At 33.5% G+C, this 72,089-nt stretch overlaps 1 protein-coding gene across 2 annotated transcripts; it reads left to right on the top strand.

Annotated features, from left to right (window-relative positions):
* The first annotated feature begins 30,441 nt into the window (after positions 1-30,441).
* LOC145248893 (uncharacterized) lies at positions 30,442-63,522 on the top strand. Of its 2 annotated transcripts, none has more exons than XM_080110663.1 (5): positions 30,442-30,561; positions 39,471-39,557; positions 46,481-46,794; positions 57,646-57,786; positions 62,425-63,522. In XM_080110663.1, the coding sequence occupies exons 2-5, from the start codon at positions 39,492-39,494 to the stop codon at positions 62,912-62,914; spliced, it is 1,011 nt and encodes a 336-aa protein (XP_079966789.1). In that variant the 5' UTR covers positions 30,442-30,561; positions 39,471-39,491; the 3' UTR covers positions 62,915-63,522. The 2 variants fall into 2 exon arrangements, with proteins under 2 accessions (XP_079966789.1, XP_079966788.1); XM_080110662.1 differs by having other exon boundaries at positions 30,554-30,644.
* Positions 63,523-72,089: the final 8,567 nt, after the last annotated feature.

The following is a 72,089-nucleotide window of genomic DNA, read 5'->3' as shown; positions in this document are numbered from 1 at the left end:
ATGAACAGGAATCCGTCTGACTCTTTCTCCTGATATTTGGGAGTTTGATTCTGTGATGCTTTTTCTTTTAATATCCTTTTTATAAAAAAAAAAAATAAAAAAAAATTAAAAAAAAAAAAATTATAACTGCTTGATCATAGTTCTATCATGGCAAAAACTCATTTAGAGATTCTCTCTGATTTTTCTTTTGTGCTATCTTGAATCATCGATTTAAAAAAAAAAAAAAAAAAAAAAAAAAAAAAATGTATATAAACATACAATTAAATAAGGCAATACCTATACCAAGCCTGGCAGATGTGCAGCTAGATCCATAAATGGGGCCAGACATGTAAGGAACTGATGCTTGTGTAGATTGGTGTTTTTTTAAATCCACGCATTTCTGGTGAAAACATTGATATACTTACGTGTCATGTAAAAATTATTAATTACAAAAAAATGATCCAGTAGAAAAATAATTACATATAAAACTAATAATTATCTAGTTTAACAATTTATAATTTTATCGCATGTTTTCATGTTGGAGAGTTCGCAAAATCCAGGAGGAGGTAACTGTAATTCATAATTTCGACTATAATTTTTATTATATATATATTAGTAATTTTTAATTGGAATATCATTGTGGCTGATTTTTTAAATACATCTAGCATATCATCGACTAAATCATTTTTTAATTTTCGAAATTTATACTAACTTTGACATGACACAGGAATGCATTAGTTTAAAAGATCAGCAATCTACACAAACGCTAGGGAACCTAAGTTGTTAATGTTAATTGTAGGGTCATTTTTGTCGGTGACAAAATTAACAATTCATAAAGAATGCGACCCTGGAAGAATGCAAGAAAAAATCTTTGATCATTAAAAGTAGTTTTGTTATTTTTTTCTTTTTTTTTTTTTTTTGGTAATTTAATAATAATGAATAAAAATAATAAAACTACTTTAATAGATTTAATAAATTTAATTAACATTAATGCAGTTTGTCTTACGTGCAAAATGAATGCCGATGCTCAAAATGTATAAACATTTTGACCCCTCCCTTGAATTAAAAATTCACTAAAAATCAGGAAATTAACCAATTTTAATGAAAATTTTCAGTATTTATCAAATAATGATCACGGAATATAATGAACCCATTATTTTTATTTAAATCCTAGTGGAAATGTATTTTTTTAAACAAAAAAATACCTTTACTAAAGTCATGGTTTTCAGTTGTAAAAAAAAATGTATGAATTTTTTGACATTTTTATGAAAAGAAAGCATCGTTAATTATAATAATTAAAATAAATTATTTAATTTTTATAGGAACATTAAGAAAAAAGTCCCTAAAATCCGTATTAACAAAATCTATATAACTGAAAGGAAAATTAATTTCTCAAACTACCAATATTATCATTGAATTAAACATTGTTTATTTAATATTTTCACACAAAAATAAAATTTAATTGCAAAAAATATATTTTTATTTTATGGCTACATTTTTAATGTAATCTTTATATGTAAGATTCTGTTTTCATTGCACGCATGAACGTATAATCATCAATGTAAGATAATTTTCATATAATCTTGGAAAATAAAGTAAAAATATATTAAATTGAAAAATACAAAAATAATTATTTTAATAAATGGTAAAAATTATACGAACGTTCCATATCGGTATGCACAGTCTGAAAAGAAAAAAGTTTTGCCCACTCACCTCGTCCTTCCAACTACCTGGCGTCACTTTCAGTTATGCCTGTTTGTGTCAGTCAACTTTAAATTTCACGTAAACATTCCAATAAATTAAAACCTAAGTTTATATATATTTAAGTGTATAATTTTTTCAATAATTATAAATTTTTTTTACCACTTTGAATTCTGTAAAAAATATTAATAAATAATAGTATTAACTTTTTATTTTATTTATTTTATTTATAATTAATGAATTTAATTAACATTATGTAGTTTGTCTTTCAAGTTTAAATTGTATTAATAATTGTTTGAATTTTTTTAACGAATAAATTATCATTGTAACTTAGTGAATTTAATTGACCTTTTAACACTTAAAATAAATTTTTATGCGCATCCATACTTTGAATTTTGCTGCCATGATTTTTTTTGACACGATAAACAAACTTTGTTGCTACCACTGCCATATTTTGGGATAATTATGACCTATTTTTGCAAAAGTTAAGTACAGTTATTGTATTAATTCATTATCTGAAGACTTTAACTTAATATTTCACTTAGAAATAATTCCAGAAAACTTAAATTTTTCTTGCCAAAAAAATGTAAATACGATCTTTGTCATAATTTTTACGTGAAATGGAGGTTAAAGATTTGAGATAAAATTATTCCATGTATTTTTTTTTATTTCACACGTTATTTTTCTTTGAGAAATTAACTTTAAGCTATAATCTTTCAAACATAATAAAAAAAGTAACCAAAATTTAAAAAAATATTATTAGCTGGCGTTCAAAATCATATCCCCTACCCAGTCAGCCATTCATGTTGCACGTACCTATATATTATTAAATGAGGAATCATTTTTAGTTCAATTTTGCGTTTCATTGTTAGATAAACACCACATCAGGCCAAATTGAGTGACTGTTTGGTTTTGTTTTGACTTCTTTCATATACATTGACACTTTTCAAACATACTTTTCTCAAATTTTTTTTTTTTTTTCTTAGATGTGTAATATTAACTGGATTTTTAATGAAAATTCTTCATTTAATATGTTGAAAACAATATGCTAAAACTATTTGTAATACATAAACAGATTTTTTTTTCCTCGCATTCTTCCATGGCCATAATCTTTATAAATAATCCTAGTTAGGAAATTATAAAAACTAAAACCTCTTTACAATAGAAAAGAAAATGAAGGATTTCGAATATTGGTTGTGGGTAGGTAAGATAAATAGTCCAATATAAAAGTGTAATACTAATATTAAGTAATTTATAAGTAAATAACGCTTACATATATTTTAATTTGTCCAGATTTTGTACATATTATAGTCATGATTTCAAAAGTAAAAAAACAAAGTAAAAAAAATAAGCAAAACTTAAGGATTAAAAGCTGGTGACGTTACCACTGTACTAATTTGACACGTATATGAGCTAATTAAAAATAAACTAAGATGAATGTACAAAATGTGTAACGATTTTTTTCAATTTTGACCCCTTGAAAACGATTTTAACCAGTTATAGACGCATAAAAGAACGGTCTGTAAAAAATCCAATCATTTAGGCCCCTAGCACCACTCTGCAAATTTTCGCTTTGGAGGAGATAGTTTGAAAATATGGAGGCAGACACAGACATATGGCCATTTATATATTAGATTTGTACACGCTATTCATAGTGCATAGCAGCTAACAGCTCTGATCCAGTGCCACAATCAGGAGGAACCACTTTACAGTTTTAGTCTTTACTCTTCTACTTCATCTCTGAAGTGGCGGGATACCTGCAACTGGAGGTTGTATCGGAACTGGTGTAAGCTACTTTTTCTGTCCAACACTCGTTTCTTTGCAATCACATCCATTGTGATGCCTTCTCTGCTTCTTCCTTCACGTTTGTCACAAAGTTTTTTACTTCTGTGTTTGTGCAACAAAAATAGTGTCCCAATATGTTGATGAGCATTTACTTAACATATCCTCAAGCTCCCACAACCAAACAATAATATTCTATATCCTATCCATTTTTCTTGGCACTCAATTAGTTGAACATTAAACATATTGCTCGTAATTTCTGTTTTCTGCAATTGCACAATTATCCTCCCAGGTCACAGTCAACTCCAACATAATTTCAATCTTCTTTTCCTCAATTCACATGACAAGGTGTTGTCTACTACTACTACTAGTAAGCCAAAAATTAAGTTCACAAAGAGCAGAGCTTAGTTCCATCTGGTAAAGCAATAAAAAAAAATAACTGGCAATTCTGGCCTGGAAAGTAATGGTATGTTTATTTCCCTCCCACAGCAGAAAGATGTGACACAAGGTCAGAAAAGTGGAATTTGGAAAATCAGTGCCCTAATGGAAGAACACTCTGACCTGCAGCAAATGCTTAGGCCACCCTATTGACATTGTTTAATAGGGGCACTTTAGGAGATTAGCAATAAACTAGCCCCTTCTTAAAGAGTTAAAAGGCAAAGCCTGGGAAGATTGACCTCCTAGAATTGCGTGGGACCAGGACCATACCTCAGGGAACATCTCATCTCAACAATGACCAAGACTGGTGGCTTTGGGATCTGGAAAGGAATGGTCCGTTCAAATTCAAGACATTCTGCAAGATGTTATATCCACCATGCAGCAAACTAGGTTTTATTATACAGAACCACTTTGCAACTATAATCATTGGCATACTAAATGTAGCCGGAGTCACCCGGTATTAAACATAATGTTAAATACTTTTTTTTTTTTTCTTTTTTTTTAACTTACAAAAAAAAAAAAAAATACTCTAGCTGAGATTGAAACCAAAACCTAAGGACAGTGAGTCCAGTACAATAACCATTAGACCAGCTTGCCACAAACTTTAAAAAGTGTTTTCAAACCTTGTGAAACAGTTGACAAACGGATAAAACTCTGACTCCCAAGTACCAATGTTTAAATTTTGACCCCCCCCCCCCAAGCAGCCCCTTTTTTCCAGATGAAAACTGGTTAAAAGTTTCTCCACGCATCTGAATACCCTATATACCAAATTTCAAGCCTGTAGATAAAAAATTTGTTGAGTATGTAGGTTGGGAAGTGTCCTCACATTCTCACTTTTATGGATGTATAGATTAGTACTTATCCTGTTGATGACACAGTCTCCAGCAACTTTGCATCAACATCTGGCAGCTTACATAAGTAAGCAGAAGATGCTGAAGTGAACACTCAGACGATTAATTCAAAATCGTGCGTCCCCTTTTCCTCATGTTAAGAACGGCTTTCTATTAAGATAAGGGAAAAGAGATTCCACATTGACATAACATGTTGAAAGTCATTTTTATCTTTTTTTTTAAAATTTAATTTAAAAAAAAAAAAATTTTTATTTAATGAATTTTACATTTTCATTGAAACTTGTTGGTCTTCTGACAGCTGATTGTATAATCACTCCAGCATCTTCTGACTACTTTTTACATAATGTAAAATTTTTTGCCCTTGTTCCATAGAAGATTAATGATAATCATGCACAATCTCACTTGTAGACCAAAGCTGCACAGCTGCAAGGCCTTTTCTTGGTATGACCTTGCATTTAACTTGAAATTTGAAGAAAAAAAAACCCAACTTTTCTTTCAAAATTCCGATATGCTTTCCAGAATGTTATGCATGAAAGTAGATATTATAGGATAATTTGTCCATGGTAGTATTTTAGTATCGGTTTGTACAAAAAACAGCAAAAAAAAAAAAAAGCACACAAAGACATTTTTTTTTTTTCTTTTATATTTCAGTAAAAATTACTTTTGACAAAAGTTTTTGTTGACTTTTTTTATTTTATTTTTTGTTTTTCAAATAAAATCCAGAGTTTGTCAAATTTTTTTTTTTTTTTTTTTTTTTTTTTACCTGTACAAAGGGCACATGAAATGTAACAGTATGCTTTGGAAAGTTTCAAAGTTGATACATGTTATGAGTTAAAAACAGATTCTTAAGTGGAGAGCTTTTCTTGGAAGAGAAAAATCGGTTCTAATGTAGTTGTTGTCTCCCTGATTCTATTTTTGCTTTTTCTTGCTCACATCTCCCTATTCCGAATTCGTAGCAGTGGGCCAACATCAGTGGACTTCTTTGTTTTGGTATTAAAAAAAAAAAAAAAAGTCATTAACAAATTTTTTTTTTTTTTTTTTTCCATTACTAAATTTAAAGTTATTCTAGCAAATTACCTAACAATTTAATAAATTGTTTTTATGACATTTTTGTTTAACTTAAATACTATGGAGAAAAAAAAAAACCCTTAAAATTTAGTAATCAAGTAAAAATGGAATTTTTATTGATTAAATAATTCGAAAAGAAAATGATTTGTTTTAATTTAATAATTTTTACTCTGCAGTAATTTATCAGTTTGAAATAGGTTAAACTTAAAAAAAACAAAAAGAAACCCAAAACATTGTTTAATGGCTAGGTTGGTTTTAAAAAAAAAAAAAAAAAAAAAAAAATCCACTGATGTCCGCCCACTACTACGAATTCAGAATAGAGGTGTGTGAGCAAGAAAAAGTGAAAGTAGAATCAAAACAACAACTACATGAGATCCAAAAAGGGATGGCAAAAGAAATAACTCATAGAGAAAAGAAAATGATTCAGTTGCAAATATTAAATGTCGGAAAATGTCAAATATTAAATGTCAGAAACTTTAAATTGTAAAGAATTCCAGGTAAGGAATGGTAGTATTAATCCTGTTAGAAATAAGTGATGCTCTACCTGTATCAAAATGAAAAACTGATTGAAAAATTCAAAAAGTAGTCATTCTTTTGTGGATGTTATCCTCATCCTCATCTTCATAGGTGTTGTTTCATCGGGTTTCGCCAACTATTCCTCTGACTTTTCAGGTGGTTAACTACGACCAGATAGGAATGCAGAGTCTCTTAACTATATCCTCAATAATTACTAGGACTATGACGAGAATATTCTTATCGTTGTTTTGACTCTCGGAGTATAAATCCGACACAATTAATCAATCGAGAACCACATCATTCTATCTAAAAAAAAATATAGCATATTAACTGATATATACTAGAGAGTCCAAATAATGAAAAGAATATTCTCTTGCCATAGCCCTAGTAACTGTCTTCCATAGTTGTTGTCTCACCACGTTTTGGCCAACTAAACCTCTAACCTGCTTTGGGTAGGATTAAAACCGCTATTTTCAAACTATGCTCACCCGAGATACATCGCCTCTATCCACTGCGCCACTGTCAGTAAAGGGTAATCAAGCCTGGATTTTTTTGTCTTATAAATCAGTTTTTTATTCTTATCTGGTCTTTCATCATCGGTCCACAAATAAATATACAAATTACTCATCTCAAGGATTCCAATAAAAATAATGCCAAAGGATGAGTTAGCCGAAACGTAGTGAAACAACTACGAAGATGAGGATAACCGTCCACAAAAGAATGAATACAAAAATTACTGCACGCCTGTGGAATTGTCTTCCGTTTTCCTGCTTTCCGGCTAACTACAATATGGTTGTGTTCAAGTCTAAAGTAAATAAGTTCTTGATGATCCGTTCCATATAAGTTATCAAATTTACCAAATTTTCATTACTAATGATTACTATATTGTCCAATTTCTACTGTACACTCTTTAACCATTATCCTTGAGTGGCCTCTGGGCCTTGATAATGTGGTGATGCCTATGTAAAAAAAAAAAAAAAAAAAAAAAAAAAAAATTCATCTCTAAGGATTCCAAAACCCGAAAAATATAAAATTCAAAGATGTTCAGTATATTCTATACAGCAATTCTGTAATCTGATTGGTTTATTCTTTTCACTCCTGGCTATAAATATAATCGATGTTCTGATGAACTCGTTTCACTTGTACCCCCTCGATGTACATATCCTCAACAAACACGCTTAGCAATAAGATCTCACCCCTTCACTGTTGATGTCCCTAAATGCCAGAAAGCTTTCTATTCTATTTCTTTCCTCTAACAGCTAGACTTTGGAATTCCCTTTCTGCTGCCTGCTTTCCTGGCTGTACTGATATGCAGAAGTTTAAATTTAACATAAACAAATATCTTGTTAAACTTTCCTAGACATTGCCCCAAATAGTAGCCCCTTACGTCCAAGTGGTGGTATGCTTTATAAGGGGTGAACATGAGTAAAAAAAAAATATCGTCTTAACCTGTCTCAACACTTAATGTTTCTGATGACACGCAGTACAATTATAACAAAAATATTGCAACAAAACCTACGCAAAAATATGAACTTTTGCTTCAACACTTTTTACATGAGGATTTTATAATTTGGTTGGTTGTTTTTGTTTTACGGCATATCAACCCTTTTCGGGTTATTTAATGCCGAATCCAAAGATTTTGAAGAAAATTTTATTTTAATAGAATATATTTGTTGTTTTCACGTCGGTTTCTATTCAACCCATAGTTGGGACCCTAACAGGTACTACCACTCTGGGTCAGAGTGGACCTGGGAGCAATGGTAATTAAAGGGTGGCTCCACGCTCCCCCAAAGCCCACAAGCTGGGGCCTCACCACTGGATATAGTTTGTCATATCCAGGAACCCCATTGAGGGACTTTTACCCTCTGCAGGGGGGCAGTCGGCGTATTCTAATGCCCCACCGACAGGGCCGATTTATAATTTGGATTATTCCAACTAGTGTTCTCATCTTGAATGTTTTTATGTTTCAGCTGACTCCATTCAGGTGCATCTTGTTAAACTCTGGAATCTATAGGTAATTTTGAATAAACTACTTCATTTAATCTATGGGAGTATCTTGCTCTTGTTCGGCCATGATTGGATAGTCTAGTAATTCATAATTGTATTCTTAATATCACTCGTAATGAGGATTGGGTCTTCAACCTCCAGAAGACTGTCATTTAGTACTTATATCTGTTGCACCATAGGTCCGGGAAGTTTGATAGTTCAGTCCTCATTATAGATGATACCAAGAATACAATTAATTACTTTGGAATTCTATCTGGTCATGACTGATGGAGAAAGAGCAAGCTACACACATGGAATAAATAAAGGGTGCCATTCAAAATTACATATAAATTCCTGAGTTTAATAGACACAGTTGAAGATTGGAGATTACACTGGATTCAAGATGAGATCAGTAGTCTGGATACAAATTCTTGTCCAGAATTTCCCTTGTATTAAAACAAAAACAAAAATAAAAGAAAATCTCTGATATACATATCTATGACAAAATGAAAATATCATATTCCAAAAATCATATCAATTAATCAAGTAGTTTTATTTTTAAATAAGAAAATCAAATTTTATTAGTAACTGAAGAATGGTTTTCTTGCCCACCATTTTGAAAACGACTCCCCCCCCCCCCCGGAAAAAAAGGAGATTTGTTTTAATGGAAATTACTTGAGACCAGGCATGAAGCCACTTGATGTCAAGAGCTAACAAATATGAAAGCTAATTATTGCAAAGACAAGAGATGCCTATTGAGCTTAGTCTTGAAGACCATGGCTGTAGGTAGAAGGAAAACATCCAGAACTTTCAAATAGGACACAGATTCACCAGCCCAAATATGACAACAGTACTCCATACATGGCCTGATAATAGATTTGTAGAGATCGAGAATAACCTCAGATGTAAGAAAGTGTTTTGAGAGAATAGATTTTATGAGAAGCAGAAAGAGCAATGGATTCAATATATGAATTCAAAAAAAAAAAATTTGATGAGAAAAGAAGAGCAAGAAGTTTTAGTTGATTTCTCATGGAGAGCCGAGCTATCTAATAGGTTAGTGCAAAAAATAATGTCATTTTTGACGTATATGTAAAAAAACGACATTATTTTTTGCACCAACCTAATGTAAGAATCTTAGGAAGAAAAATGAACATGCCTGCGATTGAATGACAATAGCTGAATCTTAACAGGATTTATGTTGTAATGCCTATGAATTCCCATTAATTGCTTAAAAATGATTATCTTTATAGAAATATAAACTTAAGTTGCTCAATTTGCATAATTTTTGGAATATGATATTTTCGTCACGAGTATGTACATCGTACAGATTTTTCTATATCTTTGCTTTTTAATCAAGGGGAATTCTGGACAAGAACCCTTATTTTGGATTATAGGGACTACTATTCTTGTCTTGGTTGTAATTTTCATGTTTCAGTTAATGCAATCTCCAACTTTCTTCAGATGTATCTTTTTGAACTTGGGAATTTGCAAAATTTCGACCTGAACGCATTACTTAATCTGTGGGGGTAGATTGTTCTTGTTCTGCATAGACACATAGCACAACAATTAAAGATGTTAAATAATGATCAATAGATTCTGGAGGTTGAAGCGTAAAATGATTGATTTGCTTATCAGTTCTTTGTTATGAATTTCTTTTAGAATTAAAAAAAGCTGTTTTAAAATGTGTAAAGAATTATATTTATAAGAAGATATATGTAAATTATAAGTTTTATATTTAAATTTTTTTTCCACGCAAAATATAGAATTTTCAAAACAAAAACAAAATTATCATTTAAACAAAGAATACATGACATTTAAAGTTCTTTCCTTAATTCATGGGTTTTCGATGTAAGGCTCATCTCTTCAGAGGAATGTTTATAGCAAAATATTTATCATGGATAGACATTTTGCTTTTTAGCACATACATGGAAAATAAAGATTAAAATCTTTTCAAGAAACATAGAAAATGACACCAGGACAAAATGGATTGAACATTAAAAAGAATATGCAGTTCAGGTATGCGATTCGTGCGGTGCGCCTGGAATAGAAATTAATATTATTTTAAGTTTCAAACCGGTTAAAGATTCCAGCATTGAAGTCAAAATCCAAATTTGTTGCATCCAGCATCCAGATTGATAGGCAAAGTTCCTTAGCAAAAGTGGAATCATGGAGGTAATAAATCTCATTCTTTGGTATTATAATGTCCGTAGAAAAAGTTCTATTTTTATACGGCAAAATCCTTTTATATATATATATATATATATATATATGATTTTACCATATAAAAATAGAACTTTTTCTACGGACATTATAATACCAAAGAATAGGATTTATTACCTCCATGATTCTACTTTTGCTATAGAACTTGCATTTAGGTAAAAATGTACGAGGGGCGTGCAATAAGTAATGCCCCTGAACCACTTCCAGTTGTCTGATCTAGCTGAAATTTTGCATGTGCAACGATTTATATCGCTATGGGTTATGTGGCAAATTACAGTTCTGAACTAATTGTGGTTTCTGTTTTACAGGTGTTTGAACTAAGTCAGGTGTGAAATGGAGCCTGTTGAATGTTGAGCAGGGATCCAGTTTTTGTATTTGAAAGGACGCACACCACAGGAGACTTGATGAAATGAAAGAAACTTATGGTGATTATGACCTTATAAAACGCTGGCATTGCGAATTCAAACATAGCCGGAAGTCTGTGGAAACAGCTCCCAGACCTGGTCCCCCCACCTTCTGCCATTGACGAGGCATCTGTCCGTCAAGTTGAGGCTGCCATTTTGGAAGATCGGCGCATTACTATTCGCCAAATAGCCCAATATATCGAAGGCCTTCGATAAGGTATGGCATGATTGATATATCGAAGGCCTTCGATAAGGTATGGCATAAGGGCCTACTTCACAAGATTTCCAGCTACGGTATTACTGGAAATGTTTTCTCAATCATTAAATCATTTCTCTCTGATAGGTTCATAAGAGTAGTGGTTGATGGGCAGAAATCAGAGGCCCACAGTATTAATGCTGGAGTCCCTCAGGGGTCCATCCTGGGTCCAACTCTCTCCCTGATCTACATCAATGATCTCCCTAAACACATACTTAAATCATTCGTTGACATCTATGCTGATGACACGACTATCTGTGGCAACACATCAAAGGCCGTAAATGACAAAGTTCTCTCTAATTTTCTCTCCTCTGATCTTGAGCACGTGGTACAATGGGGGAAGAGGTGGCTAGTCACTTTTAATGCATCCAAAACCAAGCTTCTATCTTTACATCATCAGTGCACTGATCCCCATCTGGCATCAATTGAAATGGATGGCTCTCGTCTTGGAGAGGCTCCATGTTTTGACAAGCTTCTGGGTTTGACCTTTACTCCTGATCTGAAATGGAACACGTACATCAAATTTGTTGCCAGGGACGCTGGGAAAATGGTGGGATCCTTCTACCGCTCCAGAAGATATCTCACTAATGATGCAATTCTCTATCTTTATAAAAGCCAAGTACGTCCAAGGATGGAGTACTGCTGCCACATCTGGGCAGGAGCTGCTAAAAACAGCCTATCCTGCCTTGACATAGTACAAAATAGACTTCGTGGTTTAGTGGGGGATGCCCTTTTCTCTTCCCTGCAACCTCTCTCCCACAGACGAGACGTTGCAAGCCTGTCTTTGTTTTATCGCTATTTCCATGGCAGATGCTCGTCTGAGCCCCTCGCCAATCTTTCACGAGAAACACCCGTCTGGCTGAAACTACTATCAATAATTTTCCCCACTCTTTATCTGTGCCTAAATCCAAACGTAGATTCCATGAGCAAAGCTTCTTTCTTAGAACTGCACGCCAGTGGAACTCTCTGCCGCTTGCCTGTTTCCCACCTGACTACAACTTGGACGTCTTCAAGTCCAACATAAACAAACTCCTGACAAACTGCCCCCTTAAGTAAGACACTCTATCAAAACCCCCAATACTAATGATTACTACAATACTATCTCATTGATTACTGTACATGCAATAACCCTTATCCCTGAGTGGCCTTCGGGCCTTGATAAGTGGCGACCCCATGTAAAAAAAAAAAAAAAAATTTCCCTCCGCAATAACTCTGCCAATTTTTAGTCTACAGACTTGAAATTTGATATACAGGGTACTGAGATTTGGGAAAATCGATGTGATCGGTTTTCAGACAGAAATTTTGCGATTAAGGGGTCAAAGTTGAGCGATTTGACCTTTGAGAACTTACCAAACTCCTCCAACAATTTTGGAACTAAACACTTGAAATTTTATACATAGATTCCTTGGACATGGATTTAACTTAATAACTTGATTTGAGTCCTAAACAATAAATGTTAAGGGGTCAAAGTTAAAAAAAATTGACCCTTTTTCTTTTTTTTTTTTTGCTCAGCATACACCTCCAAACACCCGGGCAACGCCGGGCACTCATTGCTAGTATATATATATACACAGATCAATAAAGAATATTAAACTTGAAGTCCACATATAAAAATGTATTTAGATGGTAACAACATCCAAACAGTGAATTTGGTTGAAACTTGAGTAAAATCTATAAATACAATGGTAGTATGTACATTCAAACGCTTGGAATATCCAGATCGTATAGATCTTTAGTTCTTGTATGAAAAATCTTGCAGCTTAGAAATTATAGTCTGTAGAGAGTTTAATGAATTTAGTTTAAGGTTAAAGCGTTAATATTAGCATTAATTTCTCTTGGTAAATGGTATTCAACAATTTCCTTCCAGAGTGAGCAGTTATTTTTTAAATATGATTATCCACTAACATTTGTTTCGTCGTCTACGACTCATCAGAGTGCCTGAATCTAGCAAGATTCGAAATCGGGACCTCATGGTAAAAAGCCTAAACCTTTACCCCTCGTCCAACTCGCTGACTGTTTGGATATATCGCAATTTACGTAGACGTTATTTGTTTTTGCGATACGTTTTGAATTAATTCAATTATTTACGAAAGTACGAGGGGCGTGCAATAAGTAATGCCCCTGAACCACTTCCCATAGCAGTAGAGCAACGAAAATTTGCACAGTTATTAGTCTTTCTCTACATAGGAACCATCCAGAGTTATGCATTTCTCCCATCATTTGATGCAGCTCTGGAGACCGTTTTTGTAGAGCAATTGCCCTGGAAAGGAAACCTTTGTCAAGAGATTCACTAATCCTGTGTGATATAACCGTTAGCACATCTGCTGTAGATCTTGCAGAGCGGAAACCATATTGCGTGTCACTAAGAAGGTTGTTTCTGTTGAGGTGGTTGACTACTTTATTTAATATGGATTCCAACAACTTACTCATGGCACACAGGAGACTTATTGGTCTGTACTGAGAGGGAGATGACTTTTCACCTGAATTCTTAAATACAGGGCATACTGATGAGGTTTGCAAGGGTGTTAGAAAGCACTTCTCCTTAAGGCAACGCTTAAACAGTTTTGTAAGTATGGGGGCAAGTTCTGGTTGGAGCTTTTTCAGCACTATAACTGGAATGCCATCAGGGCCAGTTGCTTTACTGGAATCAAGGTTCTTGATTAGCTTGGCAACCTCACGCACAGATATTTGTATGTTGCATAGCGTGTTTTCTGTTATAGGAGGAAATACAGGGAGTTGATGGTCATTGTCGCATAGGGTAGAATTAGCTGCAAAGTTCTTGGCAAATAGTCTGGCCTTGTCTGATTCTGACGAGATGACCTCAGGTCCATTGATGATAGTTGGGATAGAACGCACACTTCTGTTCAAGATCCTGTTTGCTATTTGCCAGAACTGGTGGGAACCAAGCCGCTGCTCAGCTACTTTGGATTTAACAGACTGAGCATATAGCTCTCTTGCATGTTTTATTACTCTTTTACAGTGATTGCTGGCAGTCCTGAAAGCAGCTTTAGTCTCAGTACATCTATTACGTTGGTAGCTATGGAAAAAGTGATTTCTGTGCGCGATGGCAGCAGCATATTCAAGGGAGAACCATGGCTGGCTGTTAGGTTTTTGTTGGGTCACGGGTAGTCTAGTATATATATATATAGATATAGATATACTAGCATGGGTGCCAGGCGTTGCCCGGGTGTTTTGAGGTGTATGCTGAGCAAAAAAAAAAAAAGGTCAATTTTTTAAACTTTGACCCCTATTATGACACCTTAAAATTTATTGTTTAGGGCTCAAATAAAATTATTAGGTTAGATCCATGTCCAAGGAACCTACATCTAAAATTTCACGTGTTTAGACCCAAAATTGTAGGAGGAGTTTGGTAGAGTTCTCAAAGGTCAAATCGTTGAACTTTGACCCCTTAATCGCCAAATCGCAAAAAAAATTGACCGTTTTTTTTTGTTTTTTTTTTGCTCAGCATACACCTCAAAACACCCGGGCAACGCCTGGCACCCATGCTAGTATATATATATATATATATATATATATATATATATATACTAGACTACCCGTGACCCATTGGTTCAGTATTTTATTTTAGCTATGGAATTAATGTATGAGCGTGACACTTGTGACGTAAAGAAAATAGTTTTTTGTGACATAACAGAAACATTTCTATGAAAGTATAGTAAAATGAAAAAATAATATAGATAGATTTCTATGAGTCGTTCTGTTTATAATTATTTTTGAAAAAAAAAACTTACAGCCATTGAATTATAAGTAGTTTGCCATACTTATAGGTAAATGTGCACTGAACAGATACATTAAAGTTAAATTCAAATTTTGATATATCTTTTAATTTAAACGTGAAAAAAAAACAATTGGGATGCTGAAAACATACACAGTAAAACAATACATTTTATTGTCGTGTTGATTATTTATTTGTAACACAAATGAAAAAAAACATATTTTCAGGGTTATTTATTTATGTTGGTAGTGTAGAAGAAAATGTATGAATGTTTTTTAAGAAAGGTCAAATTCTGCAAAAGTAGCAATTTGTGTTTATTTGTTTACGCTGATATGGGTTTATGTTTATGTACACATACGCAATCGGAAGTCGTAAACTAGATGTGGGTTACAACACCCGTTACAAGGTCATTTGAGTTTTATAATTATACATACATATATATATATATATATATAAATAACTTTAGAATATTACTTCTTTCAAATTTTGTGCTAATCAGTTGTAAATTGTGATAATAATGATTAATAAATGTTTCACACTCCCATTGTCATCAAAATCGATGAAATCGCCCATTTTACAGTCAAATCGATTGATTGCCTGCTCTAGTTGGGGACCAATCACGGTGCACAAAGAGGAAACTCCCATGCCTCTCGCAGTGACTTAGTTTACAATAGATTGTAGTCTACATTGCACTGTAGAGAACCTACTCATTTTATCAAATTATTTTTTATATATAATGGCTTGAATTAAAATTTAACATGCAAAAGTCCGGTACCATACTTAAATTGCGCTCTAAACAGAAATATTCATTTCAAACGCACCCCTGTCATATCAAAGACCCTACTGTTGATTTTACATGCTGAGCCTTTCTGCTTGTGTGGTAATAAAACTTCTCAAATGCACTTGTGATGGTAAGCTGTCAGAATCGCCTGTTCCTTTATTGATCAGATTATTTTGATTATCGATACTTATCGAAGACATTCTGATATAAAAACCCATCTAAGAACACTGCTAATGTACCTTCTTGTGAAATTTCATAACAATCGGCCCTGAATACCTTTCAGTTGAGGAGGAGGAGTTGCAGAAATTGCCTTGGCATGGGCTATTTGTGCAAAAAATGCCCTCCTCAATTACTCTGGACACAGTCCAAATGAACTTGTATTCGGTTTCAATGTAAATACACCCTCAATTCTGACAGACCAGTTACCTGCTATGGAGTCCTCTACTACAAGTGACATGGTGAGAAAAAATTTAAATGCTCTCCATAGTGCAAGGAGAAACTTTTTGGAAGCTGAGTCCAGTGAGAGAATTAGGAGAGCTCTCAGGTCTAATGTCAGAACTTATGCTGATGAAGATTATGCTACCGGAGACCAAATCTATTATCGGAGGCAGGGTTTTAAAGGATGGCGTGGTCCAGCAAAAGTGTTAGGCAGAGAAGGCCAGTTTGTCTTAATCAGACATGGCGGAGCATTTTATAGGATGCATCCGTGCCAATTGATGAAAGTGAATAAAAACAACGAAAAAAGAACAAAAAAAACTGAAATGCTGGGAAACACTACAGAAGGGAAGAATGAATACCTTTCAGTTGAGGAGGAGGAGTTGCAGAATCAAGTGGTAGAAAGTGAAGATATAGACAGAGAAGAAGTTGTTGATAGTTCTACCAGTTTAAGAGATAAGACTGAAAAACCTGGCCGAAATAAGACCATAACTTATAAAATAAATGGAAGTGAGGAGTGGAAGAAAGGAAAGGTTATGTCAGTACAGCCTAAATCAACTGGCAAATATAGTCATTGGATCAATATAGAACCTGAGGATGAAAACGAGGATCAAGTTTGTATCAACTGGAATCATATTGATCATTGGAGAGAAGTGCCCCAATATACTGAACAGGAAAATGTAGTCCTGCTCACCGCTGAACAAGAGCAGTCGAAAGCTGTAATGGATGCCAAGCATAAAGAAATAAAAAACATGAACACCTATGAAGTATTTGAATGTGTACCATACACAGGTCAAAAAACAATATCCACAAGATAGGTGATTACTGAAAAATTCAAGGATAATCAGAAAACAATGAAAGCTCGCCTTGTAGCACGAGGCTATGAAGAAAATAGTAATCTGAAAACGGACTCCCCAACATGTAGCCGTGAAGCTATGCGAATGGTCATGCTAACCGCATCAATAAAGAATTGGATGCTGCAGACCATAGATTTTACCTCAGCCTTTTTGCAAGGTGGTATTTTAGAGAGAGATGTGTACCTGAGGCCACCATCTGATGTTTGTCCTAAATCTCAAGTGTGGAAATTAAAAAGATGCATCTATGGATTGAATGATGCTCCACGGGCATGGTACAAGAGAGTTACTCAGGCTTTGATTGAATTAAAAGGAGTAGCAAGTGCTTATGATAATGCATTGTTTTTGTGGCATGATATTAAAGGAAATTTGACTGGAATTCTTGCTATGCACGTGGATGATTTTGTTTTCTGTGGAAACACAGAGTTTGAAAGGGATGTGATTGCAACATTGAAAGAAAAATTTAAGGTGGGATCTCATGAAAGTGGAACATTCAAATATGTTGGACTGAATGTTAATCAACAGGAAAATGGGATCACTGTAGAACAAGATCTATATGTATCTTCCATATCTCCAATAGAAATAAGCAAAGGGAGGATACTGAGGAAAAATGATGAACTGAATGAAGAAGAAAAGCATGAGTTGAAGAGACTTGCAGGTCAGATGATGTGGGTTTCAACTCAAACACGCCCTGATATAGCTTTTGATGTGTGTAAAATGAGCAACACTGGAAAGCATCCCAAAGTAAAAGCCTTATTTGAGGCGAATAAAGCCTTATCAAAATTGAAATCCAAGAAGGGTTCTATAACATTTCCAAAATTGGGAAAGCCCTCAGATTTACACATTTTGTGTTATACTGATGCCTCTTATGCCAGTCTGGAAGATGGATCTTCACAGGGTGGTTTTGTTGTCTTTATTGGAGGAAGTACTGACAAAATGGCCCCCATGTGTTGGGCGTCAAAGAAATTGGACAGAGTGACAAAAAGCCCATTGGCCTCAGAGACTCTTGCTCTGAATGAGGGAGCTGATGCTGGTGTTTTGACTGCGGTTATGATACAAGAGGTATTTCAGTTATCTAAATTGCCAGACGTTCTCTGCAAGACAGATAATGCATCACTTGTGGAGACATTGAATTCCAACAATCTGGTAAGCGATCGACGATTGAGAATAGATGTAGCAAGGCTGAAGGAAATGAAGAGTAGAGGGGAGATACAGATAGAATGGATCAAGGGTTGTGATCAGGTCTCTGATTGTTTGACCAAGGCAGGAGCTTCGTCTGAGCTTCTAAGGGACTTGTTAAATCAGAAATAAATTATTCACTTGAGGACAGCAGCAATGTTAATGTAGACATTGGTTACCTCCCTTGCTTCAGTTACATGGTTACCTCCCTTGCTTGTGGTGATATAAATGGGAGTCGGCCATCTTGGTTTAGTCAGTTCGTTCGTACAGTTTAGACAGACTACAAGTGTTAACCGCGTTCAAAACAAGAAAAGCTTGCACTCCTTCCGGTAGAATAATGTAGAATTTTTTTAATCTTTGGTACAAAAACTCATAACGAACAAGAAAGTCATTTATACTGGTACCTGACGGTCTTTTATAAGTGTAAAATTCCTTAAAAGTCATGTAAGCGCGCGTGTGTTCATCCTTTAAATATATGTCATCCAGTTTCTTTATTAAGATCTTCAAGCCATCTCGTCCGCCGATGTCACTTGTTGGCAATTCACGGACACATTCTCTAATATTCGGTGGTAGCGTCAAAAACACTGCTGGCCCTTTTTTTTCCTCAGAAAGATCCGTGAACAACGACCACATTTCAACGTCTTGTTTCCAGTTCTCGTAAACATCCTCCCCCTCCAACAATGGAGGTTGTTTGTTCGAAGTTGCCATATCCGATATCCGATCTGTCTAGTGCTACAGACAAGCTGTACAAAAAAAAAAAAATTTTTTTTTTTTTTCGTTTTGTCGCACACAGAGGGATATCTCTGCTACCATTTGTTGAGACACTTGTAGTCTGTCTAAACTGTACGAACGAACTGACTAAACCAAGATGGCCGACTCCCATTTATATCACCACAAGCAAGGGAGGTAACCATGTAACTGAAGCAAGGGAGGTAACCAATGTCTACATTAACAGGCCCAGCCGTTTTCGAGTCCATAAGGAACAAGCTCACAGACAAAGTTCCTTTTATATAATAGATAGATATAGAGATATGAGTATTGTCATATTTGAATTAGTAAATCTCTATCCTAGTTGAGGGTGAAGGAACGTCTGTTAATTAATTGCACCCACCCTTTCTTCTTTGCAACCTCTCTTTCACATATGTGATGTTCTTAGTCTCAGTCTTTTCTATAAATAACTAGCATGGTGACCCGACATTACCCGGGATTGAATGATGATCAAGGAATGTTTCACACTCCCATATTTTTGGTCTTGGATATGACCTTAAACTATATCCGATGGTGAGGCCCCTGTTTGTGGGCTTTGGGGAGTGTAGAGCCACCCTTTAATTGCCATTGCTCCCAGGTCCACTCTGACCCGGAGTGGTAGTATCTGTTAGGGTCCCAACTATGGGTTAAATAGAAACCAACTTGAAAAAAAACCCCAAATATATTTCTATTAAAAAAGTTTTCTGCAAAATAACTGGATTCGGTATTAAATAACCTCAAAAGGGTTGATATGCCGTAAAACAAACAACCAACCAACCCATATTTTTATTGTCATCGAAATCGGTGAAATCGCTCATTTTTCAATCAAATCGATGGATTGCCTGCTCTAATAATTGAACCTTCAACCTTCTGAAGAATATCACTTTTATAACTGATTTTTTTCAAGAACTCTAACCACTGCACCACAGAGTTCTTGAAAAAAAAATCAATTGTAAAAGTGATATTCTCCTGAAGATTAATGGGTGAGCAAAAAACACAATTGCAAATTACTTAGGACCTCTTATCCAGTGATGGCTGACTGAACGACCCTTTAGTTAAAAATGAAGACAAAGAAAAGAGATTCTCATTTTAACCATAAAAAAAAAAACAACTGTCTTTGTCATCTTCATTAGTAGTGTGTATATAAGAGAGAGACGAGTGTTCTTGTGTGTAAGGATATTATATTGAATATTATACTGGCTTGTTGAAGGAGAAAGAATAGTTCAGTGTACACATGTTGTAGTCAGTAGTAGTTGGGACAAAGGATTAGCCAGTCCCGAGATATAGATTAGATAGGCCAGTTAACGGAGAAAAAAAGATAAATGCGCCACTGGTCCCTGAAAAAAATCAATTGTAAAAAGTGATATTCTCTTGAAAGTTGAAGGTTTAATTCTCAGTGTGGGTGACCGAAAAATACAATTGCAAATTACTTAGGACCTCTTATTCAATGATGGCTGACTGAACAAGAGCATGCTACCCCCGTGAAGTAAATAAAGGGTTGCGTTCGAAATTCTGTCCAAATTCTAGAGTTCAGTAGAAACATTCCTGAGTTCGACAAGATACACCTGAAGAAGGTTGGAGGTTACAATGATCGAAACGTTGTGAAAATAATAGTCTGAAGAATCCAAATAATATGAATAACCAATCCTCATCTCCAAAATTCAGAAACGTAAAAAATTTTAGAAAAAAAAATGGCTAACAGTGATGATTCAGATCTACATAGCAGCAATATAGTTAGTTTGACTAACTTTTCAATCATTATTTCACGGTGAAAAATGCTAAGTCATACTATGGGAATGAATGTTGATATTAATTGCAAGACCTTTTCTTGAATTAAATATTGATAGAAAAGAAACAAGATTTAACATAATAAAAACATTTATATAAATATACTAGAAGATTATGCATTCCAGGATGGATACGATTAAGTTTTCAAACAATACAGTTTTTCACCATTTTTAAAAACAAAAACATTTTAATTGCTCCAAACAAAGCAGAAAGCCATTTGATCTATGAAACTTAGAAATATACTACAAGGTCAAAAATAGCCAATGAAAAGTTAAAGATGGATAAAGGAAATAGAAAGATCTCTCTTCTTCTGGTACTTCCAGACCAGACTGTCTGAAGGTACTACTTGCTTCCTAATCCAGAAAACGTCAGTTTTTTCCCCCTTTGTCAGAAAGATCGCCCATGGAATGTGAGGACTAAATGACAAAATAAGGGAAGTCAGTTACAAGGCTGTCAAAAGTAAACACAAGATCTACCTCCTCCTCTTATGTAATCTTTCAAAGATTAAAATCATGATATAAGTATAGCAAACCTTATTTGAATTGTGATCCAAATTAATTTAACTGTTATGGAGAGATGAACAATTCACCGCCGGAACTTTTTATCAAAAGAACGTTATCACCGGTCACTGGTTGGGAGAGCCTTCCCTGGGCGGGAACACTTAAAAACGTAACATGCTGTCTCTGTAAATATTCTCAATAAACTTCTCTATTTCTTAATTACTTCAGAACCTCTTTATCCATTTATTTCCAACAAATGAACAATACTGAGGAATCTGTGTTTATTTAATAAAGAAAATTTTTAAAAGAAGTTTACGTGTGTCTGCTGAAATAGACGATAAAAGAGTCTTTTGAAATTTTGTCAAGTGTTATTTTAACGGTGAATTTTAGGAACTTTCCTATGTGTTGACAATTTTCTGTGAAAATAAGCATCTTGTTTTTCAACAATATATATTTTTTTTTCTTCTCTGTGGTATATGTTAACTTGCTATTGATACATTTAAAAAGAAAATGACATCGGAACAAATAGCGATGTTGACGGAAACGTTAACTGAGAGTTTAATCGCTCAACAAAAAGCCCAAATGGATTTTCAAAAACAAATGCTAATTCACAAGAACGTTTCGAAACTCTTGTAATACAACAAACGACGGATAATCGCTTATTTTGTGAAACGATTTTGTCAGAAAAATCTAAGGAGGGTGCATCCAGATTTTTTTCGGCTGAGGGTATAGCGAACTCGCTTTCAGAGTTTAAATATGACCCAGAAAAAGGTGACACTTTTCCAGCCTATTATCATAGGTTTGAAACGATATTTACAAAACGATGCAAGAAGTGGTCACATGAGGAAAAAATAACACTATTACTCCAAAAAATGGGCACAGAAGAAAATAGTAAATTCACGAATTTGATATTGCCTAAAAAACCGGAAGAGATCTCTTTTTCTGAAACGGTGAAAATTTTGTGTGTTATATTCGGTGAAAGAGATAGTCTTTTTCATACACGGTATAGGTGTTTAAATATGTCAAAAGACGAAACTGATGACATTGTCACATATGCGGGCAAAGTCAACGCCCAGTGTGAACTGTTTAAATTAAAGGATTTATCAGTGGACATGTTTAAGTGCTACATATTTGTCCAGGGACTGACAGCACTGAAGGACAAGGATTTAAGGTCAAGGATATTATCAATCATGGAGCAAGACCCGGAAATGAACTTGCAAAAAGTGACAGAAGAATGTCAAAAATTGATAAATGTAAAAAGGGACACTACGAGGATAGAGGGAAAAGTCACATCCAAAGTCCAGGTAGTAAAACAGAAGACATTTCCAAAGGGAAAAGTTTTGAATGTTGGAGTTGTGCGGGTCCGCACTTAAGAAAAAACTGCCCTTATAAAGACCAACGTTGTACCAAATGCGGCCTAGTGGGACACCGGGCATCCCACTGCCGAACTAAGCAAGACAAAAGACGGAAATGGAAGCCAAAAGTAAATGTGGTCTTGTCCAAAGAAGAAATAAAACAAGGAGGGAAACGGAAATTCGTTCACATACAAATAAATGGTCACTCAGTGAAGCTACTTTTAGACACAGCTATCGACATATCAATTATCGACGAAGTGACCTGGAAGAAAATTGTTGGTCCAAAACTGAGAAAAACACAAAAAATTGCAAAAGGTGTTTCCGGAGAGCGAGTAAAATTCATGGGAGAATTTAATTGCAGTGTTTCGCTTAGATCAAAACTTTTTCCTCAAACCTTTCAGTTGTTCCAGGAATAAATTCTTGCCTTTTTGGAATTGATTGGATTGTTTTGTTTGATTTATGGGAGCTACCCATAAATTCATTTTGCAATAATGTAAGAGCATTGGAAAAGATAAATTCCAAACAAAATGACCATTTTCTGGCAGTGTTAAAAAGTGAATTCCCCAAAGTTTTTTCAGAGGGATTAGGAGTGTGCACCAAAACTGAAGTAAATTTTGAATTAAAACAGAATGTGAAACCTGTTTTTAGACCAAAAAGAAATGTGCCTTTTTCTTCAAAAGAAGATATTGAAATTGAACTAAAAAGACTACAGAAGAAGGGTGTAGTCGAAAAAGTGGACTATTCTGAGTATGTTAAAAAGAAAAATAAGAAGAGTCGGGTATGTGCCGATTTTTCTACAGGCCTTAATGACTGTCTGATGGATCATAGTTATCCACTTCCATCTCCTGAAGACATTTTTACAAAGCTGAATGGAGGTAGAATTTTCTCCAAAATCGACTTATCGAAAGCTTACCTTCAGGTAAAAGTCAGTGAAGAATGTTCTAAGTATTTGTGTATCAATACCCATCTAGGACTTTTCCGACTAAAAAGACTTCCTTTTGGATTAAAAGTGGCCCCAGCACTATTTCAGCAAATAATGGATACAATGCTTGCTGATTTAGATGTTGCAATCGCATATTTGGATGACATCCTTGTCAAAAGTAAAAATGTACAGGAACATAAGGAACACATCAGAGCAGTTTTCCAAAGAATTGAGGAATTTGGTTTCAAGTTAAGTGCCGAAAAATGTGAATTCTTTTTAAAACAGATAAAATATCTTGGTCAAATTATCGACAGCCAAGGCAGAAGACCGGATCCTCAGAGCACAGAAGTAATCGAGAGGATGCCAGCACCCAATAATGTTGCCCAGTTACAATCTTTTTTGGGTTTGGCTCAATATTGTGCTATTTATATTCCACACATGTATAAGTTGAGAGCACCATTGAATGATTTGTTTAAAAAAGGACAAAAGTGGATTTGGTCAAAAGAATGCCAAAATGCGTTTGAAGATATTAAGAAATGCCTGCTATCAGATTTAGCTCTAGCACATTTTGATTCACAGAAAGAATTGATTGTTGCATCAAATGCAAGTGACTACGGAGTAGGAGCAGTTCTTCTCCATAAACTTGAAGATGGATTAACAAAGCCAATAGCCCATGCATCCAGATCACTTTTGCCGGCTGAAAGAAACTATTCTCAAATTGAAAAAGAAAGCTTGGCGATTATTTATGCCATTAAAAAATTCCATAGATTTATTCATGGAAGGATGTTTACTTTGCAAACCGACCACAAACCCTTATTGACTATTTTTGGCTCTAAAAAAGGCATACCTACGCACACTGCGAACAGACTCCAACGATGGAGCATAATTCTACTAAATTATAACTTTAAAATGGAGTACATTTCATCCAAAAATATCAGACATGCAGATGGATTATCCAGGCTCATCCAAAAGTGTGCTGAACCTTTGGAAGACACAGTAATAGCTGCATTGACAGAGGAAAAAGAACTCACCGGATTACTGTGCAACACAATCAGAGAGTTACCAGTGACTCTAGACGAAATAAATAAGGCAGCAGAAAAGGATGATTATATTGTGAAAATGAAAAAGTTGGTGCAACTAAATGGAAAATCAAAGAAAGACCCTAAAATTTTACCATTTTCCATTTGTGCTCAAACCTTGATGTACGCAGACAGAGTCGTCATAACGACTACGCTTCAGAGAAGAATTTTAAAAGAATTCCATAGTGGTCATCCAGTCATGTCGCGAATGAAAGCTTTAATGCGTGGATATACGTATTGGCCTAGGATGGACCAGGACATTGAAAAACTCGTAAGAGAGTGTCAAGGGTGTCAGCTAGCAGCAAAGGCACCACCTGTGCAGATACAACCGTTGCCAAAGACTGATACACCGTTGACTCGGTTACATATCGATTATGCAGGTCCTTTAAATGGACATTATTTCTTAGTGGTCGTTGACAGGTTCACAAAATGGCCAGAAGTGTTTAAATACAAACACCCTACTTCAATGAGTACAATAGATGCACTAAGAGTTCTCTTCAGTCGTTTTGGAGTACCTAAAACTATTGTCAGCGACAACGGCACCCAATTTACCAGCAAAGAATTTGAAGAATTCTGCAAGGCTCTAGCCATTGAACATTTAACAATGGCAATCTACCACCCAAGGTCAAATGGCCTAGCAGAGAGGTTCGTCGATACATTCAAAAGAGCCTTGAAGAAAAACCAAGGCATGGACACTGACGAGAAGAGTTTTGAACAATTTTTATCGGTGTACAGGATAACTCCGAACCCAAACACTGATACTGGTTCGTCACCAGCCGAACTGATGTTTGCACGGAAAATCAGATCTGTATTTGACAGAATTTTACCAAGTGCAACCAGAGTAACAACAACAAAAGTTTTGGGAGGAGGAGATTATCATGAAAAGAATCGGACACATGCTATATTCTGTAATAAGTAATAAATTCGACTGTCACAGGCAAATAAATCAGCTAAGACCTTGACACACTGATGACTACAAACAGGCAGAAGAAAATGACCTGCCCCTAGAGGTTTTGTATGATTCTTTTAATATTCCCCAACCCTTAACAGAACTTACTCCAGATTTGAGAGTTCCAGCTTCTCTACCAACTCCACCCACTCAAACGATATTGAGGAGAAAAAGTACAAGGGTGAAAAGAAAAGTTAACCGGCTGAGCCCCAAGCCAAAAAGCAAACGATATTAAGCCAAATTCTCTTGGGAGAAATTGTCTTAGGGGGAGGTGTTATGGCGAGATGAGCAATTCACCGCCGGAACTTTTTATCGAAAGAACGTTATCACCGGTCACTGGTTGGGAGAGCCTTCCCTGGGCGGGAACACTTAAAAACGTAACATGCTGTCTCTGTAAATATTCTCAATAAACTTCTCTATTTTTTTTTTATTACTTCAGAACCTCTTTATCCATTTATTTCCCTAGTGGAATACCTTTCTTGAATATCCTTTTATTACGGCCACCCACCGCAGGATATATCATTAACTCCTCACTTGAATTTTGATCAAAATGCATTACATAATTTTCATTCAAGAAAATGTACAAAAATTAAGTCTTAAAAAATGTCTTAAAAATTAAGTCTTAAAACGTAACAGATATTCAGGATATCTTGCTTAGTTGATGTCTTATGAGAGGCCGTAGGCTATTCCACTTGTGAGGCCCCCTTATTTTTTGAACTCAGATTTCTCTCTAAAACAATATAACATATCATTACTTAACGTGAAAAGTATGAGTGCACTAAACTGTTTGCTCGTTTCAGGCTCCCCATTCAATTGTAAATAGAAAATAAAAATCTAATTAAAATAGTTTTGCTTTTAATTTAGTTTATTGCTGAGTCGTCCTCTGCGCGAGCCTTTTCTAGTCTCACACAAAAACATGCATTCACATCTCAAGCTATATTACTTGTCACATACATACGCACACACAAACATACGCCCCCATGTCCACACACGTACATATATTCACGTTCGCGTACATACACTCACATTCACATGTATACTCACACACGCGTACATGCACGCATGGACAACGTCACTTCCCCTTTCAAAGGAAATCCACACATGCGCAAAAGACACACCGGAAACACCTATAAAAGGAAGAGACAAGCTGTTTCCAACCTTTTTTTCAGACCAGCTTCCTAGCTGAGTGGTCTACAGACCGACAGCATGCCTTTTCGGCATGCGCACGCACGCGCGTACCTCACACCACTTGCTACTATGTGGGACAAAGAGCTAATAGATCGTACGTACACTTTATATGCTTTCTATCTCCATAACCTGGATTGACTTTCTCACTCTATCTCCCCTTCGGCTTTGGTCCATCAACAGAGACATGTGCGCGACTCTCTACTGAGCTTAACTCTCTCTTTCTACAGGCCGGCTTGCCACTTTGCGTTTCTCTATTGCATTCCCCTTTCCTTCCACGTGCGTAGTCGTCAACAGCCGAATGAACACGTGTACACCCAAGACTTTCATTTCTCAACAGAAAATAAACGACATGTTTATTTTATTCCGGCATTTGAGTTCTTTGTTTCCTTCATTCAATTCGTTTCATTATTTTTTCTTGTAGTGAGTTAGAATATTTATATCCTGGTCCGCAACACCTCCTAAATAATCAAACTATGCCAAATTCCTGCTACTAGCAATTACTACACCCCCAATGACTACCGTGCACCCATTAACCCTTATCCTCAAGTAATCTGTTATATTATGAATAAGCTTATGGTGGCGGGGAAGAACCAGACAAACAATATAAGTTTAATTTTAAGCGATTGATTACACAATCGTTTATTTTAAAAAGAAACTTAAGAAAAGTAAAATAAAATATTCTTCAGTTCAACAACAGTTTGTCCCGGCTGTTAAGGTTATTCATTTCAGCATAGTTTTATCGGCGATTCACGTCTTTCTTTGTTGATAAAATATGTCAATATTTGTTATTCTTTGTGGTGTTGTTTTCGATAACAATATCAAAGGATAAGAGTTTGTTTTACAATAAGAAAAGTCTAAGGTGAGCAATACAGCAGATTTGTCGTCTGCTTGTTATGAAATGTTTCTCTCATAGTTATTCTTTGTGGTGGATGGCATTGATAACAGTCTTGGAGGATAAGAGTTTGTTTTTTCAATGCGAAATGTTAAAGGAAGCAACTTAGCAGATTTGTCGTCTACTTGTTGTTCCTCTCATGTTTAGGTGGGAAGTTTATTCAGCTGTGCTTCACGGCTTTGTAGATCCTAACATGTTACAGATTTTTCGTCTGCCAGTTAGCGATATTGACTTTGTCTGCAGCTGTCTCATCTCTCGGGCAAACTGTCAAGTCTCCTAGTGTACGTAGTAGCAGCATCTAGTAGTAGCGCCTTTGATGGATTTGTTGATCCTTAGGCTGGGGATTTGACCAGTGGTCTGGTGTGGAAATCAGTATTAGCCGATGGTAGACTGGTAAAGTGGTAGTACTTCTCATCTCTTAGCTTTAGTCAAGACCCATGGCTAAACTAGCCAGGGTTAAATTTGGTTGCTCTCCTTGGTTTTGAAGTTGGGTTCTCAACTGATAGGGATTTATGGGGTGTGCGCCGGGCTCTCTTGAGCCAATCTTCCTAGGATCAGCTTGGCTCCTCTCTATTTAAAAGTAAATTTAGCTGGTGCCCGACTTCCACAACAAGTCTTTCCTGATTGGTCAAAGTTGGATTTTGACAGCCAATCAAACTGTTGGAAATTAACCAATCAGAGTTGAGTATTTTGGTATTTTTGTAAAGGTTTGTAAATATTGTTGTTTTTAGCTGCTGCTGCTGCTATTATTTGTCATGGTTGGGGCTGTCCCTTCTAATTCCATGATGTATTTGCTGCTCCTGCTAATTTGTTGTTTTCTTTACAAGAAAGCTTCACAAATCAAAATGAGATCTAGCACTCAACTTCATAATAAGGTCTTGATAAGTGCTGACATCCTCATAAAAAAAATAGAAATTGTTTCTTTTTGGTCCCCCGACAAAAGGAGGGTGGACCTGTAAATTCACCCTTGTCTGTTCGTCTGTCAGGACTTTTTTCAATAACTACGCTTTTGAAATTTTGCACAAACATTAAACATGATAACGATACTATCCCATTGATTACTGTACACGCAATAACCCTTACCCCTAAGTGTCTTCCCGGCCTTGATAAGTGGTGACTTCCATGTAAAAAAAAAAATAAATAAATAAATAAAAAGTAACAGAACGGATTTTCCAGGAAAACTCCCCCCACCCCGGGGTTGCCTTTCGAGTTAAAATGGCTAAAATTGACACTTTTATGCTTATTAAAAAAATTGATGCCTTGGATTTTTATAAAACTTTCTGAAAAGTTGTAACTAACTGATTTCTATATAATTTTGTTGGTCTATACTTTGCGATAACTCTTGGGTGTGTCCCAGGGCCTCTTTTAGGGTTAATAAAAACACTCTATTTTGGGGACTATTTTACCATATTTGTCTAAAATTTTCTGTGTATGTCTATTTAGCAGTTTTACATGGTGCAGAACTCAAATTTAAATATGTTAAGGCCTTGGGGACTTTTGGGGCTAAATGAGGGGACAAATGATGGACTTCGTCATTTCTGTTTTTGCATGGTACAGAACTCAAATTTACATATGTTTTGGCCTAAAACTGCACCATTTGTTCATTTTCACCAGGATTTGATGTCTTCTGGGGACCTTTGGGGCTAAATGGGGAGGGGGAAATGCTGAAATTAGTCATTTTTTTTGATGCCTTGTTCACTGGCACTCACGAGGGACCATGTCTGCTTGTTTTTTTTAAATAATGTCCAGTGACAATTTTTAGGATTCCTCTACTAAACATTAACCAAATTATCGAATTCTTGTCTAGAATTCCCCCTATATTAACAAACAAAACTAAAGAAAAATATATATGATGTATGTCCCTGTGGCAAAACGAAAATATCATATTCCAAAGATCACGTAAATTGATCAAGTATTATTATTTCTATAAAGAAGATCATTTTAAAGTTAGTAATGGGACGTTGTAGGCATTATAACATAAATCTCACAAGTTTTGAGCTATTGTCGATTTATCTCTCCATTTTTTTTTTCCAGATTGTTTCCAAAATGGTGGCAAGACAGTTGCTCTTTTGTTACACATGAAATTTTATTTTCTAATTTAAAAATAAAACTACTCAATCAATTTATATGATATTTGAAATATGATATTTCCGTTTCGTCGGGGGCACTTATATCGTACAGATTTTTCGTTATTTTTTTTTTCATTAATATACTAGAACCAAAGTTTTTATAGATTTCTCTTTTAAAATGTATTTATAATTTTGTTATAGATTTTTTTGTTTAACAATATAAATATCAAGCAATGATGAGTCTGGCCAGCAGCAGATGAGTGACCATTTGGGACTTCCAGGTGCTGTATGTACTCTCCGTTTATCTCGGCATTGTTTCCAGTCGTCCTGGACTTCTCCTTAGCACTGGACTCAAGTAGTACCGATTCAGGAGAGGTGTGGTTGGGGATTGCGCAACCCTTGCTATATAATTACATGCACAGCTGTAAGGAGTATCCTTTGTTTTTCGAGACTGAACAGAGATACCGAACAATATAAACAACTTCAGGTCAAGATCACAGTGTAGTATCTGTTCTGATGCTACACTTCACTATTTCGGTCAGTGGAGGAAAAGTCCTTCATGACTGAGACAATTTAAATTTTTGTTCTTATCCAGAGTGCCCCTTTTTGGGGGAGCTTGATTTTCTCCACATTAAAAACCGACATTGTGTCTGACTCTGCCCTCGCGGGGAGGCAAGTAAATAGTAAATAGAAACAATATAAACTACTATAGACGGAATAAATTTCGTTGCCATTAAAAATAAAAACATGTTTTGGAATAGTTATGAAAAATGTTTCGTCTGCAAAAAGAACTAAAAAGTTCATTTCCTTTAATGAGAAAAAGGTCACTTCCGGTAACAGCTGATGACGTAGATTGTCGCCGGAAGTGAAAACACGGTAAAAAACGGTGAGTGCGAATTTTTGTTGTCTTTTTTTCTTCATAAATACCCCCCTCGTTCTATGGACATGCAGTAATTGCTCTTATTGAAGGTGCTTCTCTATATTTCTTTGAATATTTGACAAATGTATAGAATTTTGAAGACCTAGAGGTTCACTCTAGAATATATATATATATATTGATCGTACACGTATTCTCCAATTCGTGCTGCGGGTGTTTGCCGATGTAGAATTTACTCAAGACGATTGTTAGAAATTAAAAAGATAAATAAATGTTATTTTTTATGCAAATATATTTTCTACCTTAAATTGTGAATTACTTTTTATTTAAGATTTTACGAAGATTTTCTTTCTAGTTATGAAGCTCGCAAAAAAAAAAAAAAATCCTTTAACAAAACTCGAAAAGAAGCAATTGGCAATTTAAAGATAATATTTATTAAAGATGTATATTGTTTCGCTTTAATAAACATTTCGATATTTTATTTAAAAAAAAAATCTTTAAATTTCTCTTTTCACCTTTTCTCTCCTCAAATTTATATTTGAAATACGAACGCATTTTAAAAGAATTTCTTGTTTTAATAGGCATACTTTTTGAATTTAATTAATTCTAGTTCCAAACTTTTTTAATTATAAAAAAAATTGTATTTTTACGGTTAATATTTGACACAAAATTATCTGTTCATTCTTTTTTTTAATTTATATATAAGCTTATCGTTTCTAGTATGAAATGACAATTATCTACATAAAATATATATGGCGATTAAGCTTAATCGCCATATATAGTTTATAAATTACTAACTAGCTCTACCTACGTATTGAGCACTTTTGAAGTAAACGCATAAATCTATACTTTCGTATAATAATTTTATGTGAGTAAATGAAGTAGTTATATATATTAGTAAGGTTTCAATTTTTTAAACTAGTTTATATCTGGCGTTACTCGAAGATCTTACTTTCATTTTTGTTTCGCTTAGAAAACTTTTTTTTTTTTTTTTTTTTACCAAATAGTTATTAAACTTAATATTTGCCACTACTTCTGTTTCAAAATAAATAAACGCTTAAAGTTAAAACACACAAACTTGAGTAACTTCTGACATCATTTATTTGGTATTTATTTGTATTTTTTTTTTACCACTGTTTCGGTTTGTTGTCTATACTGAAAAATTGCTAATTATTATTGTTTTAATCTTTTTTAAATATGATTTTGAAAATTTAATTAATACGTTATCGCTTGTGCTTTCGATAATTAATTGAACCAAATTATTATAAAATTGGAACTAGGTTTCTTAATGTATTGTAATGTTTTAATCTCCATTTATAAAAAAAAAAAAATATTGAACTTAAATAGCTTCAAAGAGTTTAACTTTTTAAAAAAATTAAATAAGAAATTTCAAAACCAAAAATAATTTTCTGTTCGATGGTGCTTCAAATTTCGAAGGATCAAATTAATTGTTTTTTTTTTTCATCTGTTAGCAAAAGATTAAAATAATTGGTACTAGTGTACTTATTGATCCGTGCTGAAATAATAACATTGTTTAGAAAGCCATTCTTAACATGAGGAGGGGAGAGCATTTTGTACCTATTCTGTCCTTACAATTTAATAAAAACAGATATCATAAAACTTTAATTAAACTTGAAAATACTATTAAAAAGCGCGGATAAATAAATGCACTTCCACTAGCACCAAATAATGTACCGTTTTTTTGTGGAGAAATCGAAATGCTTTCCGATGTATTTAATTTCGTAATTAAATTAAATTTTAATATGATTAAAAAATTTTTTTTTTTTTTTTATCGCATTTTGTTTTTGTTTCAATGAATATTCAAAGTGATGTGCAAGTCACGTAGAGGCGAAAAATACATACAGACATGATGAATTGTCGCAATATTTTTAAATATAGGGGCAGGGATTCTCTCATTGTTGATTTTTAGTGTCAATGTTTTTTCCTTAAAAGCATTTTCTTTTCTCTTTCTTTATTTTAAAGCTTGGTTCACAATTGGCGTTATTATGTCCCGAGTTTAAACAAATAAAGTAATATATGTAATTTTGTAAATCTTTGTTTTGTATTTTTATTTTATTTTGAATTTTCCGTTTTTTTTTATCGTGTCTAGACTCCCTCCCCCCAATAAGAAAAATAATAATAGTAATAATTAACGCAAGATTTTAATATATAACCAAATAAATCGACTAAATAAATATTAAATAAATAAAATGATTATATTAGATAGTCGATCAGCTGTAAATCTCTAAAACAAGTTAAAAACCATTTCTCCTTCCACGAGAAAATCCCCTTTTTTTTCTTCTTGGAGTGAAAAAATTGTCGCGTTTGCTTTTTTCTTTTTCTTTTAGGGAATTTCTGCGATTCGAATTATTAAGAATTGGATAGAAGGGCATTTATGCTTGAAACTTGTGATTTTATAGGGTTTCCTCAAGTCTTGTAGATTAAATAAATTAGTTGTTTTAAAAATTTTTTTTTTTTTTTAATTTTGTTTCTTGAATTATTTTCTAAAAAAAAAAAAAAAAAAAAAAAAAATTAAAAACGCATGCAATTCAGCTTCATATTTTGATATTTTTAAATTTTTTTTAAAAATTGTATTGTTCAGAAAATCAAAATAATTTTTCTGATTTGTTTTTATTTCTAAATGTATTATTAATATAATAATAATAATTATTATTATTTCGATACTTCTGTTAGATACGGACTGTGCTATTTTGTACATAGGATTTAAGTTAAATCATTTAACATATTGAATCCTATTTTTACGATATCTTTTTATTAAATTCTCATGAAATTACAGAATATTTTTTTTTTTTAAATAGTACTTATGTACCGTGCTGAAATGAGAAAGCCATTCTTAACATGGGGATTGTATTTTGTAACTATTCTATACTTTCTCTTAACAATTAAAAAAAAAGATATCTTAAAATTTGAATTTAATTTGAAAATACTATTTAAAAAATAGCACGGTAACTTCTGCATAAGCAGCAGCAATTGAATAAATACACCCCCCTCTTCATGTTAAGAATGAGTTTCTAAATAAGGTACTATTTCAGTACGTTCCGTATTCTGAATGAGCAGCAATACAAGGACTTTGCTATTAGATAAGATTTTCAAGTTCAATTATTATTATTTTTACATCTTTTGCTTATTAAATTGTTAGGTGAATAATAGTGTTAAAAAGAAAAAAACTCCCCATGTTAAGAATGGGTTTCTAAATAATGTTTATTATTTCAGCACGGTCCGTATTCTGCATAAGTAATATTATTTTCGACGTTGTTATTTTGGTATTATTATACAAACACCGTGACAGCGTTAGGATTAGGGTTAGGGTTAGGGGTTAGGGTTAGGGTTAATTCGCTGTCACGGTGTTTGTATAGTTTTACCGTTATTTTCTATAGAAAAAAAAAAATACAAGTTTCCTTTTTTATTTAATGAATTTATGACTTACAACAATCTTTATTTTCAAGAAAGAGTTCATTTATATAATTTCCTTTACTTTTCTTTTTTGTTTCATCTTTAAAAAAAGAATTGTTTTTAGTTTCATTTCCTGATAAAATCAGATCAGGCTGTCTGAAGATATTGTCTTCCTGAGATAAAATGCACCTAACATGGATGCTTTTTGTTTTTCTATTCCCTTTTGCAAAACTTAATTATGTTCTGCAAAACCAAAACCAAAAATAACAGCTCCACCTTTGCCTCCTTTTCCCCTTTCTTTCTCTCCCACTTCCCAACTGGTTTCCTTAAAATGTACCAAACATTAACTCTATAACCCTTTTCCCTCTCCCATTGCAAAACACATTCATGTTCTACAAGGTAGGGAACAAAAACAAACAAACAAAAAAAATCCACCACCAAACCAAACCAAACCAAACCAAACACTACAAACTAATGATTGAAGAATAAAAACCTACAAAATAACTGAATGCAACATAATGCAAAAGGGTTGATATGCCGTAAAGCAAAACAACCAAACCAATCCTGATAAAAGATTCTGATTAGATTTGCAACATTCATTGTATTGTTATTCTTTGTATTTGATATCAACGCTGAATTCTACCGTTGGAATATTTTTATGTTGGATGATTTTTGTCTGTATTTTTGAGATGAGGTGTTTTCATTGATTGACATTGTCGGACTGACTTCCTCATCTTGGTTGTTATTGTCACAACGTTTCGACCGAAAGCCTAGCTGGAGTCCGAACACGGTATCCCCGTAATAATAATAAAGGGTTGGGTTCGAGACTCCTAACAAACGGTTCCCCAGTTCGATACAAAACACCTGACGAAGGCCGGAGGGAAAAACGGCCGAAACATTGTGACAATAACAACCAAGATGAGGAAGTCAGTTCGACAATCTCAATCAATGGATGATTTTTGTTCTAAAATAAAATTCCAGTTGACTTTTTGCGTTTAGTAAAATTGAACTTTTATTTCCAAAATTTCTACATTCCATATCTATTTTCTAGTCGATATTTTGGATGGTTGTTAAGATAGTCGACAGATCGATTTTTTTTTTTTTGTGCTAATGCAAAGAGTGATCCATGCTATTTTTTAAATCGTATTTCCACGTTTAATTAAAGTTTTGATATTTTTTTTATTCAATTGTAAGGTTAAAGTACAGAATATGTACAAAACACCGTCCCCTCCCCATGTTAAGAATGGCTTTTTAAATAATGACGTTATTATTTCAGCACGGATCACTCTCTGTCTGAGTACCAAAATTATGAAAATTCATTGTGTAGAAAATTATTTATAGTTAAAAGTAATTTTTGTGGAAAATTGGGGGAAATTGCATTTTCCCTAGATTGCAAATACAGGAGACATACTTATCTCCCTTTTCGACACTTTAATGTACTGTTTTTAGACCATAGCGATGTATACTTTTTTTTTTTTTTTAACTAAAAACACAATAGCAGTTCTACTCGGTGAATTTTCGTAATTTTTGGATATATTACTATTTTCAACATGATAACCAAATAAGGAATCCATGATTTCTGGAAAATCTACAACAGTGTAGTAAATAATGGGCAATCAACAATTCCCCCACTATCCAATAATCATGAGGTTTGCCTCAAACTCTACCTTGGACCCCGCAAACCACTTCCTCCCTGATTTTTCTTTGCGGACAGACACCACACTAAATGATCTAAAACAATGCTCCATTGAGGTTGCTCCAGTTCTCTCCAAACTTTTCAACAAATGCCTTAAGGAATCTTGCTTTCCTGACTGCTGGAAAACTGCTTTTGTGGTACCAATTTACAAGAATTCGGCTGAAAGAACTGAACCATCAAATTATTGGCCCATTAGCCTTCTCTCTCTTCTCGCCAAAATATTTGAATTCATAATTCACCAAGCTCTAGTTCATCACCTTACAGTTGCTAAACTTCTGTGCAACCAACAATATGGATTTAGGAAAGCCTGTTTTACATCAGATATCCTAACTGTAATCTCTGAATGTATATACCATACATTGGACAGAGCAGGGTAGGGTAGGGCAGTAGCCCTCTATATATCTAAGGCTTTTGACAGAGTATAGCATGATGGTCTTCTCAGGAAAATCAGATCATATGGTATCACTGGACGAATACTTAACATAATTAAATCCTTCTTAAATAAGAAAAGAATCCAGGTTGTCCTCAACAGTCGTACATCTAAACGATATGATATAAATATGGGAGTACCTCTTTATTAATCCTGATATTCATGAATGACCTCCCTGATAAAATTGTATCTGAGATGAGTATATTTGCTGCTGACACCACGTTAGGCACGAGGGGAAAACGAATGAACACATATCTAAGGCAATGGCAGAAACACTAGAGGAAGACCTCCAATCTGTAGTAGAATGGGGACAAAAATGGATGATCACATTCAATGCTGCCAAGACTAAGCTTGTTTTCTTTAATAATTACAAGAAACCTTCTCGACCACCAGTAGCTATGGGTAATAATACATTACGTGAAAGTACTTCTTTCAAACTCCTTGGCTTAACATTCACAGGAAACTCTATTGCATGCCCCTGCCTGTTTTACAAGAATTTTAATGCTAGATGTACCTCTTCAGCGTAAATACCTCCAACAAACCTGACAAGCAGCAAAATCCCACCCCTAAACAGAAGAGCTCTCCAAATGTCAGAAACACTTCTACTCTAATAGTTTCTTCCCCAGAGCTACTAGATTTTGGAATTCACTTCCGGGTTCCTGTTTCCCAGACTGTACTGACATGCAGAAATTCAAGTGTAATGTGAACAGACATCTTGCTGCTAAACTCTCTAAATAGTGTCCCTGTAATTATGTCCCAGATATTAGCCCCCTACATCAAAGTGATACTGTGCCTTGTTTGGGGTGAAAATACGATAAAAAAAAAAGTACTGTTGTTTTTGCTTAAAACAGCATTTCGATTCTATCTTAACAAGCACCATATTTTGTTATGCAGATTCGTATTAGAACTACAAAACAAATCAGAACTAGTAAACATTATTTGATTTTCATGTGCACTTTCTACTAACATTTATTGGCTGTGTCTAAAAATTCAGTACGCAAAGTTAAGACACCGGAAGTGGACTCGGTTTATGATAATATGAAATGGAACTCTGTAAACTTGAAAGGAAAATACGAAACCATATGGAAATAATTTATTTAAAAAAAATACGTACTTGGCCTTCGGGACAAGATCAAAGTGTAGTATCTGTTCCGGCAGATACTGCAAGCAAAGACCGTATGTGGGGGCAACCCCACATATAAGACCTTAGTCAATGAAGGGGCAACCCTTCATACCAATTGTCACTATCCAGCTCCCCTACTCCCCGGGGAGTTGGTCCCCATTTCCCCTTCACTCTTCACTTTAACTTTGTAGTATCTGTTCTTCAGATGCTGCACTTCAATTTCTTGTTCTGTCAGTGGAGAAATCCTTCACGACTGAGACAATTTTAATTTTTGTTCCTTTTCTCCACATTAAAAAATTACCCTGGTGTCTAACTCTGTCCTGTGGGGAGGCATTGTAAATAGGAACACTTCTTGTGCTATCATGAAACAATAAAAAAATAATAAACTTATTTTTTACATTTCTATAAATAGTTTTTTTTTTATATACTTTTGTTATCACAAAAAAAAAAGAAAAACTAATAAGAATTTTATTATTTACATTTCTATAAATGGTGTCTTTTGAAATAATTATTTATGTCTTCCACAAGTTTTATCACAGAATTTTGTCATAAATAGTGTGTGTTATAAAAAATTATTTTAAACATTTGTATAAAAAATAGTTTCTTCAGAGGAAGAAATGGAATTTTGTCACAAATAATGTATGAAAGTTTTTTTTTTATTAACACTTATGTTATAGAATATTTCCATATTTTAAATATAAAAAATATATTTATAGAAATGTAAAAAAGTAAAAAGTTTTATTATTTTTTTTTATTGTTTCATGATAAAACAAGAAATGTTTCATATGGTTTCGTATTTCATTTCATGTTTACTGACTTCCATTCCATATTTAGATAAACCGAGTTCACTTCCGGTGTCTTAACTTTGCATACTTAATTTTTAGACATAGTCCATTTATTTTTATTTTTTATTTATTTATTTATTTTTACATAGGCATCACCACTTATCAAGGCCAAGAGACCCCTTGAGGATAAGGGTTAAAGAGTGTACAGTAGAAATTGGACAATATAGTACTTGTTAGTAATGGAAATTCGGTAAATTTGTTAACTTATATGAAACGGCTCATCAAAAACTTGTTTACGTTAAACTTGAAGACAACCATATTGATGAGCTGTTCCATATAAGTTAACAAATTTACCGAATTTCAATTACTAACAATTACTATAGTGTCCAATTTCTACTGTACACTCTTTAACCCTTATCCTCGAGTGCCCCTTGGCCTTGATAAGTGGTGATGCCTATGTAAAAATAAATAAATAAATAAATAAATGGACTATGTCTAAAAATTATGTTTAATTTATAGTTTTGTAATTTTGTTAAAGATGTGGGATGTATTTAATTTTCTGGTCATTTTACAGAATAGTTAGCAAAGCAGGAAAAAAAAAAAGGAGAATGGTGAAAAAGTAAATACACAACGAATAAATGTTACCAAAGGCAATATAAATTACTCTTGTACCTATGCGAATAAGTTTTTTTTATGTTTTGACCTATTTTAAGGTCAAAAACATAAAAAAAGAACTTATTTGCATTTGAAGGAAGGCTATTGAGTTAGAATGGAAATCGAAATGGTGGTCTCTGTTGAGCCTCGATAACTGCTCAAAAATCGAAAATTAAACAAAACGCTGATAGAAACACATTCAATAAATGTTGCCAATCATTCAAAAATGTAATGTTTTAACAGTATTTTGTTTAATTTTCTAATTTTGAGCAATTATCGAGGTTCAGTTATGGTTTGAATGAGATTGATTTTGTTTTTCGATAGTCTTTTACACTTGAAAGTCAAAAGCACTTTAAAATGAGTTAAACACACACAAAAAACACAACTTATCTAAGTAGATAGAAGAGTAATTTAGCTTGCTTTTAGTAACATTTATTTGTTGTGTATTTTTTTTCTTCACTTTTTTGCTTTGTTAGCTATTTTGGAAAATCCGTTTCCTTTTAACTTCCAAACTTATTTCCACATAACTTAATAAAGTAGCATTGTATTAGTTTTATGCATATACTTAAAATAATAAGGTAATAATTTTGTGCATTGTGTAATTTTGTATTCAGTTTCCTACCAAAGGAGTAGTGATTATAAACAGCCTATAACACTGTTATCCATTGGATACTGATTGCAAGAACCCTCCAGAGTGCTGTTAAAGCAATCCATAGCATAAGTTTATTATGAATTGTAAGTTTTACTAAGCTTTGTTGTTTTTCATAAATGTACTGTTTAATTGAGCTTTTTTATTTTTATTTTTTTTATTTTTAGGCCTGATATTAACCACTAAATATGCTTCACAGATCGGCTAAACTTTTGCTTCAGAATGAACTCCGACACACTGGAACGCACAACAGAGTAAGTGAAATAATTATTTTATTTTTACTAATGTGTACCTTTTTTTTTTTTTTTTTTTTTTTTTTTTTTTAAAATTTGTTTGATTCTGGTGCTATTAATTTCCTGACCTAAAATTGATGTGATTGTTTTATTTTTCTTTCTCTTTGCAAAGCTCAATCATGTTCCACAAAGTCTAAAACAAAGACAACAATTTACCTCTACAAAACAACCAAACTAAACATTATGAGTAAATATTTGAAGATATAAAGAAATTGAAGCATAAAACTTTTAACAATGACTGGGTTCAGTATTAAATAATCTGAAAAGTGTTGATATATCATAAAACGACCAAACCAAACCAAACCAGTTTGATTATCCAGTTATGAGGAGTTTAATGTTCGCTTTTACGGAAGCTTGAAAATTACCTCATCTTGGTGTGTGATAAAAGCAATATCTAACTTGGGTGTCAGGTTCAAATAAAAAAAAAAAATCAGACAATCTCTTAACTTCTACAAAATTTGATGATGACTCATCTTAAAGGTAAGGAGTTGATTAAAAAAAGGTGCAACTACACTATAAAAGCTAAATTCGGAAAAATGAAAAATCAATTACAAAAAAAAAACAATCGTATTTAATGATTATTTATATCACTTTTAACTAAATGCAATGGTATCTACTTAACTGGCATGTCTGAAGTATTTAAATATTACCACATTATTGAAAAAAAAGACTTGAGTTTTCGATCTTTATCATAAAAAGACCCCCACCATATTTCTTTGCGAACACGTGACATAATAACAAGAGAAGTAACTCTGTTATGCTAAAAACAAGGTAAATAACTCATATTCATGATAGTTAACACACAATTTATTAAAAACTTCTTTGGAATTGGCAGTAGTTACACATTATTTACCTACCCTTGGAACTCTCCTGTAATTTTTTTATTAAAATTAAAAACATGATATTTTTGTTATTTTTTGTCAATAAAATGTTTTCTTAAATTAATTTTTTTTCTATCTTATCATCTTTCATAATTTCTGGATATAGTTATTACTGTAACATGACAATTAAGTAGAGACCGTTGGTCTGCATTGAAATTCAATATGAAAAATTTCGATTTTCACTATATAGTATAGTTGTAACCCCCCCCAAAAAAATTAACATTAAAAAACAAAAACTCTGACTCTTGAAAACATTGCCATCTAACACGTCAGAAGTAAAAAATGGGTTAAAAAACCCTCTGTATTTGGAGTTGGTTATAAAAACTCAACTGCCTTGACTCTTACAAATTGAATGTATGTATCTTATTTTAAAGATGTTCACGCATCAAGATAAGAGGTTCTGTTTGTCTGTCAGGTTTAAGTTTAAAAATAACAATTTCATCACTAATCATACAAGTTCTGGGTATGTGACCTTAAAAGAAATCCAATGGTTAGGCTCCATTTTGAGGCTGTGGGGAATGTGGTGTTGCTCTTTAGTTACCATTGCTCCCAAGATCCCTTTGGCCCGAAGTGGTAATACCTGTTGAGCATGTAGTGCTATCAGATCTGGTTGTCTGAAGATACTGGCTTTCTGATCAAAAATGCCCCAAACATTGATGTTTTTTTTTTCCTTTTGCAAAACTCAGTCATGTTCCACAAAAACTATTTTCTACTACAAAACAACCAAACCAAACTCCATGAATAAATATTTGAAGATAGAAAGTACTTTAAGCATAAAACCTTTTTCCAAAATTACTGGATTCAGCATTAAATAACCTGGAAAGGGTTGATATGCCACAAAACAAAAACAACTACCAATTACTAATTGTACAGATTGAATGCATACGTCTTAAAAAATTCTTTACTTGAGAGAATATTCCATTCAAAATATATGAAAGAAATGTGCCTAAAGCATTAAGGATTGGCAGCAGCTTTCTAAACTTTTCCCAAGCAATACAGCAGTGAACAGTGATAGCACATTCGCAGCCACCACCAGCATTAAAAATGTTGACCAGGTAGCAGAAGGTAGTTTTACCATTAAGTGGGGTGCCATCCACATTCATCTGTGCTATAATTCGACCATCGATTGGGCAAGCAAACATGTACATTTCATCGAGGTGCATTTCTTTCAGTAATGGAGCAAGATCTTTTTTGGCCTGTATTCACTTCATGTTGCATGGCAGTGAGCTATGAGGTCCAAATGCTTCTGATTTGCAGTGGCTTCACCATACTGACCGTGCCATGATTATATGGATGTGTGGCAGTAAACTAGAGGAGAGAATCCCCTCAGCCTTGATATTGGTGGAATTTTGGACACCTTAGCCATTCTGTGTCTCAGATGGCTTGTCCATGTACAGTATGCCACCTGCAGCATCAACTCAATAAAACACATGGATACTCTAAGGCACAAAGATATGTGAAAGACCAAGGAAAACTTAGGAGCGTGTACAATGTGACTTGACTGCTTGCAATATGATTTGTATCAACCCTTTGGATAAGACCAGAAGGAGAGGTGTTGCCTGGGGTTGTCAGCCCCAGAGTTCAAGAGACTCACAGTAGGACACTTTTGTATATTTATTCCCAACCTGGATCTCCTATATTACCATTTTTTATTCCTGTTTTTAAGTTTTGTTTACAATTTTTATTTGAAACTGCTGCCAATCCTTACATCTAAGCACATATCTTCCAGATCATAGAGCAAAGTCTTTCTGGTCTGTGTTTACTCTGCCATCTTAAATGGCAGTAAGACATGGACCCTAAAAGGCTTTTGACTTGTAAAAACTTCAGTTTAATGACTGTACCATGATCAGGTAAATGTGTGGCAGCAAACTAGAGGAGAGAATCTCCTCGACTCTGCTTTGTCAGATGCTTGATATTAGTGTGATTTTGGACATGTTATGCAGTCAGTGTCTCAAATGGTTTGTCCATGTACAGTGTGCCACCTCCTGCGTCAACTGAATAACGCACATGGGTACCTCAGACATGAGGGTGTATGGAAGAAAAGGTAATCCTGACTTGAGTATGTACAAAGTAACTTGACTGTTTGCAACATACTTGATATGAACCCTTTGGATTGGACCACATCGAGAGCAGGTGTGTGAAATGTTGCTTGGTGTTGCTCATCCCAGAGTCAGGGATACTCGCATCACCTTTTTTTTTTTACATAGGCATCATCACTTATCAAGGGCCAGGAGCCACTTAAGGATAAGGGTTAAAGAGTGTACAGTAGTCAATTGGACAATATAGTAATTGTTAGTAATGGAAATTCAGTAAATTTGTTAACTTAAGGGGAACGGCTTAAGAACTTGTTTACATTGGACTTGAAGACAACCATATTGTAGTCAGCTGGAAAACAGGAAAACAGAAGACAGTTCCACAGACGTGCAGTTCTAAGAAAGAAGCTTTGTTCATGGAATTTACGTTTAGGCTTAGGCACAGACAAAGAGTGGGAGGAATTATTGATAGTGTTTTCAGCTAGACGAGTGTTTCTTGTGAAAGTTTGGTAAGGGGGGACCATAGATTGAAGCTCAGTCGAACACTTGCCATGAAAATAACGATACATCAGAGACAAACTCGCAACATCTCTTCTGTGAGAAAAAGGTTGCAGGGAAGAAAAAAAGGACATCTCCTATGAGGTTACGAAGTCTATTTTAAACTCTATCAAGGCAGGATAAGTCCTTTCTAGCAGCTCCTGCCCAGATGTGGCAACAGTACTCCATCCTTGGATGAACTTGGCTCTTATATAGATAGAGAATTGCATCAGCAGTGAGATATCTACTGGGTTGATAGAAGGATCCCACCATTTTTCCAGCGGCTTTGACAACAGATTTGATGTATGTGTTCCATTTCAGATCAGGAGTAAAGGTCAAGACCAGAAGTTTGTCAAAACATGAGGCCTCCCCAAGACAAGAACCATTTATTTCAGTTGATGCCAGATGGGGATCAGAGCGTTGATGATGTAAAGATAGAAGCTTGGTTTTAGATGCATTAAAAGTAACCAGCCACTCCTTTCCCCATTGTACCACGTGCTCAAGATCAGAGGAGAGAGAATTGGAGAGAACTTGGTCGTTTACGATCATGAGATGGTAGTGTCATCAGCATAAATGTCTACGAATGATGTAACGATGTGATTTGGAAGATCATTAATGTAAATCAGGAAGAGAGTTGGGCCCAAGATGGAACCCTGAGGGACTCCAGCATTAATACTGTGAGCTTCTGATTTCTGCCCATCAACTACTACTCTTATGAACCTATCAGAGAGAAATGATTTGATAATTGAGAAGACATTTCCAGCTATACCATAGCTGGAGATCTTGTGAAGTAAACCTTTATGCCATACCCTATCAAAGTCTTTTGATATGTCAAGAGCAATTGCCCTAGAAAGGTTGCCTCCGTCAAGAGATTCGCTAATCCTATGAGATATAATTGTAAGCACATCTGCTGTAGATCCAGCAGAACGGAAACCATATTGTGTGTCACTAAGAAGGTTATTTTTGCTGAGATCGTTGATTACTTCTCTATTTAACACAGATTCCAGCAACTTACTCATGATGCACAGGAGACTTATTGGTCTGTGCTAAGAGGGGGATGAGCAATCACCTAAATTCTTAAATACAGGGCAAACTGATGAGATTTTCCAGGGTGATGGGAAGCAATTCTCCTTAAGACAACGTTTAAACAGTTTTGTAAGTATGGGTGCTAGTTCTGGTTGAAGTTTTTTTGAATACTTTAATCTTTAATTGGAATACCGTCAGGGCCGGTTGCTTTACTGGAATCAAGGTTTTTGATTAGCTTGGCAACATCATGTACAGATATATGTATATCACATAGCGTGTTTTCTGATACAGGAGGAAATATTGGGGGTTGGTGGCCTTGGTCGCAAAGGTTAGAATTAGCTGCCAAGTTCTTGGCAAAGAGTATGGCTTTGTCTGATGCTGACGAGATTAACTTAGGTCCATTGATGATAGTTAGGATTGAGCACACGTTTCTGTTCAGGATTCTGTTTTCTATTTGCCAAAACTGGTGGGAACCAAGCCACTGCTCAGCTACTTTTGACTTGACGGACTGAGCATACAACTCTCTTGCGTTCTTTATTACTTTTTTACAATGGTTGCTGGCAGTTCTGAAAGCAGCTTTAGTCTTAGTATATCTATTAGGTTTGAAGTAATGAAAAAAGTGATTTCTGTGCGCCATGGCAGCAGCATATTCTGGAGAAAACCACAGCTGGCTGTTATGTTTTCGCTGGAACGTTTTCGAGGGTATGAAACGGTCAGTACCTACAATTAACCATTCTGTCAGGTCTGATACTATTGAGGACACATTCTTTTTAAACATGGAATGCAGAGGTAGATCTGATATAAATGTACGGAAGCTATCCCAGTCTGCATATATTGTACAGTGGAGTGGTACGTCTGAAGACTTTTTACATTTCATTTTTATCTTAATTGATACAACAGAGTGGTCGGAAGATCCAAGTGGAGACAAAATGGAAACTGAACACAGTTCAGGGCAAGTTGTGAGAAAAAGGTCTAGGAGACTTGCATATTGGCCATCAGAGTCGGGCACACTGGTGGGTTCGTGAACAATCTGAGTGAGGTCATAGGCAATGGAGAAATCATGACAGAACCTCCCCTCATCATCGGTCTTGTTTGAGTGGGTTAACCATTCCACATTGTGAACATTGAAGTTTCCACATACGTGAATGTTAGCTGAAGGATAAGCAGATAGGACATGGTCAATTTTCTCAGATATGCTTTTAAAGATAGTAACTCCGCTGTTGTGGGGGCGATAGAGAGTAAATATAAACGCAGTAGTGTGAGCAAGTGCAACCCGAAAGCACATATAGGGTAAGTTAGGATCTTCTCTGGAGATATCCCTACCACATGGAAAACCATCTTTAATATAAGCACATATTCCATGCCCATGGCGATCTTGAGGGTCAGATTTGTCAGTTAAATACCAAAACCAGAAAATTATGATTAGATATGATGACTAATGAGTGATAAATGTCCTCTAAATTGGCAGAAATTGTACATTTTTCACAAATATCTAGAATTATATGCATTGGTTTGTTCCACATCCCCACCACCTTAAAACCTAATAAACATTATTTTTGTTTGTATTACTCAAGTACTAGTGATCGCAAGGGGAGGTAATTCATGTTTTAGATTTCATGTAATTTTTGTCTTTTCTTAACAATCAGTGCTAGATGTGTAACTATTTGGGAATATCAATCACTGTATGCGGGAGAATGCCGACTCCCTTCAAAAAGCAACATCGTCAAAATCTGCAGGCTGAAAAATAAAGGTTATTCTCTATATAGAATGTGTGAAATGAGATTATGCATAACATGTATAGATGATGATAAAATGGGATATTGAATAATTAATCATAAGATATTCACATCTAAGAATTATATATTTCTTTATTTATCATCTTGGATACATTACGGGAGAGAGAGTAAATCTGTTGGTTATCTTTAAGACATTTCATGAAACATCTGCGTTATTTCGCTTTTAATGTTAATTGATCCTTTGCTTTTTCGTTTCCATTTTTTTCTCTTCTGTTTATGTGTTCCCATGCTTGTCACTTTTGAATCTTTGAACTCTTTGACAGCTAACTTTCTACTTGATGTGTTCGTCAAGGCCACCTCAAATTATAACATCTTTTCAAAACTTGATTCCTAGTTTTATTAATGATTCTGTAATGTTGATGATTATATATGATGGCTAATGACTGACAAATGTCCTTTAAATTGGTAGAAACATCTAGAATCATATGCATTGACTTGTTTCACGTCCCTCCCCCCACCTTAAAACCCAATAAACATTATTTTTGTTTGCATTAATCAAGTAGTAGTGATCGCAAGGGGAGGTAATTCAAGGCCACCTCAAATTATAACATCTTTTCAAAATTTGATTCCTAGTTTTATTAATGATTCTGTAATATTGGTTTCTTTTGTAGATGGTGGAAGAAGCAGAAATGTGGCGTCAAAAGAAATCTCAGTCATCGTCATCGTCTTCAAAGAAAGATAAAGACCGAGACAAAGAGAAGGATAAAGATAAAGACGGTGACAAAGACAAAGATAAAGAAAAAAGCAATGTATTTTTTGAGGACACCCGGAAGTCGTTTCTATATGACAATAGAATAAGAGATGACACAGTGTCGTATGGTAAATGTCGTGCTCATATGGACGATGAACCTTTTCCTTTATCAACTACAAGAAGTACGTATTGGATGAGGCAGCTACAAAAGGCAGAAGAAAAAGATCCTGGAAGGTAATCTATTTCATTAGCAATATTCTTTTCCTCTTTGCAATTGTAAAGATATTTAACAAACCAGACAAAAATACTAATAGATTAACAATTTGAAGGATCTTATGTTTCTGAATTTTTTAGATTAGGATTTATGATCCATATTATATTTGGATTGTTCGGACTACTATTGTCATCTTCAATGTTATTTTCTCAACGTTCTGGTCACTCTAACCTCTGACCTTCTTCAGGTGCATCTTATCAAACTCAGAAATCTTTCTGTCGAACACAGGAATCTGCACCAAATTTCAAACAGAAATCTTTATTGCGGACTATTATCCTCATCTTTCTTAGTTGTTGTTTCACAACGTTTCGGCCAACTATTCCTCTGGCCTTCGTCAGGTGGTAACCACGACGGGATAGGAAGTCCAAATCTCCCAATCTTCAGACAATGTTCACCTGGAACTGTAAAGATTCAACACCTCTATCCACTGCACCACGGGCCCCAAAGGGTGATCAAGGGTTTGATATTTTGGTCTTATAAATTCAAGTTTTCATTCTTATCTGGTCTTCCATTGTTATATCCATACCGAATAACCTGACAAAGGCCAGAGAGTTAGTTGGCCAAAACATGATGAAACAACAACAACTATGAAGATGAGGATAATGATCCGCAAAAAAAAAAAAGAAAGAATAAATACAAGAATATTGTTTGAATTAGTCAAACCAAGAATTTGTTATAAAACTATAAATGGAAATATTGTTTTAACCAATTCATAAAATTATTGGATATAAATAACTGCAAAAAACGTTCAATCTTTTAATACATGAGGATATGTTAAGTATTTTATTTTCCATTCAGCAGTTTAAATGCTTTAAAATTTGAAAAGGCATGACTTAATACATTATTTATTAATTTTTTTATTCTACTAACAAAAGATAAAAATGGCTGCCCGTTTTATGAAGAAACCGAAATAGATTTTGGTAGATTTAATTCTATAATTAAAAAAAAAAAAAAATTAGGATTCTTAAGTTATTTATTTTTAATATTTGACACTTTTGCATTTTTAGTTTTGTAAATATATTTGACTAGCAGTTCAGCCCGGCTTTGCTCGGGCCCTATCTACTGTTCATAACTTGCTCTACGTGTGAATACACTTTATGTAAGATTTCAAATTTTTAGACCAAAATTTGTCTGAGTAATTTCGTAGAGACAGCAGAGGTCATTTTTTTTAAACTTTGACCCCAATTTTAACCCCTTAACATTTATAATTTTAGCCTCAAATCAAAATACAAAGTTTTACCCATCTCCAAGTTACCTACATCTAAAATTTCAAGTCTTTAGACCCAAAATTGGCGGAGGAATTTGGTAGAATCTGCTAAAGTCAACTCTTTCAACTTTGACCAAATTTTTGCCCCAAAACTGATTAAAATGTTTGCCGCATGTCTGAATATCCGTTATGTATAAATTTCAAATGTTTAGACCCAAAATTGGCTGAGTAGTTTGCTAGACACCACAAAGGTCAAATCTTTTGAATTTTGACCCCTTCACAGCTCAAATTTTTGACCCAAATTGATTAAAAAGCTTGCCCTAACTTTGAATTCACTTTATGTAAAATTTCAAATGTTTAGACCAGAAATTGGTTGAGTAATTTGGTAGAGACCGCAGAGGTCAATTTAAAAAAAAACTTTGACCCCAATTTTGACTGCTTAACAGTTATTTGTTTTTGCTCAAATCAAATTAAAAAGTTTGATCCATGTCCAAGTAACCTACATTTAAAATTTCAAGTGTTTAGACCCAAAGTTGGTGGAGGAGTTTGGTAGAATTTTCAAAGGTCAAATCATTGAACTTGTCCCCTTGACAGCCAAATTTCTGCCCAAAAACCGATTAAAAAGATTTTCCCAAATTTTTAGACTGAAAATTGACAGTTATTTGGAAGGGAAATGTACACAGACACACACACACAGACGTTTTCACTTTTATAGATATATAGATTAATAAGGTTTTTGTTTAGAATTCTCCCTGTATTAAAAAAAAAGAAAGAAAAATCTGTATGGTATACATACCTGTGATGTAACAAAATATATTCCAAAAATTACATAAATTGAACAAATATTTTTAGAAAGAAAATAATTTTTAAGCAATGAGAATTTGTCGGCATTACAACATAAATCTTGCAAGTTTTGAATTATTGAGTTATCTTCCTTGTTATTATTTTAGTTTTATTTTTCAAAATGGTGGGCGAGACAATCATTCTTTGGATTATCATGAAATTTGATTTTCTAATTTAAAAATAAAACTAGTTTATCAATTTACACAATTTTTGGAATATGATATTTTTGTTTTGTTACAGGCATGTATATATAATTTAAATTTTTCTTTCTATTTTTTTTTTTTTTTCAAGATAGGACAAATTCTGGACATGAACCAATAAAAATAATGTATATGTCACATATATACACACACACACAAGAAGTAATTAAACAATGTTATTAGTAGAAATGACAGGTTTGAGGATACCAGTTTGACAGTTAATCTGGATGCTGTATTCTGACTGATAATACAGGAGCCCTAACTCTTTGGTAATGCTTAGAGCTGCTGCTCTATCATCAGTTATATAATATTGGTATGTTTGTAGAACCATGTCGCCTATGGAAAGGGACTCTGGACTTTCCTATGTCTTAAATGTCGGCTGATTGTACTTGTGTTACATGTTTCGTATTATGCACAAGCACTTTGTCTAACACCTCTTACCATAAAACTGAAACTACTTAATAAAATGACAGCTCAGTAAAGAAATATGATCAAACCAGACACACACCCAAACAAAATTAATTCACTTCTTCCATTGAGAATCGTATTTGTAAATAACTGTGGACTTAGAACTAACTTAGATGATGTAGAATCATTTCTTCTCACTTTGTGGATATCTTCGCACAACGTGAAATTAACTTACACTCCTCCACCCCTCTAACCACTAATATTTCTGGTTATCTCCTATTTTGCCATAAGGACAGACACATGCACGAACTTGGGATTGCTATTCATAACACCCTCTTCTTGACTAGAGAATCCAAATTAAAATCAGATGACCAGGCTTTCATGTGCTTTAAACTAAACCTGCAACATATTTTAGTTAGTTATATTTTCTTTACTGTTCTTTCTCAACCCAAAACTGTACCCTAATCAATCACGTATCTGATAGCATAGATGTAGCACTAGATACTAGTACCCAAATACATGTATTTGGTAACTAATGTCCACCACAGTAATTGGCTTGGTTTCTCTAGTTACACAGATGCAGCTATATATTATTTATTTTCTATATATTTTATTTATTTTCTATATATTTTATTTATTTTCCATATATTTTATTTATTTTCCATATATTTTATTTATTTTCCATATATTTTATTTATTTTCCATATATGTTATTTATTTTCTATATATTTTATTTATTTTCCATATATTTTATTTATTTTCCATATATTTTATTTATTTTCTATATATTTTATTTATTTTCTATATATTTTATTTATTTTCTATATATTTTATTTATTTTCTATATATTTTATTTATTTTCTATATATTTTATTTATTTTCTATATATTTTATTAATTTTCCATATATTTTATTTATTTTCCATATATGTTATTTATTTTCTATATATTTTATTTATTTTCTATATATTTTATTTATTTTCCATATATTTTATTTATTTTCCATATATTTTATTTATTTTCCATATATTTTATTTATTTTCCATATATTTATTTTCCATATATGTTATTTATTTTCTATATATTTTATTTATTTTCTATATATTTTATTTATTTTCTATATATTTTATTTATTTTCTATATATTTTATTTATTTTCCATATATGTTATTTATTTTCCATATATTTTATTTATTTTCCATATATTTTATTTATTTTCCATATATTTTATTTATTTTCTATATATTTTATTTATTTTCTATATATTTTATTTATTTTCCATATATTTTATTTATTTTCCATATATTTATTTTCCATATATGTTATTTATTTTCTATATATTTTATTTATTTTCTATATATTTTATTTATTTTCTATATTCAATGTTGTGATACTGATAGACATCACCCTAAATTCTCAACCCACAGTTGAAGAGTCACTGTTCAAAACTACAAGGTACTTCAAGAAGGCTGACTAGGAAACTATCAGGGATCAGATCAGAGTTGCCTCATGGGGTATTATCTTTTCTTTTCTTGTGAAACAGTGTGCAAATGAGGTTACAGAATGGTTCAAAGCAGCAGTTGAAGTGCTTGTTTCCATATGAAAGGTCCATAGCAAACCCCACTCTCTGCAATGATTCCCTTCTACTTGCGCAGCTTCCATTGCTGAAAAGCAGCAGGCATTCCACAGACTTATCAAACATAAGTTCAGTGCAAGTAGTCAAAAATTATACAGAAGTTAGAAACAATTGTAAGAGTGAAATAGCCAAAGCTAAGAAAAGGCAGACTGAAATCACCAGAAAACGCATTGAGCTGCAGAAATTAGGAACTTGCAATTTCTGGAAAATTTCTAACAATGTAATAAATAATAGACAGTTAATAATTCCCCCATCTATCCAACAATCTTGAGGTTGTTTATATGGCAACTAAGAAGGCTGACCTGCTTGCCCAATAGTTTGCTTCTAATTCCACTTTATACCCAGCAAACCACTGCCTCCTAAATTTTCTTTTGCAGGCAGAAACCACACTCAATGATAATCACCCCTTCCCATGTTTGTGATATCATAAAAAAACTTAGATACCTTGAAAGTGTGTAGGCGCCTGATCTCCCTCAGCTATGCTATTAAACAAATGCTCTGCTGAGGTTGCCCTAGTTCTCTCCAAACTCTTCAACAAATGCCTTACCGAATCTTGCTTTTCTGACTGCTGGAAAATTGCTTCTGTTGTACCAGTTTTCAAGAATCCTCGTCCCATTAGCCAACTCCCTTTCTTCGCCAAAATCTTTGAGTCATTAAAAAATGAAGCACTAGTCCACCATTTCATAGATACTAAACTTCTTTCTGACCAACAATATTCAGATATCCTAACTGAAATATCTATACTGTGCACTGGATAAGATAGAGGAGGCTCGCGCAATAACCCTAGATATATCTAAAGCCTTTGACAGAGTCTGGTACGATGGTCTAAAAAATAAAGTATATAGTATAACGGGACGAATACTTATAATCAAATCCTTCTTAAATAGGAACAAAATCCAGGTTGTCCTCGATGATATGTCAAAACAACATGATATAAATGCAGATGTGCCACAAGGGTTGACCCTTGGACTTTTATTATTTCTCATATTCATAAATGATCTTTCTGATGAAATTGTCTCTGAGATATTTGCTGATGACATCATGCTCTATAACAGATATGAGGGGAAAACGAATGAATACATACTGAAGGAAATGACTGAAACCTTAGAGGAAGACCTCCAGTCTGTAATTGAATGCGGGCATAAATGCATGGTAACATTCAATGCTGCCAAGATTAAGCTTCTTGCCTTTAATAATTGCAAGAAACATTCTCAACCACTGATAGCCATGGCTAATGATACACTACCTGAAAGGGCTTCGTTCAAACTCCTTTGCTTAACATTCACAGGTAACATGAATTGGAACAAATACATTGAGGACATTGTCAAAGCTGTTGTAAAGAAATTGGGATCTCTCTATCATGCTAAAAAATTACTTGCACCTGAGAGTATCCTTTACCCCTTCAAAGCTACCATTCAGTCATGCATGGAGTATTGTTGCCATATCTGAACTGCTGCATCTGCCAGTAGTCTCTGACGCTTAGACAGGGTTCAGGAAAGAATCGTGAACCTAATAGGTTCTGCGTTATCAACCAAACTCCAATCTCTGTCCCATCTTTGAAATGTTACATCCTTGTGCCTGTTTTATAAGTATTTTTATGGAATGTGCTCTGATAAACTCCAAGCACTTGTATCCCAGACTCACCCTACAAGCAGCAAAATCCCACCCCTACACTGTAGAGGTCCTTAGATACCATAAAGCCTTTTATTTAAATAGCTTTTTTTTCCTTGAATTGCTAGATTTTGAAATTCCCTTCTGGTTCCTCCTCCCTCGATTATACCAACATATTGAAGTACAATGTGAACAGACTTTTCGCTGTTCAACTCCCCATATAGTATCCCTGTAAATTTGGTACCAAGTAGTATCCCTTTACGTCAAAGTGGCACTGTGCCTTGTTTGGAATGAAATAACAATAATAAAAAAAATAATATAGCAGGATAATGATATTAATAACGATAATTTAAAAATAATTAAAGTATCCACTAGGGGAGGCAACTCTTGCCTTAACATTGATGAATCAAGAACAATAACTACATAACTTCAACAAAATGATTTGTAATATATGTCATCTCTTATATTTACATTCTCTACTAAAATTACTACATTTTATATCTAGAAATGCTCTTTTTTATTTATTGGAAATGACTGAATATCTTTCATAAGTTTCAAGTTACAGTGAGGAAATATAATCCTCAAATTAGCAAGGTTTACATTTGTTAATAAATGTCATAATACGTTACAGTTAAGTTAAAAATATTTACAAATTCCGTTTTTCTATGTTCAATGCATTCGTTTACATTTAAAACATATTTTTTTTAATTTTTAAAACATTTTTTTTTAAAGATGCAATTTTAATTTTGTTCAAAGACTTTGATGTACAAAAAAAAGTGTTTTGTCCAGAATACCCCCATATTAAAAAATAAAATAAAAACAAGGCTAAATTATGTGCATACCCATGCCGAAAAAATCTCATATTCCAAAAATCACATAAATTTTAGTTTCATTTTTAAATAAAAAAATCAAATTTTATGAGTATCATAAAAATAGCTCCCTTGCCTGCCATTTTAAAAATGATCTAAAAAAAAAAAGAGATAACTCAATAATTCAAACTTGCGAGATTTATGTAGTAATGCCTACAAATTCTCATTAATCACTTAAAAATGATTTGCTTTATAAAAATAAAAATGCTTAATCAATTCATGCGATTTTTGGAATATGATATTTTTGTTTTGTCATGGCTACATATATCATAGAGATTTTTCTTTATTTTTGTTTTTAATATCTAAGCAAAAAATAGATAAGAAATAATTAACATTTTTTTTTGTTTCCTTTTATGCACGTGTTGTAGTACTGGTATATGGGGTCACATTTCACTAGCGGGACCTGTAGCAATTCCACAGAAGACTCTTTCATATGTAATATATTAACGTTGGCATTCTGTGGATGTTCAGTGTAAATGTAGATGCTCTGATATTATTGTAGCTCTTTTGTTAAAACCACAAAAGTATTTATCTAAGCTAGCAGGGACGCCCAGTGTAGCTTGGTTGTAAAATATGCTTAAATATGATATTTTAATTTATACAGATTTTGTATATATTATTATAAACAATTTTGTATCAGTTCTTATATATTATAAAGTTGTGATTTCCAAAATAAAAAAAATATATCCATATGACTTGGGTGCATCAGCTTGAATTGAAACTGAAACTTATGAGGAAAAAAAAAAAAAAAATATATATATATATATATATATATATATATATATATATAATGTTATTTGAGAAGGAAAACCGAGAATTAATAAAATAGTAATCAACGTTTCGTCCCAATTTCAGGGGACATCCTCAGGATTTTGTAGGAAAAATGCAGAAGAAAATGATCACAGACCACATGCGAGTGAAAAAGGAAAAAATCCTAAAGTCTTTCCCATTCTGGGTAGAATCTATAAATGTGCGTGTGGAAATGTTGGATTATTTTATGCATATATAAACACATTAAAACGTGATTCATAACTTGAGTTCCTTCAGCTATAATTGAAACTGAAACCCAAACTTATGAAGAATTCTTGGTAAAATTATTTATTACAAGAAATGGAATGTCGTAACAATTAAACGACAGTCACTCGGAAGAAAAAAGATGTAAGTGCGACACATAAAATAACACACACGCTATCGTATTAATATATAAATAACACTTTTTTTTTAATCCAGGAAAATCGGATTTCAGTTTAAATCATTAGAGCATCTACAGATATGAGTTGTCTGGTTTTTTTGTTTTATCAAAATCTGCATTTTTTTTTTTTAATAAGAAAAGACTAATTTTCTCTTTGATGAAAGATCTCTTTGAAAACTGAAAATGTTAATTTTGTGGTGAAGGCTATGATTTCAAGCAATTTATGAAGAGGGTAAAGGAGTTAGATGACTTCATTCTTATCCAGGATTTCCCCTATATTAAAAAACAAACATAATACATGTTTTTCTTTATTCATGTACCTATGACAAAATGAAAATATCATATTCCAAAAATTACGTAAATTGATCAAGTAGTTTTATTTTTACATAAGAAAATGAAAATTTATGAGTATCTGAAGAGTAACTGTGATCGCTAACATTTTGAAAAAAATCTAAAAGTAAGATAACTCAACTATTATTCATACTTACTAGATGTTGTAATGCCTATGAATTCCAATTAATCGCTTAAAAATGATTTCCTTTATAAAAATAAAACTACTAGATCAATTTATGTGATTTTTAGAATATGATGTTTTCGTTTTGTGACGGGTACGTACATCATACAGATTTTTTTTTTAATTATATGGTGAATTCTGGACAAGAACTTGTGACTTTTGTTTTATCAAAGAATGACTTCCTGTTCCTTTCCTTCCTCATGTTTACTCAGTGTTTTTGTCTTAATTTTGACTTTCTTAGTTGATAGTGATCAGTTATTTCTTTTTATTTGTACTGTCTTTTCTACACACACACACACACACACACACACACACACACACACACACACAGGAAAGGGGGGAGAGGCATTGGACCCAGGTCGAGAAATTCATCTCACTTTCAGCTTTTTGGTTGGTCACATTCCTGCTAAATATTCCATTGAGTCAAGCGATAAAATAAAGATTCAGTCATTCCGTATGAATCAGATGATTCTATTGTTTGCATAGGTTTCCCCAATATCTTTTTAGTTAGAATCTTTTCTAGAAAAACATTGTGTACTTATGGAAGAGACCACGTGTAGGTTGCCAATATCCTAAGTGAAAGTGTTTCTGTGGAATAAGTTGAATTTGAACTTGGCACACGCAGGTTGTCAATCTGTATCGTTAACCACTTAGCTATTGTCATCTCCCAAAATAGAGATTAATTCAAAGTGGTTGAAAAGAATAATTATGTATCACATAAAAAACATTTGGTTCTTATCCAGAATTCCCCCTATAAAAAAAAAAACAAAAATAAAAAAAATTGTATGATGTACATAATCATGATGATAAAATTTTATGAGTATGCAAGAAGTGACTCTCCCCCGCCATTTTGAAAAATATCAAGAAACAAAGGGAGATAACTTAACAGTGATTCATACTTACTAGATGAATTTCTATTAACTGCTTAAAAATGATTTTCTTAAAAATAAAACTACTTCATCAATTTACATGATTTTTGGAATATGACATTTTCATTTCATTACTGGTACATACATCATACATACAGATTTTCTTTAATTTTGTGTTTTAATATAAGTAGAATTCTGTACAAGAACCAAACATTTTCTTTTGCTTTTTTAAATATATGTTATGTTTTTTCTGTCTGTATATGGCACAACTATTTATTTGAATGATACAATGTAAATTTTTCATTGCTTATATTTCACTGTAGCAGTATTCAACCTGAGTGGGTTGAGCCAGTGCTAAATGAGTTCATTGCATCCCGGTGTCAAGGCAGTCCACCCCCGCTTATCAGCAGCAGAGTCCTCAGCACACTTCAGTCATTTCCATTCCTGCATTGAACACCATAAATGCGGCACACCTGCCAGCAATTTCATATCTGTCTTCACCGTTCTAATGTGGCACAATGATAGCCTTCTTTTTGGGAGCTAATGTTTCCCCACATTTAAAAGCCTTATACTCAACCTTTTTTGTCCTCGGGAAGAGACAAGTTGAAATCAGGATCCCAAATATGCAATAAATCACATGCCTTAACTTTCGAGTTCTAAAAATGCTCCTTCTTAAATGTTAAAATAGAAGAACTTGATTTTTATTAAATAAAAGATGAGTTATTTGCTTATTTCGTTTAATCACACCAAAATGGTCTCTACCAGTACTGACGCCGAAATCTCTCTATTTTTTTTTTTTTTTACATAGGAATCACCACTTATCAAGGCCTGGAGGCTACTCGAGGATAAGACTTATTGAGTCTATAGTAATCAATGGGAAAATGTAATCGTTAGTGATGGAAATTTGGTAAATTGGATTACTTAAGGGGACAGTTCATCAAGAACTTGTTTATGTTGGACTTGAAGACTACTAAATTGTAGTCAGCTGGAAAACAGGCAAATGGAAGAGAGTTTAACAGGCGTGCAGTTCTAAGAAAGAAACTTTGTTCATGGAATCTACGTTTCGGTTTAGGCACAGATAAAGAATGGGGGAAATTATTGACAGTGTTTTCAGCTAGACGAGTGTTTTTCATGAAAGTTTTGCAAGGGGGGGGAACCATAGATTGAAGCTCAGACTTGCACTTACCATAAAAATAAGACCCGTCAAGCAGACGCAACAGATGACATATAAACCACTTGTCTAAAGTATGTCTGCATATCATCCATGTTCATGGCTTATCGTTTAGTACCTGAAGAGCTTGTTCCTGCCCAGGGTGTAACAGTCTTTCAAGTGATATACCCACAGTGCAGACACACCAAGTTATACTATCCTCGGTAAACAACTTGTTATACTTATGTTTTGATCATCGTTTTTAAAGTATTTTTCAATTTAGTTTCCATTTTTTTTTTTTCATACATTAAAAGGTGGGGTCATAGTGGATACAAGGAGCTTTATCCTGACGAGTTCCGAAGTGATCGTTCCGAAGATGAAGAAAATGGACATCATCATCATCATCACCACCATCATCATCATCATCACCGGCACAAAAGGAGGTCCAGAAAAAGGTTGGTTGTTTCTTTCTCATTTGTATATTTCAGTTTTCTTTTTAAATTTAAATTGAATACCATTTAAATAAGGATTGATTATTTGGATCATTCGGAGAATTAGTTTCAGCGTGGCTGTTTTCATGACGTTTCAACCAATGTAAGCTTCAACATTCTTCAGGTGCATTCTTTTGAACTTGGTCATTTTTGAACTCTGCAACTTATATGTCTATATTGTCAAAATAACAACTAAGATAATAATAATCTGAATAATCCAAATTATACAAATATAGAAACAATAAATGAACATTTGGCACAATGGATAAAGGTGTTAATTACTATCAGTTCTAAATGATAGTCTTCTAAAGGTTGAAGGTTCGATCCTTACTATAGGCAGTAATAACTAAGAATAATACAATAACTAACTAGACCTTTTTGCCTGTTTTTAACAGGCAAAAGTTATAGCCCGTTGATTCAGAATGAGTGTTTTATGCCAAATTGATGGTTGAATGTGGTTAAATGTGCTCATTTTTGTATTAAATACTCATTTCTATTAATCCCCAAATGTGCATTGAACGGATACCATAATACCTGATTCACTGCACCTTATCATAACAAAGGCTCATACAAAATTTCAGCCAGATCGGCCGAGTTTTTTCAAAGAACGAGGCATAAAAAATGACTAAGTTCAGCATTCATTCAAGGTATTGGCTTCCTGAGACAAAATGCACCTAACATTGATGCTTTTTGTTTTTCTACTTCTTTTTTTCCAAAACTTATATCAACTGCAGCTTCAGCCCGATATGCCTGGATAACGTCGATACGAGATGTAGAGAATTCAGTTGGAGGAGCTGTCTCAACCAACCCACGGTGAACGCTGACACAACAAAAACAGCAATATTATTTTTCTGCACAGGCACCAGCATTTTTTTGTAGGCCAGAATGCACTAGTTTTTGAGTGCTGACTTTTCAAACTTATGCTTGACCTTGTGTCTAACCTCCTGGAGAGGAGGTAAATAAAATACTCATTTCTAGTTGCTTTATTCAGTTTGGTAAGAGGTGGAAGAAAAGGAGATGCTTGTCCAGAATTCCTCATCAACAAAACAAAAATATATGAAATGATATGACGAAAAAAAAAAGAAAGAATATTGTACACCAAAAATCATGTAAATTGATCAAGCAATTTTATTTTTATAAAGAAAATAATTTTTAAGTGAATTTGAGATCCTACCCCCCATATTAAGAATGATTTTCTAAAATGTAGCAAAATTTTGAATTTGTTCTTCTTTGACATAATAGCAACAATCGAAACATTGGATTTTAACTAAAACCAATGTTATCTATTTTATTGTCATGTCACAGTAATGAACATATCCAAAAATTACAAAGAACAATAAGGTAGAAAATTAATTATTAATGAAAATAGTTTTTGAAGATAATTAGCAAAAATTGAGTTTTGCATAAAAAGGAACCGGAAAGTTTGAAAACAGGGAGGTTTTTGGCCAATTTAGCAAAATTTTTGCTAATTGTCTTCGAAAACTATTCTCATTAATAAATGATTTTTTACTCTATCGTTTTTCATAATGTTTGTATATTTTCAATCTTGCGACATGACAATTAAGTAGATACCATTGATTTTACTTAAAATTCAATATTTCAGTTTCTGAATTTCACTAATATAATAAAGAACAACCGTTTGGATTATTTGGAGTTATCTCCCTTGTTCCTTCAGACTGTTTACATGATGACATGGCGAGGTCATTTAGCCATAAATTTGATTTTCTTTTTTAAAAATAAAATTACTTGATCAATTTACATGATTTTTGGTGTACAAGATTTTCTTTCTGTCATGGGTATATACATCATACATATTTTTCTTTAATTCTTTTTTATTGTGAGGAAGGAATTTTGGACAAGCGCCGAAAAGGAGTATTTTCCTCAGTGAAATGATGAGTGTTTGTTATTGTAAAAATGTAAAACTTTTGTTGCAGTAGTCAGATGTAGATTTGTTACATGCGATAAATCAATTTCTATTTTAGTCTGTTTCACTTTTTCTCAGAAACTACTGGAAAGATCTGGCTGAAATTTTTATGCACTTTTGTTATGATAAGGTGCAGCGAATTAAGTATTATGATATCCATTCAATGGACAGTTTGGGATTAATAGGGATTAGTATTTAATGCAAAAATGAACATAAAATTTAACCCTATCCAGACATAAATTTCATATAAAACACTCATTCTAAGTCAACAGGCTATAACTTTTGCCCATTTTTAACATGACAAAAAGTCTAATATATACATGTATTCTGCGCTAATTAATTTGTGCTTCTGTACTAAGTGTACATCCACAGGCATAGAGAAGGACCATTTGTCCTTCCCTGTCTGTGGATGAGGTTTTTGAAATAAAGAATATGAATGGTTGGACCTGATGCAAATTATATTGTGATGGAGTGGTGGACATAAAGTCAGTCCCGGGATTGGATGAGATAAGTGCAAATATATACTAGTAGAATACCCAGCGTCACCCAGGATTGAATGAGATAGGTGGAAAACATATAGTAGCAGAATATCCAGCGTCGCCTGGGATCGAATGAGATAGGTGTAAGATATATACTAGCACAATACGCAGCGTCACCTGGGATTGGATAAGATAGCTGGAACATATATATTATGGGAATACCCGGAATTGATTGATGTGTTTGTAATGAAATAATCAGCCCCAGCAATATAATCAAAGTTACAATTTTAGAAATTGGAGGGGGGGGGATAATGCGGCTCAAAAATGAAAAATAATGGTGGAAATTAGTAACATATCCAAGAATTATGAAATAAATGATGAAATGTGAGTTAATGGATTTGTGTGTTTTTAATGAAATAATAAGCCCAGATAATATATCAAAGTTATTATTTTAATAAGGGGTAGGGTGATAATGTGGATTAAATTATGAAAAATGATTGTCGAAATTAGTAACATATCCAAGAATTATGAAAAATGATGAAATATGAGTTACTTGATTGGTGTGTTTGTAATGAAATACCAACCCAGGAAATATATCATAGTTATTATTTTAGTAAGGGTGGCGCTAATGTGGGTTAAAATTATGAAAAATGATTGTCAAAATTAGTAACCTATTAAAGAATTATGAAAAATGATGAAGTGTAAGTTAATTGGTTGGCGTGTTTGTCTGGGCTCATGATTTCATTACAATGTATCCAAGTTATTATTTTAATAAGTGGGGAGGGGTGCGATAATGTGGGTGAAAATTATGAAAAATGATTGTCGAAATTAGTAACATATCCAAGAATTATGAAAAATAATGAAATGTTAGTTAATTGATTGGTGTGTTTGTAATGAAATAATCAGCCGAGGGAATATATCAATGTTATTATTTTAGTAAGGGGGAACAATACAGTTTTAATATAAGAGCTAGAATAATATTATGGTGCCTTTATTTATGCCGAATGGCCACAGAGTGGCCAGCGGCAATATATTACATATGAAAGATGCCGCTGTGGAATTTCCACAAATCCTGCTAGTCTATATATTAATACGATAGTGTGTGTGTGTTATTTTCTGTATCACGCTTACATCCGAGTCGTTTAATTGTTATGTACTTCCATTTCTTGTAATAAATAATTTTACCAAAAATTCTTCATGAGTTTTGGTTTCGGTTTTGATTTTGATTATAACTGATGTCACTCCAGTAATTTATTTTTTTTTTATAAATAATTTTATCAAAAATTCTTCATAAGTTATGATTTCGGTTTTTATTATGGCTGAAGGAACTCAAGTTATATATATATATTTTTCATAAGTTTTTATTTTGGTTTCGGTTCAAGCTTATGCACCCAAGTCATGGATATATTTTTTTTCATTTTTGAAATCGCAACTTTATCATATATAAAAATTAACTCTATAATAATATATACAAAATCTCCAAGAATTAAAATATCATATTTAAGCATACTTTATGACCGAGCTTTGCCAGGCGTTCATGCTAGCTTAGATAAATAATTCTACAGTTTTAACAAAAAAGCTGCAATAATATCAGAGCGTCTCCATTTACATTGAACATCTACAGAATGCTAACATCAATATATTACATATGAATGAGTCCTCTGTGGAATTTCCACAGGTCCCACTAGTTTTTGATTAAGAAAATAAAATTTCATGAGTAAGTAAGGAGGGACTGTTGCACATCACCATCTTAAAGAAACAAAGGGAGGTAACTCAATAATTCAAACTTGCAAAATCAGCCTTATAATGCCCAGAGTTTCCATTAATCGCTTTAAATCGTTTAAAAAATGATTTTCTTTATAAAAATGAAACTACTTAATTTTTGGAATATGATCTTTTAGTCTCATTACAGGTACATATATTATAAAGAATTTCTGTATTTTTTTTTTTTTTTTTTCAATACATGGGGAAATCCTAGACAAACACCATCTTTTTTTTTTTTTTACCTGCAATTATTTTTTGTTCTGTCTTCTTGCTGTAAAAATAACTTCTCTGTAATTCTGTGATTACTTTTTTATGTTATTTATTTTTATCTTGAATTTGTTTCTTGAAGATTTTTATGGTTGTGCAATTAAGAAAAAAAGTTTTTGTCTTTTTCAATGTTTTAAGTTTTTTTCTTTTTCCTTTTTTCCTTTCCAGGCGTAAAACAAAGAAACCACGACATCATTATAGATCTAGGTCTGATGATAGTCGAAGTGGTGATTCGGAACCGCGTCGTAAGCGACGAAAGAGTACGGGCTGTAGCAAACACAGAAAACACCGTAGGTCACGAGAGCTATCTTCAGGATCAGAGACAGTTCGCTACATTCGTCGTAAAATGCGCAAAGAACATCGGCGTCGTAAGCACAGACCGCGAAGGGTTTGTGGTGAAGAAATTGATATTAAGCCTCAACTCCATGGGACTGTCAACAGTCCTGGGGCAGTGCGTCGACGTCGCAGCACTAGTAGTAGTAGTCGACGTGGGGATGCGATAACTCGTGAGCGTTCTTCCATTCATGATCATCGGCAATCTCGGCATATGTCCTCTGATAACACAGACTCTGGTGCTGAAGAAGCAGGTTCGAAACGGCAGAAATTTCAACGTGACTATTCTTCTTCAGATAGTGAAGATAGCTATTGCATGTCATAGTGCCGTTGTTGTGTAATGAGTGGATGTATATCTGTTTGTTGTGTCTGTCTAGCATAAAACTTTATGGTGCTTGTTTAGAACTGAACCTGTTTTTGAAGCAAAAAGGCAGGAAAATCTTGAAAAAACTATGATGTATGTATGTACCCAACACCGGACGACAATATCATATTCCAAAACTCAAGTAAATTAATCAAGTAGCTTTGTTTTTTTTTTTTGTTTTTTTTTTAACTAAGAAAATTAAATTTTATGAAGCGAGACATTGTTTTGATCCTCTGTGATTTACAGATAAGGGGGAGACAACTCAATTTGAATTACTGAGCCCCTCTAATGGCTACAATTTCCTATTAAAATCACTAAAAATCGTAAAAAAATATGATTTTCTATACTTGATCAATTTACGTGATTTTTAGAATATGATATCTTCATTTCATTTTATGGCTACGTACATTACAAAAATTTTTCTGTAATTTATTTTTTAAAATAGGTTTAATTCTAAATAAGCATCAAATTTATAACAACAAAAAAAAAACACATTGGAACAATATGAAATGTAAAAAAAATCATATATACTAAAAAAAAAAAAATTAAAAACATGGATTTTCAAAAGACGTTTTTATTATTTCACCTTTTTCATTTTTTTTCTTTTACATTTCACAATTGAGTGATTTTTTTTTTTTAAATATGATATTATGACATTTCTTTTTTTTTTTTTTTTTTTTTTTTTGCATCAAATTAATCTGTCTGATTCCACCAGGGAAGAATTATATTCAGATTGGTAGTGGAAGAAATAGAAGCGCTTGCACAGTATAATGCATTTCAAAAAATACAGTTTAGGCAAAATCACTATCATCTCGACACTTATGTCGAAATTAGTAAAAATTTTAAAAAATTATGAAAATTGATCGAGTAGAATATCTGCTAGGATTATTTTTTACAAAAAAAAAAAAAAAAAAAAAAAACATACGCATTGGTGGTCTGCCATCGTGGATTACAATTATTTTGTCAAAATTATTGGCTGCAGTTATCTCCCTTGGATTTCAAGTCTCAACATTAACAAATACAATAAAACTAATTCGATAAATTTTATTTTTATTTTTCTACTTAATAATTTTATATAATTTTTAAAGTTTTTACTAATTTTAATATCTTTAAGTATATATTATTTTTTACCTAAAATTACCAACACACAAGAAAAAATTGGGATTGTATAAAATATCTTGATAATAGCATACATAAAAAGGGCTTGACGATCTAAGAATCTTTTTAAACTTTTTTAAATCTGACTAAAAATGAGTTATGACTATCTTTTGTGTCCTGCATGTGTGGATATTTTTCCTTCTTGCCTTTTATCACATTTTTTACACTACTTTTTCAATAAAAATGTTATATTTTTGTTAAAAGCAATGAAATTTGCCATATAAGTGTACTTGGGAGCAGGGAATCCAAATATGGCACTGAAAATCTCCAGAAATTAATGGGCTCAAAATAATCTGCAGTAAATGTTCACAAATCTGTTGCAATACCATAAAAATTCATGCATCCATTAAAAAAAAAAGGAAGTTAGAAAACTCAGTTGAATTGTAATGCATTTTATATACAAGAAGCTGAAATCTAATACTAGTACTGTTAGAAATTAAAATATTGCAAGATTTCTTTAGTATTATTGCAGATTAGCACCTGCTAAATCACCCCCACCTGCCTCCCCAAAATATGTGATTCTTCCTTTTTTAGGCAATTACATATCAACATACTGAGAAACTTGGCAAAAATTAAAAAAAAAAAAAAACCCAATAAATTTAATATAAAAATTGAATGTAATCTCAGATTTTTGGGCCATTCTAACATTTTAAGGCAGTTAACCATTTTTATACTGTAAGTTTTTTTTTGTTTTTTTTTCGGCAATTATGTGTTTTTAAGAAGATCTTTGTAGGAGGAGGAGGAGACTTGCCACTCAGACTTTGGGTTAGTGGTCGGGGCAATTACATATAAACGCCCTGAAAATTTGGTAGAGAGAAACAAAAACAATTATTTTAGAGTGGGAGATTAGTTTCACATATATATTTACTGTAAAATAATCCACCATTTCCAGGCCATTTTAGCGTTTTAAAGCAGTTAACATTTTTTTATGAGTGACAAATGGTATATTTTTTTATTTATTTTAGAAGATGCAAGGTTTTTACTTATTTACTTAGATGATTATGTTTGGTTTTAAGATGATTTATGCTATGATGGAGAGGCTTGCCATTGGACTTGGGGTTAGTGGTAGTGTTAAAGGAAATTTTTTCAGTTTGGGACTTGTCATGCAGATTTAAAGTATTATAAGTTCAAAAGAGGCACTTTTAGGATGTGGGCTTGTTACCTAGATTTAGTGGCAGCATAATATATAAATTAAGTTTTCAAATTGAAAAAAAATTATCAAAAAATTTAGAGTACTAACTGCTCTAAAGGCAATAATGTCCAGAAAATGGGGGACCATTATGCATTAAATTGTTATGCGAAAATGATCCCTCCTCTATTCTAAATTCTAATTTATTTTTGTCTTTTTTTTCTACTAGATTTTTTTAGGGTATTCACGCATAATCGCCTAAAAGAATCTTATTTTATTATTATTTATGAAAAGTGTTTGAAATTATGGGGGAGAACCTATTTAAAAATGGATGGTACCAAAAAAGAAATCATAATAGAATTATTATTTTAACTTATAAAAAAAATAAAAAAAAACATTGATTTACTTACATTAATGACTTACTAATTTACTTACAAAAACTATTTAGAAAAAATGTTTTAAACATGTCATGTTGAAGAAATCTTAGACAAAATGGCTGTTTCATAGCGTTAAGATTTTTATTATTACTTTCCTAAAAACTCTTCAAATATATCATGTACATTATTATTTATTAAAACATGTGAAAGGATATTTATTTCTGAGCAAAATGGTGATATTTTGAGGATTTGAAGTGTTTTGGTTTTGGAAACATGGCTATTTTAATAGAACTACCTTGAAATCTTGAAATATCCAAATCGTTTTATGGTTGGTGGGCATTACTATTAAAATACATTTAATTGAAATCTCATTATACTGCACAAGCACCAAAATGGAGTACAGTAGAACCCTGGGATACAGTGGCCCGAGATACGTTTTTTTTTTTTTTTTTCAGGTTACGATGTGAAATACAGTGTTTTTCTGGACCCTGGTTACGGTATTTGCTCCACCTTATGGTGTTATTTATAATGTTATTTGATTATATACATGTGTATTATATACTGTACTGTATTTTGTTACTAATTTTTAATATGTACTGTATAAAATTTTGCTTAGGTTCCGTCCTATGGCAATTTCACCTTACGATCCCAACCCTGGAACGGAATCATGCTGTATCCCAGGGTTCTACTGTATTTGACAATATTTTACACCTTCCAACCATTTTATTTATGTCTCATTTGACCTCCCCCTCCTTTATTATTATCGACTATTTAACCCTTGGTGCTTATATAGATTATCTTTTTCAGGTGAAAATGTTGGTGCTTATTCATATTGGCACTTATATTGATAAACAAAAATGAAGAAAAACTTTTATATTGTACCTATTTGTTACAAAAATCATAAAAATTGATGAAGTAGTCTTTTTTTTTATTAACGAAAAACAAATTTGCCATTTTTTTTAGCCGATAAGTGACAGACAAAGCCATGTTTTACTAGCAAAGATAATAAGGGGAGGTAATCAGTGATTGTTTTGACAGTTTCCACGTGCATTAAGGTTGTCTGCCTTTGTCCACCGATTCGTTGAATGCTTTTTCACCCTCATTGAAACAGTAATTACATGATTTTTGGAATTTTTCATCTTAGTCTCATGACTGGTAACATACATTATACAGATATTTCTGTATTTTCTTTAATTTTAAATGCCACCATAAGTGCCAAAACGTTATTGCGTATTGATGTATCATATCGAAATTAAAATATCAATTCCAAAAACTATGAAAAATGATCCAGTAGAAAAATAAATCCAAGTAAAAATAAAAATTATCGAGTTTAGCAATTTATACATATTATAGTTGTAATGTTGAGGAGGTTGCAAAATCCAGGGGGAGGTAACTTCAATCGATAATTTTGACTAAATAAATATGTACTGCCATTTTTAAATACAAGATCTCAATGTAATTGTGGCTGATTACTTTTATTTAAGATATTTTTAACACATCATCTACGGGATCATTTTTTTGTAATTTTTAAAATTTATACTAATTCCGCCATTACACGTAAGTATGTAATAATGTTTTCACCTGAAATGCTTTGGTTTAAATAATCACCTATCTAAACAAACACCCAACCTTTAGTTCTCCTCTCAGAACATTTCTGTGATTTGTACAATATCAGTATACAAATTAATTTTTTTTTTAATATTTCATCTGATAGTTCCAAAACATGTACTTTTAATTCCTTTTTTTCTGACTGGACTGATCACCTTTGTGATTGTGCTACAATAAAATAACGCAAAGTTAGTTTTCTTCTTGTATCATGACATGTTCATGTCGTAAATGAAATCAGGGTTAGTTATTTTCATAGGCTTCGCTCCATTATTGATCTGATTCCTCTGAAGACATCACATGATTTTGAACTTGGCAAAATATATGGGGTGGGTTGCCATTACTTTCCCCAGTGCAGTGGCATCTGACTCACCTGTTTTCACGTATCCATTGTCCTTAGATCATCCACATAGCTGCAGTCGAATCACGTAACTCTTAATACCATAGAACTGTTGATCTGTTAGAGATTCATCCTCCTCCACAGCCATCTAACATCCTGCTACTGACGTCATCAGTTATCGTCTCCTAGATGCATGTCTTAACTAAAACTAAGGGTGCATCTCTCCCAGTGAATTAATGTACCTTCAGACACCATCCTGGAAATTTCTTATGACTCTGCACACTAAATACAGCGCCTAGACCTCCAAATGGTCACTCATATGGTACTGGCTAGGCTCATTATTGCTTAACTTCAGTGATCTGTCAGGAACTGGTGTGTCAACGTGAAGGTGAGTACTTGCTGTAAATCAGTTAAGCTCTGTATGTGTCTGTATGGTACCGTTACATAACGTAGAAATAAGAACCCCAACATTGTCCGTCGATAGCTGTCTGGTTGCATCAGTCTCCAGTAATTTTCTTCTCGGCTCAATCTACATCCGCCCAACTTTGACTCCAACTCCTCCAATCTCTCGGGGGACGTTTGAGCCGCCAACTGCCTTTGACTGAGTCCAACTAGACACTATCCTCAACCGTTGCAGACCCCAAAGGCCATAAAGCTCTTTGCCAATCTTAAAAGTAATTCTAAATGTATCTTAGGTCTTTATTCACCGCCACGTCTTGATTACAACACCTACCTCAGCTCTTTGTGTGTGTGTTGTTGAACAACTTCCTATGCCTTTGTTCTGCTGATAAACCTATTTCCTCTTCTTTTTGTTTTACACATTTCTTCTTTTTTTTTTTCTATTTCCATATGTCGAGGGGGAGGGGAAGTAACGTCGATAGTATCACACCGACTTCATCTAATTATTTGTTCATTTATTTTTGTTAAATGTTGGAGATTATATCAACCAAAACAAAAAAAAAAAAACAACAACCAAGATCAGAATGATCCAAATTACCAATCTTCATCTTTTTATTAGTTTCGTCACTATTTTTTGTATGTATCAGAATTTCTATGTTTCACTCCAATTCATATTTCTTAATATTTTAAGTTGTAATATTTTATTGATATCGTATTTCTTCCCTGATAATTTAAATTTATTTTATAACTAGCAGTTCTACCTGGCATTGCCTGAGGCAAAAGTATAACATATTTTTATTAAAACTTCTATCTCTCTGTCCTCGATCCGTTTCCATCTTTACCTCCATTTTCCTCTGCCCACCCTGCTTTTTCCTCTGCTCAGCACAATCCTCTCTCCCTCAGAACATGCACACACACATACAGATAATTCTCCTTTATAGGGAAGTAACTCCAATGATCAAAAATCAGTTATTTCCCTTTAATTAGCACATGAACTATCTGGAAATCAGCCTTTCCTGATGCGTTCTGTGCCAGTTCATATTCAAAAAATAAACATTTCTATTTTTCATTTATCCAAGGTAATGTTGATTATAAATAGTTTTGCGATGATGAATGCTCTTTCAGCATGACATTGTTCCACCCAACACAACAAAATCTCCAAAAGAATAGTTCAAGGATTAGTTCCTTAATTTATCATCAATTCTTAATTTTTTTCGACGTACTGTTTCCAAACGAAATCTCACCTTCTCTTGCTCCCGTTCCTTTCGAGTCATGTGACATCATATGTTTCCATAAGCAGCAAATCAAGGTCACATCTGAATGCAAATGCTGACCCCACCCCACACCCTGATTTCCTGTAGACATGTCAACATTGCCCTGCAAATCCAAATCATTAGATATCTACTAGTGAGCATACCCTTTAATCCTTTAACATTATTAAATGCTTTTTTTTTTTTTTTTTTTTGAATAAAAGCATTTTTATTCTTTCTGTTTTGGCTACTACAAGAGCCAGAAAGATGAAAACTTTTCATTGTATCCAAATCGGAAAAATTTGGACCTAATTTCTAATTTTGAAAGTGATTTCTTTTTCTTTTTTCTTTTTTAATTACATTTTCACCCCAAACAAGGCACGTTGCCACTTTGATGTAGGGGGCTACTATCAGGGACATAAGCTACAGGGGTACTATGTAGGAAGTTGGGCAGCAAGATGTCGATTCACGTTACACTTGAACTTCTGCATGTCAGTACAGTTGGGAAAGCAGGGACCTGGAAGAAAATTCCAAAGTCTAGCGGTTCTGGGGAAGAAACTATTGGAGTAAAAGGCTCTCTTACATCTAGGAATCTCTACTGTGAAGGGGTGGGATTTAGCTGCTTGTCGGGTTTGTCGGGGGTATTTACGTCGAGGGGGTACAAGTGCTTGCAGTTCGTCAGAGCATTCACTGTTAAAGTACTTGTAGAACAAGCAGAGGGATGCAACATTTTGTCGATGGGACAGAGGCTGAAGTTTAGATGACAGTTCAGGACCTATCAGATTGGCGACTCTCTTTTGAACCTTGTCTAGGAGCGAGAGACTAGTAGCAGATGCACTAGACCAAATATGACAACAATACTCCATACATGGGCGAATGGTGGCCTTATAGAGGTATAGGATACTTTCAGGCATTAGTAGCTTTCTAGCACGGTAGAGAGAACCTACCTTCTTTGCAGCGGTCCTGGCAATACTCTCAATGTAATTGTTCCAACTCATGTTTCCTGTAAACGTTAGTCCGAGGAGTTTAAAAGATGTACTTTCAGATAAAGAGTCATTGGCCATTGCTATTCGTGATAGAGAAGGTTTCTTGTAATTATAGAAGGAAACAAGTTTAGTCTTGGCAGCATTGAATGTGACCATCCATTTATGTCCCCATTCCACTACAGATCAGAGGTCATCCTCTAGTGTTTCTGCCATTTCTTTAGATATGTGTTCATTTGTTTTCCTGTCGTGTCTGTTATAGAGCGTGGTGTCATCAGCATATATACCCATCTCACAGGCAAGTTTGTCAGGGATGTCATTTATGAATATTAGGAATAATAGAGGTTCAAGAATAGACCCTTGAGGCACTCACACATTTATATCATATTGTTTAGATGTATGACCATCAAGGACAACCTGGATTTTTCTCTTATCTAAGAAGGATTTAATTATGTTAAGTATTCTATCAGTGATACCCTATGATCTGATTCTCCTGAGAAGACCTTCATGCCATACCCTGTCAAAAGCCTTAGATATATCTAGAACTACCGCTCTACCCTATCCTGCTTTGTCCAGTGAATGGTATATACGTTCAGAGATTAGTTAGGATGTCTGGTGTGGAACAGGCTTGCCTAAATCCATATTGTTGGTCAGTCAAAAGTTTAGCATCTGTAAGGTGATGGACTAGATCTTGGTTAATTATGGTCTCAAATATTTTAGTGAAAAGTGAGAGGAGGCTGATGGGCGATAATTTATTGGGTCAGCTCTTTCGTCAGAATTCTTGAAAACTGGTACCACAGAAGCAGTTTTCCAGCAGGCAGAAAAGCAAGATTCATTAAGGCATTTGTTGTAAAGTTTGGAGAGAACTGGAGCTACTTATTTAAATCTTTTTTTTTTTTTTTAAACTTTAACTTAATTTTCTATCATTGGCATTGGTTTTCCTGATAATTTTGTAGTGAGAATTCTTTTTAGAAAGACATTGGGTACTTAGGGGAGGACCCATGAGAAGGTTGCCAACATCCTAAGTGAAAGTGAATTTTTGTGGAACGAACTGAATTCGAACATGGTACACCCAGGCTGTCAGTCCTTGACCAGCAGATGGTGCAGGTAAAAAAACGTAGATGAAAATGGCACAATGTTTATTAAAATCTTCAGTATGATACATGAAAGAAAAACATTAAAAAGTTTGTCAAATTAGAAAGAAAATTATATCTAGATTTAAAAATAGATGGGGACTCTGATACCCACTACTCAACTCCCAATGAAATTCTACTTTTTTAGGCGATTTTAGAATCTGAATCCAAAATCTAAAACAGAATTGGTAATTGCATCAGAATCGGAGAAAAAGGTTTGGAATCTTCCCATCGCTAGTTACTACATATAAAAATTTTGGGTTTATGTTACAATCCACAGAAGTCCGAAAAATTGGTAAAAAACAAACAAATATATAAATAAATGTTACCAAAGGCAAGAAGTTACTTTTATATCTAGCTGGATAAGTTGTTAGTGTTTCTACTTATTTTTAAATGTTTATTCGGTTCAAAAAACAAGTAGCGTTGAGCACTATTTGAGAACAAGAAAAAAAATGGCTCTGATGTCGCTTACATCTTTGAAGTCTCGACAATGACTTAAAAATAAAACAAAATGATGGTAGAAACCCACCCAATAAATGTTACTGTGAAATTTATTGGGGGTGTTTCTACCATCAGGTTTGTTTTAAAATCTATTTGTCTATATATATGATATTTCAAAATATTCTCGTATTATTAGAATTAAATAAGCGAAACTGGTTTTTATTTTAATATATATATATAGGATAGAAATTATAAATAGCCCTTATCCCTGAGTGGCTTCCGGGCCTTGGTAAGTGGTGACCACTGTGTAAAAAAAAAAAA

The sequence above is a fragment of the Euprymna scolopes genome, chromosome 27, assembly GCF_053919585.1.
Source record: "Euprymna scolopes isolate OS-2025 chromosome 27, ASM5391958v1, whole genome shotgun sequence".
In the NCBI taxonomy this organism is placed as follows: domain Eukaryota; kingdom Metazoa; phylum Mollusca; class Cephalopoda; order Sepiida; family Sepiolidae; genus Euprymna; species Euprymna scolopes.
Note: the sequence above shows the minus strand (reverse complement) of the source record. Positions and strands in the feature narration are given on the sequence as shown.

What these genes read in the sequence shown, in the direction of transcription:
- LOC145248893 (XM_080110663.1), top strand. Translation starts at nt 39,492, where the DNA reads ATGCTTCACAGATCGGCTAAACTTTTGCTTCAGAATGAACTCCGACAC. An exon ending in GAAGAAAAAGATCCTGGAAG is followed by an intron (nt 46,795 to 57,645) that starts GTAATCTATTTC and finishes ATACATTAAAAG; the next exon opens with GTGGGGTCATAGTGGATACA. An exon ending in AAAAGGAGGTCCAGAAAAAG is followed by an intron (nt 57,787 to 62,424) that starts GTTGGTTGTTTC and finishes TTTCCTTTCCAG; the next exon opens with GCGTAAAACAAAGAAACCAC.